Genomic DNA, 60,948 nt, shown 5'->3' with positions numbered 1-60,948 from the left:
AATAACAAATGATGAAAACATGGTTGCAATCGTCGAAAACATTTGTACGCCAAGGAGATAATTAATTTGGTTTCCTCATCAAGAGGGATTCCCCTTGACAATGAGAACTTTTTAGTTGATAATCGGTCCAGCTATAAGAGCCACAAAAAACATTGGACCATGGGGCGAATTCTAAGTTTTCATACCCTGCAAAGAGTCTTATCAACGAACTCCCCTTCATCTCGATTTAGAGCGTGAAAGTTGCTTAATTGAAAAAGTTCAAACCAACTTATCCTATTTTTCTTCTATAATGCACACACTCTTTAGAATGTTAATCAATTGATTGAGTAGCTCAAGTTCCCATTCAGACAAATCTCTCCTAAAATCAATCACTCAGCTGGGATTTAGAGAATAATTTCCTTGGCATACCTCTTCATCCTTGTTTCCTTGTTCACTGCTAATAGGAATAATCTGGGGAACACAACTTTCAATGGTTTATTTTCTACCCAAATATCATACCAGAACATGATATTTTTCCCATTACCCACCACCCATTGACATCTCTCGTTTCTTAAAAAAGTTGTTAAACCTTCAATCTTTTTCCTGTCTCATACGTCTCAAGGATGACCCTTCTCATTCTCGAACCTCCACCACCATTTTCAAATGTGCCAAGTTTTTGTTAAACAAATTTATTATTTCCAAACCATTTTTTTAGATTCATGTACAACTTCTCATCTCACTTTCATGTAATTTTTCTTAGCGCCTCATTTCCATCCCACAAGAAATTCATGGTTGAACACTTTATGTTCTATGAATAAGTGGAATAACATTAATTACCTCTAAAATATCCCACATCTTTAGATAAAATAATATTCATACCGGCTACCACGTGACACTCGGCCATGCATGCATCATGCTTTTACAACATCATGAAAATTTGATAAAAACCAGCGACTAGGGATAGCAGTTAATCTATAACAAGTATAGTACTAGCAAATATGTTACGTAATGCATGAAGCTCAAAGTTCAGATGTAGCCTTCAATGTGTTCCCAATGTCGATGACAAAGCGATATTTAACATCTCCTTTTGCAAGGCGTTCCATGGCAGTGTTCACATAGTCTACAGGTATAACTTCAATGTCTGGTTTTAAATCGTGTTGGGCTGCAAAATTGATCATCTCCTGAGTCTCCTGCATCCCTCCAATGGCGCTAGCTGCCACTGCCTTCCTCCCTGTGATTTGCAACACATATTGAGCAGATAAAGCAAAATTCCCAAAATGTAAGAATCAGTAATTTCACACGCTTGATTACCTAGGATCAAAGGGAAGACTGGAAGCTCAAGTGGCTTGTCCGGAACACCAAGCAGAATGAGTTTAGCATGAGACTTTAGCAAACCAATCAATGGCAGCAGAGAGTGTGGAGCTGACACTGTATCAATGATTCCATCCATTGTACCCATAGCAGCCTAAAATTATCAACATAGTGCCATTAGAAATTAACCATTGCACCCAACAATTCTCATAAGTTAACCAGACAATAAAGATGTAATTCAAAACCCAGACCTGCAGCTGATCCTGCTGTCCGCTAATTAAAAATGAATCAGCACCAAGATTTTCAATAGCTTCCTTCTTTTTGTTAGGAGAGGTACTGATTACTGTCACCTTGGCTCCCATGGCCTTTGCGAATTTCACTGCCAAATGACCAAGCCCACCAAGGCCAACCACACCCACATGCAAACCAGGCTTATCAAGTCCATAATATCTCAACGGACTATAAACTGTGATCCCTGCACAGAGAAGGGGAGCCGCAGCATCCAGAGGCAGATTGTCGGGAATTCCAACAACAAAGTGCTCATCAGCAACCATAGTGTTGGAGTAGCCTCCATATGTAATGCTTCCATCGTAGTACTCTCCCGCATAGGTTAGTATCATTTGTGGGCAGTAGTTTTCAAGATTGTTGGCACAGTTATCACAAGAGCGACACGATCCAACCAGGCATCCCACTCCCACTCTATCTCCGACTTTGAACTTTGCTACCTCGCTTCCTACCTCTGTCACTTCACCAATAATCTCATGCCTGCACCCAGAAATTACTTCATTTATTCTTCTCTCTGTATATTCTTTTGGATGCCATGTGGATTATTAGTTGTGGGTTACGTTATTATATATCTCCAATTAATAAAAAATTCAAATCTAATCTGTTCGCTACGTGTTGTGGGGAAAAATTAGATTGAGAAGAATTATACTTATATATACATCTGCTTAAAGATACGTTATCCTTTCTCTTACACATGCTATATATGTATTCATTTACTATATTTCTCAGGTTTTCCTTTGATTTCCTGTATTGAGATTTGACCACTTCCGAAACTCAAAGCAGGAACTTTTCTTGGGCCATAGCTGACCTCTACAAATCAAAAGTCCAGTGCTCAAAGTTCAAACACTTGGAGCCCTGGTTTCCAAGTAACAATGCATGGTGGACCCAGCAAATTCCATCCACACATTGCGTAAACATATTTCATTTTCTTCGAAACGAACATTCCATTTGTAATTTTATTTATCCTATAATTATTTGATCATAATAACCAATCATTAAAGATTCATATTATAAATGTCAATTTTATATAATATTATCTAAGATTTATTATAATGTAATAATTGTAAGAGAGATATATATATTGTTTTACATGATTGTTAAACATTTTATGTGTTTTATTTAAAACTTATTAATATTTTTAAAAATATAATACTATCATAAGTATTAGGTAAATTTGTGAAGGAAATTAGTCGTATCTTTTGGTCGGCTAACAGCTCTTGAAAGCCATATTATTCCCATACCTTTGACACATAAAGTTAATATCATTGTTTTTTCTTTATTAACCTATGTTGAAAAACTTTAATATATATATGCTAATCATTTGAGTATGCTCTTAACTAATAAGAAATGTAATTAGGCTCAATCTACACGTTAATTACAAAGGGTGGAAAATTTAAAGAAAAAAAATTAGTTGTTTTGCATGCAAAACAAAAATAATAAAACTAAAAAAAAATGGAAGGTAAAAGTACGATAAATGGAACAATAGTGAGTAATTATATATTGGTCCCCCTTCCCCTTCAGAAAAGTTGAACGTAATAAAAATGGTAAGAACGAAAATTTGATCATTTCCTCCTTTTTTTCTCACTGTCCACCCTATCATGTACCAAAAACATATATATATATAAAGAAATCAAAGGAATGATTCTTATTAATTTCTCATCAATATTTTCATTTGATATTTTATTTTCTCATTCTCCTCTTTATCAGATAAAGTGCGAGATGGATGTATACTTACCCAGGGACAAGAGGGTAGATGGACATGCCCCATTCATTCTTGATCGAATGAAGATCAGAATGGCATATCCCACAATAAAGCACCTTGAAAGCTACATCCTTTTCTGCTGTTGCCCTGCAAGGCAATTCATATCATTTTTAAGACAATAAGCATAGCAAATTATAATATTAAGAGACGAAAAAAAATAAATAGCAAATCATATATAGCATTGAGAGCGATTATAATTCCAAATGTTTTCAGCATATTGGGTATATAATAAGATTAACTCTTTTTCTTTATTGAGAAGAGCAAAGACATGAAGAACCCCTCAGAAGGAGATACTGATGAAAACCTTCTATAGAATTTGAAGGGGGAAAGGTGGCCAGAAGCGTCTCTAGCTGCCCATCCAATAGCTTCTTTGGGATGCTGTTGATCTGCCTCTTGTAACCTGGCCATAATTTCTGTTTTTCACTTCACGTGTATGTATATATGCAGCAAGCCAAATAAAGCAAACAAAAGGCAACGAACACCAATGACTAAGAAGAACTCTGAAGAAGAGATGCGTTACTCGACACGTGACTGCATACAAATTGGCCGAGTTGGGGAACCTATATATAAAGGAAGTGGCGATGAGTCGCTAGGCTTCATTTGTATGACGTACAGGATGAGTGGAACGAGCTACCGGGGGGACCTTTTTACCCAATGTGTAATCCATGGTAATTTGACATTGATGTTCACATGGTACCGATGGATTCACTGATCCCAAGACAGAAAAAAATCGTAATGAATCGTACATCATGATAATAGAAAGTTGAGTTCGTACTCACTACGTTAAGAATTAATTTACATGTCACCTATTTAATATTAAGTTAGATTTTTTTGATAAAAAGGATTTGGATGTAGATAAACCAATTATTTAATTTTCGGATAAAAATACAGATACAAAGTTTTACTATTCATTTCATTGAGAGACTTACATTAATTAATAATATCAACAAAAAATTAGATTTTTGTTTAAATTCACTTTTAATTATATCGAGATATTTTTCCTCTTATATTATATTTTTTATCCCTCCTGTTTTAAGATGTAATAATACCTGATCACCTTATAAAAATAGGTTACAAATAAAACAATTTTGTTTTATTAAAATCAAATAAGATTTACCTAAATCGTCATTTTTGGGTAAAATCAAATGAGTTGAACAACAATTGCTAGCTAGCCATAGAAAATAACAAAAACGGCTTTCATATTTGATGAAGACTTTTCCCATTTTCAACTTTGGCCTGTGAAACTAAGAAGCAAAACTTAGGTGTCTCAAATTTTGTGTTTTGGGCGTGATCTCGTGCAACACACGGAAAAAGACCTCCCAATATGTACAAACCCTCGTCCTCTTTTCTTTTAGATTATGTGGTCGATATGGCTCAAAAGAAATTTGATGATGTACGCATGGTATTGCAGCACTAGCTGGGACCGAAGGAGTTGTCAGTTCACTCTTCTGTCGTATCATGTCATCTATCAATCATCATTTACGAAGCCTAGACACAGACATAGGCATTGCTAGCTGGTGGCAACACTTGTTATTTGAAGATTTGTTGGGCTAGCTCTTTATTGGGCCCTATGTTGTCATTAAAAGAAGACCACATAACTTAAATTTGGTACGTACATATCTTGTCAATAAAAATTGTGGTAGATATAAGTAATTCGTTTGTTATACTTTCGCACATATAAAAAGTTAACCTGTGATGCATTTCCACGTTTTGGTCGATCATAAGCATATATAATTCTTTATTCTAAAAATTGGACTCAAAGTTCTTTTACAAAATAATAATAATAATAAAAATAAAAATAAAAATTAATTTGTGATGGTAGCTTTTTGGTGAAGGGATTGAAGGTGGGGTGGCAATCGGAGGGAACATATGGTGTTTGGGCTGATATAGAAGAAGACAAAGGCTTGCCTGTAGTTGAGAGTTAAATCGACAGACAATAGTACCATATGTTCGAGATTTAATTATGGCCAAAGGAAGGGAAACGTTTAACATCGGTTATGAAAGAAAACATACGGATTATTACACACGAAAGAAAAGAAAAAATTTAATACAATTCATATGGGCAGTTTTATTTAAAAATAAACAAATTAATTCATATATATATATATATATATATATATACTTTATAACATGCAAACATACTCAAATTTCGGATAATAATAAGGAAAGAAAATTACGAACATGAGTTCTTTAATGTGTTTCCAATATTGATGACAAATTTGTACTTAACGTCTGTCTTGACGAGGCGTTTCATGACAGTGTTCGCATAATCCATTGGAATAACCTCAACTTCTGGTATAACGTTATGCTTGGCGGAAAAATCAATCATCTCTTGAGTTTCTTTCATTCCTCCACTCACGCCACCTCCAATAATCTTCCTCCCTGTCATAGTGTCATTTGCAGCACTTATCTATGTTTACAATTTAGAGCTATGCAATGAAGAATCGTACGCACGCAATATAGGTGTAAATTCATCCTACTTTTTGTGTTGGGATGATTTCATCAAGAAGAGGACGTGAATCGGAGAAAAAAAATTAATTTCCCTTTCGAAAAAGCAAACAATTTACTTACCAACCTATGATGCATAACCTTAACTTCATATGTAACCTTACCTGCTAACAAAGGAATAATTGGTAGCTCAAGAGGCTTCACAGTACCGCCAAACATTATAAGCTTTCCGTGAGACTTGAGTACACGAATCAATGGCAGCAAAGAGTGTTGCGCAGATATTGTGTTGATGATACCATCCATTGAGCCTCTGGCAGCCTAAACCATCACCAATAATTTTGCATTTAATATGACTTTAATTAGAAACCAATTACACCAGGAAGAACGCTCATAAAATTTCTGAGAAAGCAAACATATACCTCTAGTTGATCTTGCTCGTAGCTAACCAAAAATGAATCAGCTCCGAGATTTTCCATAGCTTCCTTCTTTTTGTGAGGAGAAGTACTGATAACTGTCACCTTGGCCCCCATAACCTTGGCAAATTTCACAGCCATATGGCCTAGCCCGCCCAGGCCAACAACACCAAGATAAAAACCTGGCTTATCAAGTTCGAAATATCTCAGTGGACTATAAACTGTGATCCCAGCGCAGAGAAGGGGAGCAGCAGCATCGAGAGTCAATTTTTCGGGGATATGAACTACGAAGTGCTCGTTTACAACCAAGATGTCCGAATAGCCTCCATATGTTATAGTGCCATCGTAGTCCTTCGATGAATAGGTTTGGGGTTATAGTGCCATTGTTGGCGCAGTTCTAGCAGGATCGACATGATCCCATTATGAAACCCACCCCAACTTTGTCTCCAACTCCGAACTTTTCTACTTTGCTTCCCACCTCAGTTACTTCACCGACAATCTCATGCCTGAGTCAAGCAATAATTTCAGTTGAGAAAACACAGATCAAATACTTTCTTCTAGCCCAGGAAGTAGTCTCAATGGAAATCGCAACATATAGACAAAAAATGTTATTATTGACTACACCCTAGATCTGTGCACAAACGAAAGTTAAAAGAAAATGATTAATATATACGTAGGAGTGATGTAGTGAAATGGTAAAAATATTGATAGAAAAATTACTTTAATTAGGTTCTAACTATACCCTGGCACAAGAGGATAGTAGGAGAGTCCCCAATCGTTATTGATCAGATGTACATCTGAGTGGCATATCCCACAGTAGAGCACTTTCAGAGCCACATCCTTCTCTCCTGTTGCCCTGTAAATCATTTTGACTTTTCTAAAACGAGTGCTTCACTTTAAACTATAAATCATAAAAAAAGGGGGTAAGCAAAAGATAGATCGTTGACTTAGTTCGATTATAAAAAGAATATTGCCACATTTTGTGCTTTAATTTCCCATTCGTGTGACGACTGCATTACTATAATGAAAGAAAAAGACTGAAAAGAAGGAAAGAAAATTCTTTCTGATCATGAATAATAATGATCTGACATTTAGCTCCCATGGAAAAAAAAAAATTGATGGGCGTAGAAAAGGATTCTTGGGGATGGAAGAGAAAACCTTCTGGAGAATTTGAAAGGGGATAGAACATCAGATTGAACTCTAGCTGCCCACCCAAAAGCGTTCTTGGGGTGCTCTTCCTCTGGGTTTTTCAGCATAATGTGTTGTCGCAGCTTTCCCTTTACGAAGGAACGACAAATTAATGAACAAGAATTAGTGTAACCTTGTTTCATACCTTAGGTGATACATATTTATATAGGCATATGGATCAAATTGTGATTTTCTTTTTTTTTTTTTTGCAGAAGCATTATGGTTAATTAGTAATGAATTTCGTTAATGTACTATCGATGTATAATGTTTTAAAAAATATATTTTTAAAATTATAAATATTAGTTTTTGAGGATTTTTTATTTTTAAAATTATAAAGATCTTACATCGGAGCCTTTGGGTCATTAGTTAATGCATGATCGCTTGTTTAGAGAGTAGGGTTTGAATCCCCTTACCCCTAATTAAAACTAAAAATTAATTATAAAGATCATGTTCTGTCTTTTAAAATAAGACATAAATGAATAAACTTGTATTTAGAATTCCTAATAGCTAGGGCTTTAAATGAAAAAGAAAAAGCCTATTATTAGTGCTTGAGCCTAATCTGGGAGTAGAATAACTTTGTAGTGGTAATTTGGTACTTAGATGCTTTCATTAAATTCAAGTGTGGTGAGCCTAAATCACATGACTTTCAAAAGCTTAAAAGAAAAAGCATATTATTAATACTTGAGCCTAATCCGGGACTAGAATAACTTTGTGGTGGTCATTGTTGTACTTAGATGCTTTCATTAAATTCAAGTGTGACGAGCTTAAACCACATGGTTATCAAAAGCTCGAACTCAAATTATTAGTAGTAATAGACTTAGATTGTTATATAAGTATTTTGAATTCCTAATAGCTAGGGCTTTAAATGAAAAAGAAAAAGCATGTTATTAGTACTTGAGCCTAATTTGAGACTAGAATAACTTTGTCGTGGTAATTGTGGTACTTAGATGCTTTCATTGAATTTAAGTGCGACGAGCCTAAGGCATCCACAGGATCAAAATCTCACCAAAGCAATGTGATAGCCGACATCGGACTAGCGTAGACTCTGAAACCATTTATAATGACCCAAGTCCAAGCATCGGCCTAGTAAATTTTCGAGCCTAAATCACATGGCATCTAAAGCATCCATAGGACTAAGATCTCGCCAGAGCAATGTGGAAGCCCACATCGGATTGGCGTAGGTTCTGAAACCACATATAATGACCCAAGTCCAAGTACTGACCTAGCAACTTTTTGAGCTTAAACCACATTGTTCTCAAAAGCTTAAGCTCAAGTTGCTAGTAATAATGGATTTAGATTATTATATAGGTCTTAAAAATCATATCACATCAGATGTGGGATGTGAGATATCACATGGCATGTTTGGCTGATATTATTATTACTTGAGCCTAATCCGGGACTTGAATAACTTTGTGGTGGTAATTGTGATACTTAGATGCTTTCATTAAATTCAAGTGTGGAAAAAGAAAGAGAGTTTGGTTAGTGGTTACCCTTTTGTGATGGTAATTGTGGTACTTATGACTTGTTCGGTTGGGAATAGCTAAGCCATTCTTCTTTTATGTTTCAAAAAATTCTCCCTTGGATTAGTTTGTTTTTGAAAGAAAGAATGACTATTCTTTAAAACCTTACAAAATTTTGGAATGACTAATACCATTTCTCCCATGGTATTAGTTATTCCACACCCATGAGAATAGAGTCCAAACTATTTTGGACTAAAATGTCCTTATTTACTTTTAAAAGTTACAAGCCTAGACCTACAAAATTAATATTTTAAATTTAAAATAAAATTTTATATTTTAATATTTTATTTATAATAATATTTAAATTATAAATAAAATAAAATATTTTAAAATATTAATGTTTAAATTATTAAATGAAAATATAAATAAAAAATAAAAAATGCAAAAAAGAAAAAAGAAAAATTATATTAATACTTTAATAATAAATTATTAAATTATTAAAATTTTAAAGTTTTAATGAAAATAAAAATTAAATGATTAAAAAGAAAAAAATTACTTAATTTTCTCTTTGGTATAAATTTTACTAAATTATATAAAGAGTATTTTTGTTTTTGATGAAAATAAATCTTTTTATAATAAAGAGTTTAAGTTTTTAATTTAATATTATAAATCTTGGGTCAATCTGAATCTCGCTATGGCAACTTCGTCGACCAAGTATGAGATTGAAAAGTTTAATGGAAGAAATGATTTCAGCCTGTGGCGTGTTAAGATGCGTGCATTGCTAGTGCAACAAGGACTGTTGAAGGCACTGAAGGGAAAAAAGTATCTTCTTTCGAATTTATCTGATGGTGAGAAAGATGACCTTATGGAGAAAGCACATAGTGCTATTCTCCTAGCTTTGTTTGATGAGGTGCTAAGAGAAGTCACGGATGAAGAATCTACTGTTGCAGTGTGGCTTAAACTCGAAAGTATTTATATGACTAAATCCCTGACGAATTGGCTTTATATGAAGCAATGATTGTATACTCTCAATATGAGTGAAGGTACCTTCGTTAATACCTACATTAATGAATTTAATAGAGTTATTCTTGATTTAAAGAATATCGATGTTAAAATTGAGGATGAAGACCTAGCCCTAATTCTTTTATATTCTTTACCTCTATCGTATAAAAACTTCGTAGATACTATATTATATGACCGAGACACTTTCACTTTCGAGGATGTAAGAGCATCTTTAAATTCCAAGGAATTGAAGAAGAAAGTTGGTGGTATCCAGAATGAAAATCAAGCAGAAGGTTTGGTTGTGAATAGAAGAAAAGATAGACAGAATGGTATAGACAGAAAAGGTAAATCTAGAGCAAAAGGGAAAACTTACTGGAATTATGGTCAAAAAGGGCATTTTCGTCAAGACTGTACCAAATTTAAGGGTGATGAAAAGTTCAATAAGTCTGAGAATACTGCAAACGTGGTTGGAGATGACTTTGATACTTTTGAGGAAACTGATAATGTTCTTGCAATTACTAATGGTAACCTGATGGATACATGGATCTTGGATTCGGCTTGTTGCTTTCATATATGTCATAGGCGTGATTGGTTTACAACTTATCAATCTGTTGATATGACACTGTACAATTAAGAGATGATTTTCCTCTATCAGTTGTTGGGATTGACATAATTCGAATTAGGATGTTTGATGGTATGGTAAGAACACTTGAGGTAAAATATGTCCCTGACATGAAAAAGAATTTAATATCCTTGAGTTTATTAGATAAGAAGGGTTACAAATATAGTGGCCAAGATGGTGTCCTGAATGTATCTAAAGGAGCCTTAACTATCATGAAGGGCAAGTTATCCGGTGACCTTTATTGTCTAGTGGGAAACACGGTCATTGAAACTGTTTCTGTGGTCTTATCTAATGATCCTGAAGATGATGTAACACATTTATGGCATATGAGATTGGGTCATATGAGCGAGAGATGGATTAAAAAACTGAGTAAGCGTAGTTTGCTATGTGGTCAAAAGAGTGAAAAGCTAGATTTCTGTGAGCAACATATAGTGAAATTTAACACTACAACTCATCGAACCAAGAGTGCAGTAAACTACATCCATTCAGATTTATGGGGTCCTTTTTCGGTGGCATCAAAAGGTGGATCATTATACATGTGGATCTTTATTGATGATTTTTCAAGAAAGGTGTGGACGTATCTTTTGAAGGCTATGAGTGAAGTGTTAACCACCTTTTTGCATTGGAAGGTATTTATCGAGAAGCAGACTAAGAAAAGGATCGAGAGCTTTCGAACAAACAAAGGTTTGAAATTTTGCAAAAGTGAGTTTGGTCTATTCTACAAGAATGAGAAAATCGTTAGACATCGCACTGTCGACAAAACACCATATCAAAATGGTATTGTAGAGTGGATAAAGAAAACACTTTTGGAGAGAGCAAAATATGTGTTCTCAAATGTTGGCCTAACCAAAGTATTATGGACAGAAATTATCAACATGGCTTGCTACTTGGTAAATCAGTCTCCATCAACTGCAATTGAATTTAAGACTCCCAAGGAAGTTTAGTCTGGTAAGCTCGCTGATTACTCTATATTAAGAGTATTTGGTTGTCTTGTTCATGTTTATGTGAGTGATGGTAAACTTGAGTTGAGGGCGACAGAGTGCATATTCCTAGGCTATGCATATGGGGTGAAGGGTTATCGGTTGTGGTGTACTGATTGTAAGTTCTCCAAGTTTATGGTGAGTCGAGATGTTACCTTTGACAAGTCTGCATTACTTTGTGGGATAAAGTCTAGAATTGCAAACACATCAGACCAAGAAGTTGGCAAGTAGGTGGAGTTTGAAATCAATGCTCTTGTGACAGTGCGAGATGATAGTGAAATCTAGAAAGAATTGCAAGAGGTACAAGAATTGGTATCTCAATGAAGCATTACTTGTATTGATGGTGATTCTGATTCTTATGTTTTATTTGTGGAAGTAAAGATTGATGAGCCTTACTTTTATCATGAGGAAATTACATATGCCGAGTCTTCTAAGAAGATTGAGTCTCTACACTGGGATCAAACATGGGAGCTTGTGAAAACACCTAAAGTTACTATTGAAGTTGGCTTAGTGTGTGAAGGAGGTGCAAACATTAGTCGTAATGTGGTTGGCTTCTCCAAATCAGATTTTGCTAGTGATCTAGATAGTAAAAGATCTCGAATGGGGTATGTGTTCACTCTCTCAGGGTCTGCAATCAGTTGGAAAGTAGTAGTTGCTTTGTTTACAACTGAAGTTGAATATATGACTGTGACCGAGACTATGAAGGAGGCCTTATGGCTTCGAGACTTGGTTAGTGATATTTGTTTTGGACAAGAGTCTATATGTGAGATTGTAGTAAAGAAAATAGCTACAGATGAAAATCCGGCAGATATGCTAACTAAGTCAGTTTCTGGGATAAAGTTCAAGCATTGCTTGGACTTGATCGGTGTTCGTAGTGCTTGAGGCCCATTGGGGTAGTGGCGGTGTCGACAGAGATTGGTTCGTAAGGTGAAGTTTGGTGAATTCAAGCCTAAGGTAGAGATTTGTTAGGATAGTCTTAAATTGTGATTTAATTAGGATTGTTTAATTCTAATTAAATTAGTATACTTTATAAAATACTATTTAAATCTAGTTAGACTAGAATAACAATTTCTAATTCTATTAGGATAAGATTCCTAATTATATTAGGATAAGATTATTATATTTGACACTATAAAAGGACCCTATGGGTTAAAGAATAATCATCACCTAGATTTAGAGAGAGTGATTTAGGTGTACGTGGGATAAGGGTTAAGAGTTTGAGACTGTTCTTGTAATCTCCTGATTTTTTTCTTAGTGGATTTTTTTCTGTTACTGTGCCCGTGGACGTAGGTCATTAAAAGATCGAACCACGTAAATTCTTGTGTTCTTGTGAGTGTGCTTGATTTCTTTTTTTTTTTATTTTATTGATTGAGTTAGATCTTAAAAAATTTTTTAGAGATAATTTCGTAATTTCTCAATAAACTATAATTTAAAACCTTTTAACAAAAAAAAATACTAATATTATCTCCATGTCTCTTTAGTGGCCCCAAGGATTTAAACTTTCCACCGCATCACTTGTGTTTTTTCCTTGAATAACATATTCCCTCGTTGATTGGTCATAACTCACAATTTTAAAGTCACTGGTCGCATCACTGCTTTATATATGATAATCACCAGTTGCATTATCTTTCTGCTCACGAGCAGAGAAGAATGACACATCTCTAGGGATGGAATATAAAACCATCTGGAGTATTTGAAAGGAGAGAAGACTCTTCCAGGTGAGTCTCTCCGGGTCCTGTTCCTCGATCTTTGTTTCCTTCTTCCTTTTTGGTTGAATGTTTGATGCTTTTCCTTCACCTGTAAAACATCGTAAATAGCAAATGAATACGGTAGTCTGTCAAGGCGGCTCAAGGTTCATAACAACTATAGTTTTGTAGTTGACTACACTGTAGCTTGTAGCTACATTGTACATTTATTCACTCTACTATTGAGCTTAAAGTTCCATATATAAATTTGGATAAATGATATACAATTAATAAGTATAATTTAATACTTACAAAAAGAATAGTATTCTTTTTGTTTCAAATTTATTGTTTCCATTTGACGTTTTGTTGGATTAAAAAAATTAAGAATTTCCATTTTAATCTTGTTTTATATTTAAAAATTAATGCTTAAAAAATAAATAAAAAATATGTATAAAAACAAGAATATTTAAGGTGTTAAAAAAGAGGATGTAAATTAAACAAAATGTGAGGGCTTGTAAATACGGACGACATGGTGGGTGAGCTAACGGATGACGACTGAGGTGAGAGCATCGTAACGCAAAACGACATAGGAAAAAGAGTAAACCCACGATGGGAAAACGGGTCAACACTTCCAACGTTTTCATGTACGTGCTAGGACTAGTGGCAGCTTTGTTTTTCATGTGCCTATTACAATGCTGCTACGTGTTTGGAGGGAGCCTTGAGTTTGTATGCGTTTCACGCCAGGAATTAACTGGACCCACTTATGCAAGGCTGATTTAATGATAGGGTGGGGCCCAAGTTTTCTCCATTGGTTTGAATCTAATTAGAAAATTCATATGTTAAGAAAAGTAAATACTTTCTTTCTTTCTTATACTAAAGAATCAATTACCTGTCACCTTCTATATTTAATTATATATTGTATCTTGTGAGGTACTAATTTCTAAAGCTTATGCAGAACAGATATATATCTTTTTAACATGTATAAAAGTAATATAAACAAATATATTTATTGTCTGTCATCATTATTTTATATTTTTATATATAATTGACAGTTATAAGCTGGCAGTACGAGATGCTGAATAGTGGACATGTCAAAAACCGATTGACACATTTCAAAAAGAGAAAATTATGACCTTTCTTGATAAGAGAATTTTAAAAATAATTATTAAAATAAATTTAATTATTTTTAGTTATATTAAATTATGACTTAATAAAAATATTTTTAAAATTATTTTAAATAAATTAAATCATTCATTACAATTTTTTTTATTTGTATTTTCGATTTTTCTTTCTCACCGTCTCACTCTTTCTAATTTTATCGATTTCTTTCTTCAGCATTAACTTGCTATGCTTTCAATTTCTCTTTCTTGCATTTTCATTTTTTTTTCTACGCTTTCAAGACACGAAGCGATAGTTTTGATGTGTTTTGGTAAATGACCATTTGAAAATTTTGATTTTTAAGTATTTTGGATAAAATTAAAATGGTAGAAATGATTATAGATGTTTGAAATAACTTTTAATTGGATCAATTTGAGACTTAGATACCAATAAACTCAAAATTTTAAAATTTATAAATCTAGATTTTCAAATTTTTTTTTTCAATTTTTAGTTGAAATATGTGTTTTAGATAAGAAAATTTATGTTTTGATTTATAAAAACATGTTAGAAACATTTTAATAGGTACCAAATTGTCAAAAAAAAAAAAATGAAAAGAGTTGAGAAGATTTGAAATTTTGGTTCATAAATAACAACAACATTTTAGGTATTAAAGTGTAACAAAATATTTTTAAATATGACATATAACAATAATATTTTTTCAACATGCCGACAATATTTTTTTTTTTCAATATGGCGTGTAACAACCTAACCATGATGTGTCACATATTTTTGTACATGACGTGTAACAACCTAATCATGGCGTCTAATAACCTAATCATGTCGTGTCACATGTTTTTGTACATGATGTGTAACATATTTTTGTACATGATATGTAACAACCTAATCATGGCATGTCACATGTTTTTATATATAATGTGTAACAATCCAACCATGGCGTGCCACATGTTTTTGTACATGACGTGTAACAATCTAATCATGTCGTGTCACATATTTTTATACATGACGTGTAACATGTTTTTGTATATGATGTGTAACAATCTAACCATGATGTGTAACATGTTTTTGTACATGGCGTGTAATTTTATTAAAGGTAATTTTGTCCAACTTGGTTAAAAGTAGTTAAAATTATAAAGAGAGTTATTTTTTAAAACATCTTATCTACAAAGATTATTTTTAAAAATATCCCTTACAAAAACTATATTTATATAATTTTTTTATCAAAATTTTCTACTATAGATATTTGATTTTGATTAATACTTATTTTTTAAAAAATTATTTTACAGCATAATATTATACGAAGAATAATGAGAATAACCATTACAATTGAAGCACTACTTCACACCAAACAACTAAAATAGGTAAAGCACTATTTCATGCAAAACATTAAAACAAGTGAAATACTACTTCACGCAGAACAATTAGAATAACACTACTTCATTTGAAACAACTAATATTATTAGAATAATTACTTCATATGGATGACAGTGAAAGCAACTCGGAATAAATAACAGGGTTCATGAGTTATTTTTATCTTGAGCTATTTCGAAGAGTTTGGCTTGATGACTCAAATATGAAGGTAGTTAAAAGGTCTTATTCTTAACTTTTTCCTGAAGTACAAATGTTTCATCCTCCTACTTTATTCTAGTACACCTATTCGCATACACATTCTTCTTTTGTACCTATTCATGCATAGCTTCTTCTTTTGTACCTATTCACATACAGTTTCTTCTCTTATATCTTTTCATGTATATCTTTTCATGTATATCTTTTCTCTATTATCTTTTACTTGAGAACAAGTTTTATTACACTCATTTATAGTAACGGTTACTCATATTAAGGCTCTTTATAATAATATCATTTATTAAGCAAATTAAAACCTACTCTTGAGTAACCGTCACTTTTAACACTATACATAGAGAGTCTCACAATTTATTTAGAGGGGCTTTTCTCTTGGAGAGAACAGATAGTTCTTTAGAGCTTGTCCCTCTAAATTCTCTATCTAATGCTCTTTTTATTATCTTTTATCTGTCACAATACTCAATACTTTAAGAACTATTTCAATCTTCTTCTTTGTCGCTTCCGGCGTATCCTTTTATTTATTTACAACACTTTCTCTCCCTATCAAAAAACTCCTTGTACATCTACAAAAAATTTTAATTTTATCAAATAAAGTTACACACAATTTTTATATGAAACATGTGAATGAATAGCGAAAAATATCATATCTTTTAATCATATCATTACGTCACATCACAGTAATTTTTTGTGAATGAAAAATATCAATTGGTTAAGATATAACAATAATTAATATATTTATTAATATAGGAGTTTATTTGTATATAAATAAAAAGATAATTTATTGAATATTAAAATTTATTTAGAAAAATGAAAAAAATTTAAAGACTTACTTAGTATTATAGTATTTTCTTTAAAAAATAATTTTAACAGAAAAAAACACACACTTATAATAATAACCTTGTAGTGAAAATTGAAAATTCTTTTGTGGTATGAAAGAGGAAATAACAAAAATACCAAGTATATTTGTTGGTAGATATGGTAAGCTGAAAATGTTGAATTATAAACCGACTTTTCTTTGGAAGATGATTCCAAACTAAAGACCGGCACGTCCTTATTGTGCTCACTCGGTACGTCAGCAAAGCCCCCCGTAGCAGTTATAAATAAGCAGACTCCGCAACTTCCCACTCCATACTACAACGTTCCAGATTGTTCTTCGATTTTCATTTGCCTCGCTTTTGCTTTGTGACTTGACGAGAGAAACGGTTACGCATCGATCAAACATGACCAGATTGCCAGAAGAAGAGCACCCCAACAAGGCTTTTGGATGGGCAGCCAGAGACACTTCCGGTGTTCTCTCTCCCTTTAAATTTTCTAGAAGGTTTTCATGCTATTTTCTGTCTTTGGATCTGTGCTTCTTCTTCTTCCAGGGGTCCTTTTTTGTTGTTGTTTGATCAAATGATGATGTGGATTTGCAGGGCAACAGGAGAAAAGGATGTGGCTTTCAAGGTGCTTTATAGTGGGATATGCCACTCAGATCTTCATATGGTCAAGAATGAATGGGGCAGTTCCGTCTACCCTCTTGTCCCTGGGTATGTCTCCCTCAATTCATCTATCTATTTCTGCTGTTGTTCATTATAAAAAATGCCTTTGTAGGCATTTTTTTGGTTCAACAAAAAGTTAATTAATCATTAGGAGTTTCTGTTACTTGCCACCCAAAACCAAAAATTGTTAAGATAATTTTAAGTTGATCAGTTTCCTTTTCGCTCATATTTACGATTAAGTCCTCATTTGAGGCTTCAATCACTTTTCAATTACTTTTGAGGCTTCATTTAGTGAGAAAACAGGGACTAGCTCTTGTAGTTTTCAGTATTCAGCTGCGCATGATATAAGCTTCCATAGATCTGTAATGTACTGGATCAATTCGGCAGATTCAATGATATGTAGCAGAATTTATTCATGAACCTAAGCAATAGATTAGATATTAACTATTCGTATCCGATGCAGGCATGAGATTGTTGGTGAAGTGACAGCGGTGGGCAGTAAGGTACAAAAGTTCAAAGTTGGGGACAGAGTTGGAGTGGGGTGCATGGTTGGATCTTGCCAGTCCTGCGATAGCTGTACCAACAAACTCGAGAACTACTGCCCGAAAATGATACTTACCTACGGGGCAAAGTACTATGATGGAACTATTACATATGGAGGCTACTCCAACAATATGGTTGCTGATGAGCACTTTATAGTCCGCATTCCTGACAACTTGCCTCTTGATGCTGCGGCTCCTCTTCTTTGTGCTGGAATCACAGTTTATAGTCCATTGAGATATTACGGACTTGATAAGCCTGACTTGCATGTAGGTGTGGTTGGCCTGGGAGGGCTAGGCCATGTGGCAGTGAAATTTGCCAAGGCTATGGGGGCCAAGGTTACTGTGATCAGCACCTCTCCTAACAAGAAGAAGGAAGCTTTGGAAAAGCTTGGTGCTGATTCATTTTTGGTTAGCCGTGACCAAGAACAGCTTCAGGTTTGGTTTTGAAAACGTTTTTTCTTTTCCTTTCAATAACTTAATTAAAGATGTGTTCTTGCGAGTGTCTATAGTAGTTTCTAAATTCACTACATATATATGTTGACTGTTTAGGCTGCCATTGGCACATTGGATGGAATCATCGATACAGTATCTGCTCAACACCCTCTGCTGCCTTTGATTGGGCTGTTGAAGACTCACGGGAAGCTGGTTCTTGTTGGTGCTCCAGAGAAACCACTTGAGTTACCAGCCTTTCCTTTGCTCCAAGGTAAGAATATCTATTATTATTAGTATATGTTTTGTGGGAGTGAGTTGAGGTCTCGAATCTCGATAGATATCCTAATTAAGTTGGTTGGAGTCGTAATGCTTTCTATTGTATATTCCAATCCAGTATTGGATATAATATGGAATTAAGACTGAGGCACTAACAAGAAGTAATATACCTTTAATGGCAGGGAGGAAGATAGTCGGAGGAAGCATAATTGGAGGGATGAAGGAGACTCAAGAGATGATGGATTTCGCAGCTAAACACAGCGTAAAACCAGATGTTGAAGTTATACCTATGGATTATGTGAACACTGCCATGGAGCGCCTTCTCAAAGCAGATGTCAAATACCGATTCGTCATTGACATTGGAAACACACTGAAGGCCGCTTGAAGCCGACAGCGGTCCAGGATCTTGGTTTTTTATCTTACAAAAAAGGGATAGAGGGCCTGAGCAAAGCGACCTTACGCTATTATTGTAATGAATAAAAGAAATTAGTCGCCGCTCAATCTCAAATTTCCAGTCAATAAATTAAAGTCAAATGTTAACGGGGCATCCAATAAGAATCACTAAATTCCTGTATTTTAATGCTTCAAACTTAGATCAGAAATGAAAGAAATGACTTGAGAGAGATTGCTCGAATGTCAAATGTCATAGTCGAAAGATTGGCTACACCCCATCAATCATTATGTGCAATTAATTTAATGCAATAGTTTAGGATACAATCAAACTTTTATTTGATCCGTGCACTTCACACTAATTAAACCAAATCTTTAAACATTCTTAATGAGAGGCGAAACAATGTACCTTATACAAGATATTCTACGGTATCAGATGTATAAGAAACTTGAGCTGTTTTAAGGAATAAAGAGGATTGATATTAGAAGTAGTTGTCTTAATTTTATTATGTGATGGAATAATGTTTATCTTGGATCAAAAGATATATAACTTTCAACGGTGATTATTCACCTGACCAAGTTGTCTTTTCAATTGTTATCTTTGAGGACATATTTTTTGGATCTCAATAAATACTGTTAGTAACTTTTTAAGAAAAAAAAATGATAGTTTTGTTGTTTTTGAAAAAGGTTTAAATACTTACAAATTTATATTCGATGTTAAGGATTCATAGTGCTGATTCTTTTTAAGCTAGTTTCCCTTTGAAATTTTAGATTTTTGCTGATAGTTGGCTAAATTCATCAAGATTCTTGACTGGTACACATTCCAAAACCCAACTTTCACTTTGAGTTTTAATTGACCATATGAAAGGCCTTAGTCTACTAATGTGGTGCAAAACCAAATTTTTACTTTGAATTTTACCGATAATTGACTATTCAAAGATTTTAATGCACTAACCTAGTTTTGAAGTGTTTCGGCTCATCTTTGCAGTATGTCAGTCGATTAATTACATAAATTTAATCGACTATTCTTCATAGTTTTTCACATAATCAACTATTTTATCGAATTAATCGGTTTTTTTTCTACTCCTTTCTTTCACTTTATCTTAAAAATATTCAAACAAGAAACAAAAGCAAGCATATGCTTTATTGCTATGTAGGATTGACTAAGACAACGCTTCTTAAACTTTCCAGCACAAATGTCAAGTTTGAGCTAAGAGGACTTGTTTTAGCAGCTTTACTCTTTTAGTTATGGCAAATGTCGACGGGTCACAAAATATATCTATTAACAATCATTAAATTGATATACTAAGAAAAAAGTTTCTTAAATATTTTTAGTGATTATAATACCTTTAAATGGTTATAGAAACATGAAATTTTTTCTTTCTTAAAAAAATATTTCATATTTTATTTTCTTACAAAAAAAAAAAGACATAGAAGGGGTAGTAGGAGTAGTAGTAGTAGTTAATTAGCAACTTTTTTGGTTAAACGTCTACAATAATTTTAGAAATCATTAACCTTTATTAACTCATATTTTATTCAAACTTTTATTTATTCTTCTTTATTAATCTCTTTAAACAATCTGGCATTGATTTTATAAATGAAGTAGTCGTGCTTTTTAGCTTCAACCAGTAATCAATTGTCTTATTTGGACATATTACGCGAAAGCTACCCATATACGTTGTTGCAAATTAAAATGCTTCTCTAATTTAATTTGGAAAATATTAATTGTAGGTTATGTATTTATTTATGGTATTCTTAATATAGAAAAGCAATTATTTTATTTACCTCAAGTATTCAAATCATGCACACACGAATTGATTCTTATGTTTTCAAATCTTCTATAAAAATTAGTATTCTTTTTTGCTAAGTCATAATTACATTAAGATTTGCTCAAACTAAAATCGAGTCGAGCAATACTTGAAACATAAGTACTGACAGCGGCGGAGGGAGGGGGGTTAGTAGGGCACCCACCTTCTCAAAGTTTCAAAAAATTTTATAATTTAGTCTTCTCGAATATTAGATTTTTTATTTTTTACTCATTTAAATTAGAAATCCTGACTCTGTCCTAGTTACCTTGATGGACATACCAAAATATCTCGGACAAACTGAAAGAAGAGAACTCATACAACAGCAGTAGTCCGAGTAAGGAAAAATCCAATATAACAAAAAGAAAGAAAGCTGCCATTCCGCTGTACTTTTTCCCTATTACAGAATGAAACCATCTTCAACAAGGAAATGGATTTCAATTTCAGCGCCATTCCACAGACAATTTCTTCCTACCCACACTCCTTTTTGCCAGTGAGTCAGCATATTGATAGATTCTTCTAAAAATATTTCGACAAGAAACACGTTTTATGATTCGTTGATTGATTTTTTTAAACATATTTCAACAAGAAACACACCTTATGATTGATTGTAAGCATCAATCTATTGAAAGAACTTTTACAATTGTCATAATCTTTTAAAAGAACTCAAAATCCACGTAAATGTTAAAGGCATTTTAAAAAATAACCCTTATAAATAAGATGTTTTTAAAAATAACATTCTTTATAATTTTAACTATTTTTAATTAAATTAGATAAAATTATCTTTAATGAAATTATACGTTATGATTTTACACGCCATATATAAAAATATGTTACATGTCATGGTTAGATTGTTACACGTCATGTATAAAAACATGTGACACGTCATGGTTAGGTTGTTTTACGCCATGTACAAAAATATGTGACACACTATGGTTAGGTTATTACATGCCATATTGAAAAAAAAATATTATTGTTACACACCATGTCGAAAAAATATTGTTGTTACACGCCATATTCAAAAACATTTTATTACACTTTAATACTTAAAATATTTTTGTTACTTACGAACCAAAACTTCAAATCTTCTCAACTCTCTTCATTTCTTTTTGTTTTTTTGACAATTTGACACCGATTAAAGTGTTTCTAACATGTTTTTACAAATCAAAACATAAATTTTCTTATTCTAAAACACCTATTTCGACTAAAAATAAAAAAAAAATTTTTTTTGAAAACTTATATTTATAAATTTCAAAATTTTGAGTTTATTGATGTCTAGGTCTCTAATTAATCCAATTAAAAGCTATTTCAAACATCTATGATCATTTCTACCATTTTAGTTTTATCCAAAATACTTAAAAATCAAATTCTCCAAATTAAAGGCTATTTCAAACCATCGTTTGATGTCTTGAAAGAGTAAGAAAGAAAAATCTGAAATGCGGGAGAGAGAAATTAGAGCATAGTAGATAAATGTCAAAGAGAAAAATCGATAAAATTAAAGAGAATGAGATGGTGAGAGAGAGAATCGGAAGCACAAATGGAAAGAAATTATGATGAATGGTTTAATTTATTTGAAATATTTTTAAGAGTATTTTTGTCAAGTCATGATTAAATATAATTAAAAATGATTAAATTTATTTTGATGATTATTTTTAAAATGCTCTTATCAAGAAAGGTTATTCCACGTAATTTCCTCTAAAATGTTATCTGACAGACAACTTTGATAAGAGAAAAAATGTCCTCACTAAAGGAATTCATAGAAGATTTTTAATACAATTTTTTTTTTTTATAATTGGGGGAGAAGGTTACTTTACCCTTTAGGTAAGAGAATTATGTACTAATTAATGAATCAAATGTTCTGATACGATTTTTAATTGCAACTTCCTAACTCCATCTACTTTCCAACACCTTAAACAACTCTCCAAGCACAAGACTTTCTAAATCATTGACCTTTATAATTACCACGACTACACATACCGAATCAAACATGGTCCAACACTTGATTCCACAAAACGGCCAATGCACATGTGTAGCCGTCAAGTCAATGACACTAATTGACTTCGGAAAGGGACCTCGACGACCCTTCCAATTCACTACTGGCAAGATTTTTTGTCATTTTACCATCGTCTACACCATGGGAACCTTTCATCACCTCATCGGCAAATGAAATCTCACTTTGGTAGCTACCATCCCCTGTGCACTGTTCCCATCCTTTCGAGGCCTCACATTCTAGACGATACAAGCCATTATGCAAATTCCCCCTCATCAGGACCATGTCGCCTTGTGTGACTTTTACTACTCCATCACAAGCAGAATATCCATACCCTTTGGAGTCTAACAAGCTCAATGATATTAGGTTCTTACGCATCTTTGGGACATAGGCCACACCACCCAAAGAGCGCATAACCCCATCAAACATTTTGATTTTCACCACTCCAATACCCATGACCTTCACTATTGACTTATTACCCAAAGTCAAATTCCCAGCCACCCCTTCTTGAAGTAAATCAAAACAATCCTTTTGATAACATATGTGAGTAGTAGAAGCAAAATCTAAATACCAATAAGAATTTGCATCCATATTTTCTGAAATTGTAAGAACATCACAATCATCACCTTCAGCAACGAAAGCACACTCACCTTTGTTCTCGTTACTTTCATCCCTTTTTGTAGGACAATCCCTTTTAATATGCCCATACCCTTTGCATTTAAAGCATTGAACATTGTTGGATCTAGACTTGCCACCCTTAGATCCCTTACTAGTTGACTTCCTCCTATTAGCCTCAATTACTAATGCCAAGCCATTTGGATCTCTATCCCCTTCTTTACTTTTCTTTCGGGTTTCACGAGACATTAACGTTGCTTGTGCTTGTTCTAACGTTATTGTATCCATCCCACATATAAGAGATTCCACAAATACCTCATAGGAGTCTGGAAGCGAAGCCAGAAACAATAGTGCCTTTTTCTCTTCCTCCACCTTGACATCAACCTTCTTCAATTGATCAATGATTCCATCGAATTCATTCATATGCTTCATGAGGTCTCCATTCTCCTCCATCTTTAAGCGATACAACTTTCGCCTAAGCTGCAACTTGTTAGAAAGACTTTTTGCCAAGTAAATTTTCTCTAACTTTGCCCATAATCTTAGAGCAGAATCCTCATTAATAACATGATTAAACACATTATCTCCAATGTAAAGCCGAATAGTGCTCACACACCTTTGCTCTAACTCTGCCCATTCAACATCCTTCATGTCATCTGGTTGCCCTTCCTCCTTTCCTAGCAAGGGGCGCATTAAACCTTGTTGTACAAGGAGATCTTTCATCCTTCTCTGTCACTGCGTGAAACTAGTCTTCCCATCAAACTTCTCAATTGAAAAATTCGCAGAACTAGTAACTTTCGACATCCTTGTTGAATCTTGAATTTACCGAACCTGAAGCTCTGATACCAGTTTGTTGTGAAAATTGCCCAAGAATCAACAAAGATAAAATCCAGAGAAAATAAGCAAACAGAAAAACACAAGAATTTACGTGGTTCGGCCTCTTGCCTACGTCCACGGAGTGAAACTGTTCTTCTATTATTGAGAATTTAAAGTACAATAAATTGACCTTTATGGTTCCTCAAAACAACCCAAGATCCCTTGCACACTCTTCCTCAATAACCTCTCAAGAACATTCACTCAAACCACTCTAGCTTTACCTAGAGCAAAAGATAGAGTTAAAAGATGTTCCCTCTCTAGAGCTCTCAAAGCACTACTTGCAATTCTAAAGCCTAGAAATCAACTTTTATAGTATAAAAGTCCAAAGTAGAATGTGATTAGGATTCGATGTGGAATAAGAAGTTTAAAACCATACAACTACTTGATATTGTATACAAACAAAAATCCTAATCAAATAAGATCTAGAATTTTAATCAACCTAAAACTCAACAGCAATTCATATCATTTTTAAGACAATCAGCATAGCAAATTATAATATTAAGAGACGAAAAAAAATAAATAGCAAATCATATATAGCATTGAGAGTGATTATAATTCCAAATGTTTTCAGCATATTGGGTATATAATAAGATTAATTCTTTTTCTTTATTGAGAAGAGCAAAGACATGAAGAACCCCTCAGAAGGAGATACTGATGAAAACCTTCTATAGAATTTGAAGGGGGAAAGGTGGCCAGAAGCGTCTCTAGCTGCCCATCTAATAGCTTCTTTGGGATGCTGTTGATCTGCCTCTTGTAACCTGGCCATAATTTCTGTTTTTCACTTCACGTGTATGTATATATGCAGCAAGCCAAATAAAGCAAACAAAAGGCAAAGAACACCAATGACTAAGAAGAACTCTGAAGAAGAGATGCGTTACTCGACACGTGACTGCATACAAATTGGCCGAGTTGGGGAACCTATATATAAAGGAAGTGGCGATGAGTCGCTAGGCTTCATTTGTATGACGTACAGGATGAGCGGAACGAGCTACCGGGGGGACCTTTTTACCCAATGTGTAATCCATGGTAATTTGACATTGATGTTCACATGGTACCGATGGATTCACTAATCCGAAGACAGAAAAGAATCGTAATGAATCGTACATCATGATAATAGAAAGTTGAGTTCGTACTTATTACGTTAAGAATTAATTTACATGTCACCTATTTAATATTAAGTTAGATTTTTTTGATAAAAAGGATTTGGATGTAGATAAACCAATTATTTAATTTTCGGATAAAAATACAGATACAAAGTTTTACTATTCATTTCATTGAGAGACTTACATTAATTAATAATATCAACAAAAAATTAGATTTTTGTTTAAATTCACTTTTAATTATATCGAGATATTTTTCCTCTTATATTATATTTTTTATCCCTCCTGTTTTAAGATGTAATAATACCTGATCACCTTATAAAAATAGGTTACAAATAAAACAATTTTGTTTTATTAAAGTCAAATAAGATTTACCTAAATCGTCATTTTTGGTAAAATCAAATGAGTTGAACAACAATTGCTAGCTAGCCATAGAAAATAACAAAAACGGCTTTCATATTTGATGAAGACTTTTCCCATTTTCAACTTTGGCCTGTGAAACTAAGAAGCAAAACTTAGGTGTCTCAAATTTTGTGTTTTGGGCGTGATCTGGTGCAACACACGGAAAAAGACCTCCCAATATGTACAAACCCTCGTCCTCTTTTCTTTTAGATTATGTGGTCGATATGGCTCAAAAGAAATTTGATGATGTACGCATGGTATTGCAGCACTAGCTGGGACCGAAGGAATTGTCAGTTCACTCTTCTGTCGTGTCATGTCATCTATCAATCATCATTTACGAAGCCTAGACACAGACATAGGCATTGCTAACTGGTGGCAACACTTGTTATTTGAAGATTTGTTGGGCTAGCTCTATATCGGGCCCTATGTTGTCATTAAAAGAAGACCACATAACTTAAATTTGGTACGTACATATCTTGTCAATAAAAATTGTGGTAGATATAAGTAATTCGTTTGTTATCCTTTCGCACATATAAAAAGTTAACCTGTGATGCATTTCCACGTTTTTCGTTTTGGTCGATCATAAGCATATATAATTTTTTATTCTAAAATTGGACTCGAAGTTCTTTTACAAAATAATAATAATAATAATAATAAAAATAAAAATTAATTTGTGATGGTAGCTTTTTGGTGAAGGGATGGAAGGTGGGGTGGCAATCCGAGGGAACATATGGTGTTTGGGCCGATATTGAAGAAGACAAAGGCTTGCCTGTAGTTGAGAGTTAAATCGACAGACAATAGTACCATATGTACGAGATTTAATTATGGCCAAAGGAAGGGAAACGTTTAACATCGGTTATGAAAGAAAACATACGGATTATTACACACGAAAGAAAAGAAAAAATTTAATACAATTCATATGGACAGTTTTATTTAAAAATAAACAAATTAACCCATATATATATATATATATATATATATATATATATATATATATACTTTATAACATGCAAACATACTCAAATTTCAGATGATAACAAAAAAAGAAAATTACGAACATGAGTTTTTTAATGTGTTTTCAATATTGATGACAAATTTGTACTTAACGTCTGCCTTGACGAGGCGTTTCATGGCAGTGTTCGCATAATCCATTGGAATAACCTCAACTTCCGGTATAACGTTATGCTTGGCGGAAAAATCAATCATCTCTTGAGTTTCTTTCATTCCTCCACTCACGCCACCTCCGATAATCTTCGTCCCTGTCATAGTGTCATTTGCAGCACTTATCTATGTTTACAATTTAGAGCTATGCAATGAAGAATCGTACGCACGCAATATAGGTGTAAATTCATCCTACTTTTTGTGTTGGGATGATTTCATCAAGAAGAGGACGTGAATCGGAGAAAAAAAATTTATTTCCCTTTCGAAAAAGCAAACAATTTACTTACCAACCTATGATGTATAACCTTAACTTCATATGTAACCTTACCTGCTAACAAAGGAATAATTGGTAGCTCAAGAGGCTTCACAGTACCGCCAAACATTATAAGCTTTCCGTGAGACTTGAGTACACGAATCAATGGCAGCAAAGAGTGTTGCGCAGATATTGTGTTGATGATACCATCCATTGAGCCTCTGGCAGCCTAAACCATCACCAATAATTTTGCATTTAATATGACTTTAATTAGAAACCAATTACACCAGGAAGAACGCTCATAAAATTTCTGAGAAAGCAAACATATACCTCTAGTTGATCTTGCTCGTAGCTAACCAAAAATGAATCAGCTCCGAGATTTTCCATAGCTTCCTTCTTTTTGTGAGGAGAAGTACTGATAACTGTCACCTTGGCCCCCATAACCTTGGCACATTTCACAGCCATATGGCCTAGCCCGCCCAGGCCAACAACACCAAGATAAAAACCTGGCTTATCAAGTTCGAAATATCTCAGTGGACTATAAACTGTGATCCCAGCGCAGAGAAGGGGAGCAGCAGCATCGAGAGTCAATTTTTCGGGGATATGAACTACGAAGTGCTCGTTTACAACCAAGATGTCCGAATAGCCTCCATATGTTATAGTGCCATCGTAGTCCTTCGATGAATAGGTTTGGGGTTATAGTGCCATTGTTGGCGCAGTTCTAGCAGGATCGACATGATCCCATTATGAAACCCACCCAAACTTTGTCTCCAACTCCGAACTTTTCTACTTTGCTTCCCACCTCAGTTACTTCACCGACAATCTCATGCCTGAGTCAAGCAATAATTTCAGTTGAGAAAACACAGATCAAATACTTTCTTCTAGCCTAGGAAGTAGTCTCAATGGAAATCGCAACATATAGATAAAAAATGTTATTATTGACTACACCCTAGATCTGTGCACAAACGAAAGTTAAAAGAAAATGATTAATATATACGTCGGAGTGATGTAGTGAAATGGTAAAAATATTGATAGAAAAATTACTTTAATTAGGTTCTAACTATACCCTGGCACAAGAGGATAGTAGGAGAGTCCCCAATCGTTATTGATGAGATGTACATCTGAGTGGCATATCCCACAGTAGAGCACTTTCAGAGCCACATCCTTCTCTCCTGTTGCCCTGTAAATCATTTTGACTTTTCTAAAACGAGTGCTTCACTTTAAACTTTAAATCATAAAAAAAGGGGTAAGCAAAAGATAGATCGTTGACTTAGTTCGATTATAAAAAGAATATTGCCACATTTTGTGCTTTAATTTCCCATTCGTGTCACGACTGCCTTACTATAATGAAAGAAAAAGACTGAAAAGAAGGAAAGAAAATTCTTTCTGATCATGAATAATAATGATCTGACATTTAGCTCCCATGGAAAAAAAAAATTGATGGGCGTAGAAAAGGATACTTGGGGATGGAAGAGAAAACCTTCTGGAGAATTTGAAAGGGGATAGAACATCAGATTGAACTCTAGCTGCCCACCCAAAAGCGTTCTGGGGGTGCTCTTCCTCTGGGTTTTTCAGCATAATTTGTTGTCGCAGCTTTCCCTTTACGAAGGAACGACAAATTAATGAACAAGAATTAGTGTAACCTTGTTTCATACCTTAGGTGATACATATTTATATAGGCATATGGATCAAATTGTGATTTTTTTTTTGAGAAGCATTATGGTTATTAGTAATGAATTTCGTTAATGTATTATCGATGTATAATGTTTTAAAAAATATTTTTTAAAAATTATAAATATTAGTTTTTGAGGATTTTTTATTTTTAAAATTATAAAGATCTTATATCGGAGCCTTTGGGTCATTAGTTAATGCATAATCGCTTGTTTAGAGAGTAGGGTTTGAATCCCCTTACCCCTAATTAAAACTAAAAATTAATTATAAAGATCATGTTCTGTCTTTTAAAATAAGACATAAATGAATAAACTTGTATTTAGAATTCCTAATAGCTAGGGCTTTAAATGAAAAAGAAAAAGCCTATTATTAGTGATTGAGCCTAATCTGGGAGTAGAATAACTTTGTAGTGGTAATTTGGTACTTAGATGCTTTCATTAAATTCAAGTGTGGTGAGCATAAATCACATGACTTTCAAAAACTTAAAAGAAAAAGCATATTATTAATACTTGAGCCTAATCCGGGACTAGAATAACTTTGTGGTGGTAATTGTTGTACTTAGATGCTTTCATTAAATTCAAGTGTGACGAGCCTAAACCACATGGCTATCAAAAGCTCGAACTCAAATTATTAGTAGTAATAGACTTAGATTGTTATATAAGTATTTTGAATTCCTAATAGCTAGGGCTTTAAATGAAAAAGAAAAAGCATGTTATTAGTACTTGAGCCTAATCTGAGACTAGAATAACTTTGTGGTGGTAATTGTGGTACTTAGATGCTTTCATTGAATTTAAGTGCGACGGGCCTAAGGCATCCACAGGATCAAAATCTCACCAAAGCAATGTGATAGCCGACATCGGACTGGCGTAGACTCTGAAACCATTTATAATGACCCAAGTCCAAGCACCGACCTAGTAAATTTTTGAGCCTAAATCACATGGCATTTAAAGCATCCATAGGACTAAGATCTCGCCATAGCAATGTGGAAGCCCACATCGGATTGGCGTAGGTTCTGAAACCATATATAATGACCCAAGTCCAAGTACTGACCTAGCAACTTTTCTAGCCTAAACCACATTGTTCTCAAAAACTTAAGCTCAAGTTGATAGTAATAATGGATTTAGATTATTATATAGGTCTTAAAAATCATATCACATCAGATGTGGGATGTGAGATATCACATCAGATGTGGGATGATATTATTATTACTTGAGCCTAATTCGGGACTTGAATAACTTTGTGGTGGTAATTGTGATACTTAGATGCTTTCATTAAATTCAAGTGTGGAAAAAGAAAGAGAGTTTGGTTAGTGGTTACCCTTTGTGATGGTAATTGTGGTACTTATGACTTGTTCGGCTGGGAATAGCTAAGCCATTCTTGCTTTATGTTTCAAAAAATTCTCCCTTGGATTAGTTTGTTTTTGAAAGAAAGAATGACTATTCTTATTTACTTTTAAAAGTTACAAGCCTAGACCTACAAAATTAATATTTTAAATTTAAAATAAAATTTTATATTTTAATATTTTATTTATAATAATATTTAAATTATAAATAAAATAAAATATTTTAAAATATTAATGTTTAAATTATTAAATGAAAATATAAATAAAAAATAAAAAATGCAAAAAAGAAAAATTATATTAATACTTTAATAATAAATTATTAAATTATTAAAATTTTAAAGTTTTAATGAAAATAAAAATTAAATGATTAAAAAGAAAAAAATTACTTAATCTTCTCTTTGGTATAAATTTTACTAAATTATATAAAGAGTATTTTTGTTTTTGATGAAAATAAATCTTTTTATAATAAAGAGTTTAAGTTTTTAATTTAATAAAAGAAAAAATCCTAGATCTACCAGCAGCTACCTAACCACACAAAAAAAAAAGAAATAAAAAAAATCAAAGGTGGGAACCAAAAATCGGATCGGGGGTTTCAACCGAGGTTTCGGTTCGGTTTGAGGGAGAGAGAGAGGTGAGCGGTGAAGAGAAGATGGGATCTGTGGAGCGTCGGCCACCGGTAAGGGAAAACCTAAACCTGTTTGGGTCCCCACCGACCGAAGGAAGGGAGCGCCCGATCTGTCGTTCGGAAGGGAAGAGGGTTTCAAGAGAGAGAGTGAGGAAGCCGGCGAGAGACTCGGGGAAAGAGAGGACGCGACGCCTGCGCCGGCAAAGAAGGGGTTTTTTTTTTAGAGAGAAGGGAGAGGGTGCGGCTAGAGAGAGAAAATGAAATCTGAAAATGAGAGGAAAGGTCGAAAATAGGATTTATATACCCGAGTTTAAGGTCTAAACGGCGTCGTTTCAGCGGAGTGAAGAATTCAAAAGGTCGAGGCCAAAACGACGTCGTTTGAGGGAGTCCCCAGAGCCCCAAAACGGTGCGTTTAGGAGAGGGCCCGACGGACCAAGGAAGCAGGCTAGGGAGACCTCCGTGCAACCCACACAACTTGGGCCATCTTTCTAGCCCAAGCAAGGTGAGGCCTTACCCATTTCTGGTGAATTTCGACTTATTGTTTTGGGCTTATCTAGTCTATTTTAATTGTTTGCTTAACTTTAATAAAATATAAAAATAATAACAAAAAATATTAATATTATAAATATATTTGGAGGCTTGCAAAAAAATAAAATAATATTAATAATGATAGTTCATGATGCAAATGTATATATATACATATTATATTATATATATATATATATATATTTTAAAAAATAATAAATAGTAATAATAATAATAAGTGAAAAATAAATAAATAATAATAAATAATAAATAATATAATTGGAACAAATATCTGAGTATTACCACCAAAAAGCGGCAATGAGTTGCCTCTTTCGGGTGGATGTTTTTCGAGTGCGAAGTTCGAGACGAATTTTCTCCGAAGCGTCGAGATAAATCTGAACTCTAGATTTCAAAACCTATTAAGTCAAATAGTCATTGTTAAAAAATAATACATGTAGGAAAATTTTGTTACATTCGAATTAATTTAAATAAATATTATTAAATAAAGTTAATTCAATCGTCTAAAAATTAATTATTTATTTATTAGATAAGCTTTGTAATCAAGTAAAAAAAAAACAATCAATAAATGCGCGCATGTAGATACCATCATTTTATATTGTCATTGCATGTCACTCTTATTTTGCAAATGGCGCGGGAATCCCGATGATGGGATTTCCCCGAGGAGCTTGTAGAGACGAGTTCTTCCTGGGATATCTCTAGGTGAGGAGAATTTCGAGACTTCACCAAAGCGTTGGGATAGTCTTCGAATAATTTTCCAATAAAAGATTACCGACTCCATCATCTAAAATAAATAAGTCATGACATCATTCTACGCTTGCATCATATGCATACGTAAAACCAAGTGAAGAAACCAGTCTGTCAATTCAATAAAATTTTAATTAATAAAGTAGGGATTAACTTAAGAGAAGGCTATATATTAAGATAACTTAAGATTAAATGGTACCGTTCGTGGAACGAGCGTCACGGAGGTGCTAACCCTTTTCCGTGCGTATCCTCACTCCCGAACCCATATCTAAAAGCGTAGACCAGTTCTCGTTCTTTCGACGGACCTAAAATTAATTTAGGATTTCGTCGATAAGAATCGGTTTAATAGGTGACCAATCACACCTTAGATAAAAAATATTGGTGGCGACTCCCACAAATGACTTTAATTTTCTCCCGCGTCTGGCGGACGGGTTCTCGAACCCGCACGTTACGACAGATGGCGACTCCACTGGGGATCTTCGAGAGTCAAGCCATTAATTAATCATAAGTTATCTTTAGCCTTAAAAAATTTGTGGTTTTCCCTAGCATCAATTTGGCATATTTTTGTTTAATGCATTTATTTATTTTGCTGTTATTACTTCACTGTTTTTAATAATTGCGGGAAATTTAGGATAAGGGGAATGTGAAATTATTGGTCCAAGGTCAGTATATTCCTTCTCACACACTACACATCTTGCATTCATGCATAAGCCTTCCACCCAGGCTTTGTCCTTAATTAGGAGGGGGTTAAGTAGCTACGCTCTCGTGAGGTGATAACCTCCACATGGGCTAGTGAAGACTCCCACTCAAATCGAACCTAGTCCGTTTGAAGCCTGTAATGGGTGAGGATCGGGGTGCCTTACTAGTCCGTGTGGACGACAGTGAGGAGTGATTTGGGAACCTTTAGCTCCATTTTCAACCCAAACTCAGCATGTAGAATATCGAGGGTCACCTTTTCTTAGGTAGAGCTTCACCCGTGAGAATATACCTTTTGACCAGGTACACATGAAGGAATTTTCATAATCCCCTTATTCTAAATTCTTCTCCGCGAATAATAAAGGTATCAGGTTATTAATTACTTTCATTCATCTTTTGGAATTTTTGTTTATAGTGCTAACTTGAATTTTTTGTCATATGCATATTTGCATCATAATAGGAAAAGTATTTGTCACCTGACAACCATTAACAGAGTAGATCCAGTTGCATACATGGAGTCATCATGGCCATCCTCAAGTTACGATGGAATTTATCAAGTGACTCAGCATATGGCGAGTGCCCAACAAAGTGAAGGAGATTACTTGTCAAAGGATCACTTCTCATCACTACCTGACAGGGTCCACCTTGATCTCAAACAGAACGACTTCACCGATTTGCTCAACATATGGGATAAGTGGGGGGCTACCACTCGGGCAAATTTCGATAGGAAATTTGGTCACATTGCTTGACTCCTTAAGGTCCAGATAGATGAACAGTTGTTGAAGGCCATTGTGCAATTTTGGGATCCGTCGTATAAATGCTTCGTGTTCAATAAGGTGGATATGGTCCCCACAATCGAAGAATACTCGGCTCTCCTGCAAATCGATCTCGATAATCAGGACAAGATATATTGGAGAGGACAGAAGACCGGACACAGGCGAAAGTTAGCCAAGATGATGGCTATTACTTCGACGGAAGTTGATCAGAACCTAAGGAAAAAATGGGACAATGAATGTATCCTGTGGAGTTTTCTACGTAGTTATATCATGAAGCATCGGGACACCGAGCAAGGACAGCTTGTGATGGCCTTGGGAATTTATAGGCTAGTGATCTTTCCCAAAGTTTTGGGGCATATAGAAGTCGGAATTATAGACTTCTTCGAGCAAGTCATCAACAAGGCCAATCCTTCGCCCTCTATTCTAGCGGAAACTCTTAGATCACTGAATTACTGTCGAAGAAAAGGTGAGGGACGATTTGTGGGATGTGCACAGCTTCTTTCCATCTGGATAGTGAGCCACTTTGAATGCAAGGTCGATAAGTTCAGAAAGCCATTTCATCCGCAAACCGCCTCTATCAGAGAATTTTGTGAGAGTGAATGGCCAGAAAATAGGACTAAGGAACAATAGATCTCTAGACTTTGGGAACTCATGAGTGTGGAAGTAACATGGAGAGCCCCGTGGATGCCGCATCACCCGGTCTTGTACAAATGCGAAAATGAACCTTGGGTACTGTTAATGGGGCCATTGGGAGCCATCAGTTACGCCCCAATTATGGTGAGAAGACAATTTAGGTCAGAGCAGTTTGTGCCGATGACACACCGACTTAATACTTTGGAGTTTGCCTTTGAAGAGCCGGGTTTTTTGAAAAAGATTGAGGAGATTGCGCAAGCTTGAAAGAAAACTAGCCGAGTTGATCAAGGGAGGTACACCGATGAAGTGACTACCGGATATCAGATATGGCATGACCAACGAGTTAAGGATGTGGTATATCCGAAAGAAGATGCACTACGTGGCCTAGTTGATCCAGAACCACGAGACGCTTTGCTCGAAAGTGAGTTGGCTCGAAAGAAGTCCGAAGCTGAAAATGCCAGTTGGAAGCAACGGTATGAAGACCTCCAAAAAGAGTGTGAGAAAATGAAAAGAGAAGTAAGTGAGCAAAGAAAGAAAGTTCAAAAAATGGAAGGGAAGTATGAGAGCCTGAATGATAAGTTTTCGACCACAACCAGTGAACTTCAAAGGGAAATACAGGTGAAGGAAAATCGAGGCAATGAACTTCAAACGCACAATGATGGGCTAAGAAGACAAGTGCGATTCCAACAAGAGTCCATCCAAATACTAAGACAGGAGTATGAAGAGCTCGAAGGGGTCATGACGACTTATCAACAGGAATATGAACGCCTCAAGCAACAGAGCACCAGAATTCAAGAATGGGGTGAATCTTACAGGCAAGCTTATACAGAGAAATACGACTAGATGGATTACTTGGTTTGGCAAATGAGATAGGTGGCTTACAAGGCGAGAAGCATGGCTTGGAAAACGGACATATTAAGAAGCCAGATCTTTCCAGTTGGAAAACAAGAGCAACAGTTGATCAAGCATTTAGATGAGGTGTATAGCCATTATAATAAGATTGGTGAATATTTCTAGATGGCTTCTGAGTTGTAATCAAAGACAAATATCTTATGCAATGGATGACTTTGTTGTTGGGTGTCATGTGACGAATACTTTTAGTACATAATCATTCATACATGCATAAATCATCATGTCATGACAATGAGTATTTGCATCTAAAAAATAAAGATAATGGGTTCATTCATGCATCAAATACGCATCTAATTCATGTTTATGATCAATAATAAGGTTCCAAAATAGCTCGACCACCTAAGCTAAGTGACCAACGTGTTCATAATACGCGTCAGCGAGCAAGGATCATGGAAGAAGAACAAAGAGAGTGAATGGACAGAATGGAAAGAGCTCAGGAAGAAATGAGAGAACAGTTAGCAAAGATGATGAAATTGATGATGAGTCTCAGTAAAGGAAAAAGAGCGATCGAAGAGCCAGCTCCGTCAGAAAACCCACCAGCACAAAACAGTGGAAACCAAAGGGATGATCCATCCTATCCCCTAGGGTTCACCCCACCACATGCCCAAACCTCTCAAAGGGTCTACCCTCAAGTGATGCCATCCATCTATTACAATGCACCACCTCCGCTAGGCCATCAACCGACTCATGGGCAATTTGGGTCATATCTTGGGATAAATCCTGCTGAACCAATAAATGTCCCAGATTTAGACGATCCAAAAGAGCAAGAAAAACTAAGAAAGGACTCGTCACAAACAGGAGAAAATGAAAAAGACTAGAAAAAGTATGATCTGTTGGAAGAACGTCTTCGTGTTATCGAATGAGTTGATAGGTTTGGTACCATGGACGCAACCGAGCTATGCTTAGTGCCAGATGTATTGATCCCTGCCAAGTTCAAGGTTCCGGAATTTGAAAAATATGTCGGAACAAAATGTCCCATGGCACATATTACCATGTATTGTCGGAAGATGGTTGCACAGTCTCACGATGATAAATTACTGATCCATTTTTTCCAAGACAGCTTGATTGGGTCAGCTGCTCGGTGGTACGTACAGCTAGATCGAAACCGTATTAAGACTTGGAAAGACTTAGCAAGAGCCTTCATAGCTCCATACAAGCATGTGGCTGAATTAGCCCCTGATCGGTTGTCATTGCAGACTATGGAAAAGAAGCAAAGCGAGAACTTCAAGAAATATGCCCAAAGGTGGAGAGATACAGTAGCGCAAGTTCAGCCACCTCTCACTGATAAGGAGATGACTGTTTTGTTCATAAATACACTCCGAGCTTCATTCTATGAGCGCTTGATTGGCAATGCCATGAAAAACTTTACAGATTTGGTCTTATCTGGAGAAATAATAGAATGAGCTATCAAAAGTGGAAAAATTGAAGGGCATGAAGTTGCCAGCTCAAAGAAAGGGAGTACGCCCAAGAAGAAAGAAGGGGATGTGCAAGCAGTCGCTCACGACAACCAACAAGCCCACAACTTTAACCCATATTACCCGTACCCTCCATACCAACCTTTCTATCCGAACATAGGCAACATCGCACAAAACCCATATGTGTACCAACCTGTCCCGCAACCAACATTTCAAACCAATGTTCTTCCACAAACTCCACCACCAAGACCGGTAGCTTCAACCAATAATCCTGGTCATGGTCAAAGAAGACCTAAAACTACCCTAGAAAGATCAAAATTTGATCCTATTCCAGTCCCTTACACTACATTGCTGCCACAACTCATAGAAAATCGACTCCTTGCTTGAACCCCTTTAGAACCACTCCTACCACCTTTCCCGAAATGGTATGATCCGAATGCGCATTGTGATTACCATTTTGGAATTCAAGGGCACTCCACCGAGAATTATACTATTTTAAAACATAAAGTTCAAGCACTCATTAAAGCAGGGCTTTTAAATTTTGCAAAAAAAGACAGTTTGAGTGTTGATGGGAACCCGTTACTTAATCATGGAAGATCGACTGTGAATGCCATACATGAAGGGATGATTCGAAGGGTGAAAAAGGGTATTGATGAGATTCAAACGCCAATGGATAAAGTGTTTGAGGCGTTGTCCAAGATAAATGCCATCACTCCAGAACCCATCGACACAAAGGAATTGGGGCATGATCTCGCTTATTCTTGCAAATTTCATATGGGGGCAATTGGGCATTCCATTCAAAATTGTGATAGCTTTCGTCGTAAGTTGCAAGAATTGATGGATTCATCGATAATTGAGTTTTATGAAGAAGTCAAAGAGAATTTGGTCGGAACCATAAATGGAGACACCCCAGCTGAAGTGGCATCAAGTTCATTCAGGGGGAACAAACCTAAACCTTTCACCATCTTCTATGAAGAAAACAGAAGCCCGATGAATGATATATCCCCAACTATGATCAGAAGTGGTATCACCATCGAAGTCCCCAGCCCATTCCCTTACAAGAGCGATAAGGCTGTCCCATGAAATTATGAGTGTAATATTTTGGGCACAGCTTCATCCGCCCCCCAAGCATCTTCTGAAGATCTAACTGGTGTGGGGGGTATAACGCGAAGTGGGCGATGTTATTCCTCTAAGGTAGCAGAAAGAGTTGGAAAAGAGAAACCAGCACAGGGAGAGGGAGGCCTAAAGAAAGCAGATACCTTTTCCAAGGACCAAGTTGACGAATCCGTAGTTGCTCCGAGCAATGAGGTCAAAAATCCTGTTACCGAGAAAGAAGCGGGTGAATTTCTCAAGTTTATCAAACACAGTGAATACAGCGTGGTAGAACAATTATCCAAGATGCCCGCTCGCATCTCGTTGTTATCTTTATTGTTGAATTCGGAAGCACACAGGAACTCACTGCTCAAAGTCTTGAACCAAGCTTATGTGGCACAAGATATATCAGTGGAAAAGTTAGACCACATCGTGGGGAACATTACAGTGGGAAACTTCATTGCCTTTAATGATGAAGAAATACCATCGGGTGGTCGATGAAGTAACAAAGCACTGCACATTACCATCAAATGCAAGGACCATGCCGTACCTAGGGTCTTGGTCGATAATGGTTCAGTTTTAAATGTCATGCCTCGCTCTACTTTAACCAAGTTGCCAGTAGATGTGTCATATATGAGAACCAGCCGCATGGTTGTAAGGGCCTTCAACGGGACCACAAGGGAGGTGGTAGGGAACATTGAACTATCGATAAAAATTGGCTCTTGCATTTTTTAGGTCCAATTTCAAGTCATGGACATTGCCCCGTCATACAATTGCTTGTTAAGGCGTCCATGGATTCATATGGTTGGAGCCATACCATCTTCCCTTCATCAAAAAGTTAAATTCATAGCTGAAGGCCAACTGATAAGTGTCTGTGCGGAGGAAGACATACTGGCTATTCAACCATCATCTGCTCTCTATGTAGAAGCAACAGAAGAAGTCCCAGAATGCTCTTTCAGATCTTTTGAATTTGTTAATGCTACTTATGTGGGGGAAAGAAAAGTGATACCGACCCCTCGTTTGTCAGTAGCCACTAAAATGGGGGTTAAGCAGACTGTGGGTAAAGGATGTCGTGCCGGTTTGGGGTTAGGAAAGGATTTACAAGGAATTAACCATCATCTAACTCCAATAAAGAATGAAGAAAGGTTTGGTTTAGGGTACAAGCCTACTAAAGAAGAGAGAAGGAAACTGACAGCTCAAAAGAAGATTAAAAGGATGGCTCAACTTGAGGGAAAGGAAAAAGAATTCGGGGAACGGACAATCCCACACCTATATGAGACTTTTCGCTCTGCAGGTTTCATTCATCCCGAAGCGCCACCAAAGGTCAATCAAGTTCTACGGATATTTGATGAGCTATCAATCCATATGATCAGAGATGAAGAACCTGATGGGAAGATCCCTGTGGTGTATCCAGTACTGCTAGGAGAGGAGCTAGGCAATTGGACAGCCACGGAACTGCCCATCATCTTTAAGTCTTCCGAAAAGTAATGAACAATTTTATCTAAATGCCTATGCCCAAGGGTGTTAAGAGTAATTTTTTGTTTAAATAGGGCTTTCTGTTACCTTTATCATTTAAATAAATGACAATGCATAATGTGTTTCATAATTCATCAACCTTTTTGCATGTTTCCTTTCATCTATTCTTTTAGCCAATAAATACTCGCCCATACACGCGTCCAACTTTACCTGTTTGCAGGTCTTTAAATAATGAACACGAAGACAATCTAGACAACGATTTGAATATCGATTTTGAGATGATTCCGAACGTTGATGAATTAAAAAATGAAGAGGAGGTGGATGACTATGGCTTACCCCCTGATTTGTCGAGAATGCTGGAACAGGAGGAAAAAGAGATTTTACCTCATCAGGAACTCACAGAAATGATTAACCTCGAAAATGGGGAAGAGAAAAAAGAGGTTAAGATTGGCACCTCGCTGTCATCCGATGAACGGCAGAAGCTAGAAGAATTGCTCCGTGAATATGTGGATGTGTTTGCTTGGTCATATCAGGACATGCCAGGTCTTAATACTGACATTGTTGTCCACAAGTTACCTATGGGACCAGATTGCAAGCCTATTAAACAGAAGTTGAGAAAGATGAAGCCAGAAATGTTGCTGAAGATTAAAGAGGAAGTAAAAAAGTAATTCGATGCTAGATTTTTAGAGGTGGCTAAGTACCCTGAATGGGTGGCTAATATAGTTTCAGTTCCTAAGAAGGATGGAAAAGTTCGAATGTGCATCGATTATAGGGATTTGAACAGAGCAAGTCCGAAGGATAGCTTCCCTTTGCCACATATTGATACTCTTGTGGACAACACAGCAAAACATGCTTTGTTCTCATTCATGGATGGCTTTTCTGGTTACAATCAGATTAAGATGGCACCCGAAGATATGGAAAAAACAACGTTCGTAACCATGTGGGGAACGTTTTGTTACAAAGTAATGCCATTTGGATTGAAGAATGCAGGCGCCACCTACCAAAGGGCAATGGTAGCTTTGTTCCACGATATGATGCATAAAGAGATAGAGGTATATGTGGATGACATGATTGCAAAATCTTATACAGAAAGGGATTATACTGTTAATCTCAAGAAACTGTTCGAGAGATTGTGGAAGTTCCAGCTCAAGTTGAATCCCGCAAAATGCACTTTCGGTGTAACTTTTGGAAAATTGTTGGGGTTTATAGTAAGTGAAAAAGGAATTGAAGTGGACCCGGATAAAATACGAGCTATTCAAGAGCTACCAACTCCCAAAACGCAAAAAGAAGTGAGAGGATTTTTAGGGAGGTTGAATTACATTGCTCGATTTATATCCCAACTCACTTGCAAATGTGATCCAATTTTCAAGCTACTTCAGAAACGAGACCCAGGAGAGTGGAATGAAGAATGTCAAATAGCCTTTGATAAAATCAAAGAATATCTCACAAATCCACCGGTGTTGGTGCCACCAACGGTCGAAAAACCTCTTATTTTGTATTTGACTGTGAACAAGAATTCTATGGGATGTGTATTGGGACAACATGATGAAACTGGAAAGAAAGAACGAGCCGTGTATTACTTGAGCAAGAAATTCATTGAGTACGAGTCCAAATATTCTGCGCTCGAAAAGATGTGTTGTGCGCTAGCATGGACCGCCCAGAGGCTCCGACAGTATATGTTGTATCACACAACATGGTTGGTGGCGAAATTAGATCCCATCAAGTATATTTTTGAAAAACCCTACCTGTCCGGAAGAATAGCTCGATGGCAAGTGCTATTGTCTGAGTATGACATTGTGTATGTGTCCCAAAAATCGATCAAAGGGAGCGCCATGGCCGATTTTCTTGCAGATCGAGCTAATGAAGATTATGAATCTGTAAGTTTCGATTTTCCAGATGAAGATTTGATGGCCGTCTTGCATGTAGAAGAGGTTGGTCCCAATGAGCTTAATCTATGGAAGGTGTATTTAGATGGAGCATCTAATGCTTTGGGGCACGGAATTGGGGCAGTGTTGATTTCTCCAAATGGAAAGTACTATCCAGCCACGGCGAGATTGAATTTCAATTGTACTAACAATATGGCGGAGTATGAGGCGTTGGTAATGGGATTACAAGCAGCAATTGAGATGAAGGCTGACGCGATAGATGTTTACGGAGATTCAGCTTTAGTGATATGTCAAATGAAAGGTGAATGGGAAACTAGAGATCCTAAACTAGTTCCATATAAAAAGCTGGTTACAGAATTAAGCAAACAGTTCAAAGAAATCAGCTTCAACCATTTGCCTCGAGAGGAGAATCAGATTGCTGATGCTTTGGCCACCTCGCAGTAATGTTCAAAATAAAAGAAGCGGCTGATGTACGCCCTTTTGATTTAGAAGTCCGTGAAGTCTCCGCACACTACTTGAATGTTGAAGAAGAGGTTGATGGTAAGCCGTGGTATCATGATATCATGCAATACATCAAGCACCAGGCGTATCCTGAGAATGTCACGGATAATGACAAGCGAACTCTTAGAAGATTAGCAATGGGTTTCTTCCTTAGCGGAAAAGTGCTCTACAAAAGGAGTCGAGATCAAGTACTCTTGAGATGTGTGGATGTTGCGGAAGCCAACAAGATAATGAAAGAAGTCCACGAAGGAACTTGTGGAGCTCATGCTAATGGACATATGTTGGCTAGACAAATTATGAGAGCTGGTTACTATTGGTCGACATTAGAATCAGACTGCATAAACTTTGCTCGAAAATGCCACAAGTGTCAAGTATACGCTGATAGAATCCATGCTCCACCAGCCCCATTACACGTTTTCACGGCACCTTGGCCATTTTCAATGTGGGGAATGGATGTGATTGGACTTATTACGCCAAAAGCCTCTAATGGACATCGATTCATATTGGTGGCCATTGATTATTTCACGAAATGGGTATAAGCAGCTTCCTATGCTAATGTGACACAAAAGGTGGTGTGCAAGTTCATCCAAAAGAAGATCATATGTCGGTATGGGCTTCCAAAAAGGATCATTACGGATAACGCAAGCAATTTGAATGGTGCGATGGTGAAGGATGTTTGCGCTAAATTCAAGATCAAGCATCATAACTCGACAACTTACCGTTCGAAGATGAACGGAGTGGTAGAGGCAGCCAACAAAAATATCAAAAAGATTGTCGAAAAGATGACTGAAGTTTATAAAGACTGGCATGAGAAACTTCCCTTTGCCTTGCATGCATATCAAACTTCTGTGCGTACCTCCACCGGGGTAACTCCGTACTCATTAGTATACGGTGCAAAAGAAGTTCTACCTGTTGAAGTAGAAATCCCATCATTGAGGGTGTTGATGGAAACAGAATTGAAAGATGCTGAGTGGGTCCGCTCCCGCTACGAACAGTTGAATCTGATTGAGGAAAAAAGGCTGACGGCTCTTTGTCATGGTCAGATGTACCAACGAAGGATGATGCGAGCATACGAGAAAAACTTTCATCCCAAGCAGTTCCGAGAAGGAGAGTTGGTTCTTAAGAGAATACTCCCTAATCAAACTGATTTTCGGGGAAAATGGATGCCGAATTGGGAAGGGCCATACGTGGTAAAGGAGGCTTTTTCAAGAGGAGCTTTGATTTTGGCTGATATGGATGGGGGAGATCTGCCTAATCCAATAAATGCGGATGCGGTGAAGAAGTACTATGCTTAAAGAAAAAAAAAACGGAAGGGGTTCGTGCTAAAAACCCGAAAAGGGCAGCTCGTACCTAAAGGAGGGGGTTCGTGCTGAAAACCCGAAAAGGGCAGCTCGTACCTAAGGGAGGAGGCTCATGCCGAAAACCCGAAAAAGGGCGGCTTGAGGCCGAAAAACAGGAAGATAGAATGGAATTTGGGGATGTCAGCCTAAAGATTGAGATAGAAATACACCATGAATGGAGCTCCACAATTTCACAAAGTAGGGGAAGTTAAGGAATCTGCAACCTACAAATTTGCTCAAAGTATCAATCAAGGACAATTCTTGAAGTCGAATATCAGATTGTTTTCTCTTAGTGGTCTGAGTGTTCATTATTTAAAGATCTAATGTTTGCCCCGTAAATTCTTTTTGCCTTGAATTATTTGATTCCTCATATATGAAGTTCTTCTTCGCCTCTTTATTTTAACTCTTTCGTTATTTACCATCCCATGATTCACATAGTGATTGTCATAGAAATGAATGATAATTGGTAAAAGAAATAAACTAATTAAGCAAGAAATTACACTCATTGTTCAGCAAAAGACTTAATGATGAAAAAAGGAATGGTAGAGCCCTGAACCTAAGGCAAAGTCAGATGTCAAAAGAGAGGGTACTTAGGGAAAGTCTGGAGTTACCTGAATTCTACAGGAGGAAAGAAAACAGGCAAAGAAGATCGAAAGTTGCAGTGAAAAATCGGATGAAGCGAGAAGGTCTTGGAACCTTAATGAATCATAAACATGAAAAGCATTCTATCATGTCAATCATGCATACATGCCTAGCCACGCACTCGACAAGAATCAAAATTAATTCATGTCCCAAGCGTCGAAGGTAGAAAGTCACTCGACCTAAAGGGTTGAGATTGTAAACTTTGATGGAAAGATTTGAGTTTTTTCATTTTATGTTAATCCAATTAAGTTAGCATTAAAGAATTTAAATCAAACCTGTTGTGAGATAGGTTGAGCCTAGATTAAGTCTAGGAATTTCAATTTTTAGATCGAACCTGTTGTAAGATAGGTCGAGCCTAGATTAAGTCTAGGAATTTCAATTTTTAAATCGAACATGTTGTGAGATAGGTCGAGCCTAGATTAAGTTTAGAAATTTTCAATTTTGTTTAAATCGAACCTGTTGTAAGATAGGTCGAGCCTAGATTAAGTCTAAGAATTCCAATTTTGTTTAAATCGAACCTGTTGTAAGATAAGTCGAGCCTAGATTAAGTCTAGGAATTTCAATTTTGTTTAAATCGAACCTGTTGTAAGATAGGTCGAGCCTAGATTAAGTCTAAAAATTTTAATTTTGTTTAAATCGAACCTGTTGTGAGATAGGTCGAACCTGATTAAGTCTAGGAATTTCAATTTTTAGATCGAACCTGTTGTGAGATAGGTCGAGCCTAAATTAAACCAAGGAATTTTAATTGAATTTGTTCTAATATGGGTCAAGCCTAGATCAAGTCTAGAAATTTCATTTTTCTTTAAATTGAACTTATTTTGAAATAAGTCGAGTCTAGATCGATTTGATTAAACCAACTGGCTTCGAGATAAGCCAAATGTGGTGTCTACGTCTTTGCACTATCCTTGATTCTCAAGAATGTACAAAGAGGGGCAACTGTAGACACCCTAAAAAAAAAGAAAAAAGTGTAATAATAAATAAATAAATAATTTTCATAAAATAAACTAAAACATGAAAAAATATAAAAAAAATAAAAATAAATAAAAAAGGGGGATGGCTGGGCGTACGCCTAGCCATCTCGTCCCCCACCCACTACGCGTGATGGGGGTTCTGGCCACCAACTCCAGGGGGTGCCAGAACCCCATCACCGGGTTGTCCAAATTTTTGGACAACCCGGCTCTTTAAAGGCTACCTGCAAAGAACAAACGGGAATAAGGACACAAAAAGAAAAAATCCTAGATCTACCAGCAGTTACCTAACCACCAAAAAAAAAAATAAAAAAAAAAAATCAAAGGTGGGAACCAAAAATCGGATCGGGGGTTTCAACCGAGGTTTCGGTTCGGTTTGAGGGAGAGAGAGAGGTGAGCGGTGAAGAGAATGTGGGATCTGTGGAGCGTCGGCCACCGGTAGGGGAAAACCTAAACCCGTTTGGGTCCCCGTCGATCGAAGGAAGGGAGCGCCCGATCTGTCGTTCGAAAGGGAAGAGGGTTTCAAGAGAGAGAGTGAGGAAGCCGGCGAGAGACTCGGGGAAAGAGAGGACGCGACGCCGACGTCGGCAAAGAAGGGGGTTTTTTTTTAGAGAGAAGGGAAAGGGTGCGGCTAGAGAGAGAAAATGAAATCTGAAAATGAGAGGAAAGGCCGAAAATAGGATTTATATACCCGAGTTTAGGGTCTAAACGGCGTCGTTTCAGCGGAGTGAAGAATTCAAAAGGTCGAGGCCAAAACGACGTCGTTTGAGGGAGTCCCCAGAGCCCCAAAACGGTGCGTTTAGGAGAGGGCCCGACGGACCAAGGAAGCAGGCTAGGGAGACCTCCGTGCAGCCCACACAACTTGGGCCATCTTTCTAGCCCAAGCAAGGTGAGGCCTTACCCATTTCTGGTGAATTTGGACTTATTGTTTTGGGCTTATCTAGTCTATTTTAATTGTTTACTTAACTTTAATAAAATATAAAAATAATAACAAAAAATATTAATATTATAAATATATTTGGAGGCTTGCAAAAAAATAAAATAATATTAATAATGATAGTTCATGATGGAAATGTATATATATACATATTATATTATATATATATATTTTTTAAAAAATAATAATAAATAAAATAAAAAAATAATAAATAGTAATAATAATAATAAGTGAAAAATAAATAAATAATAATAAATAATAAATAATATAATTGGAACAAATATCTGAGTATTACCACCAAAAAGGGGCAAAGAGTTGCCTCTTTAGGGTGGATGTTTTTCGAGTGCGAAGTTCGAAACGGATTTTCACCGAAGCGTCGGGATAAATCTGAACTCTAGATTTCAAAACCTATTAAGTCAAATAGTCATTGTTAAAAAATAATACATGTAGGAAAATTTTGTTACATTCGAATTAATTTAAATAAATATTATTAAATAAAGTTAATTCAATTGTCTAAAAATTAATTAATTAATTATTAGATAAGCTTTGTAATCAAGTAAAAAAAAATTGACCAACAACAAATATGGATTTGAATAGAAAACCAAAAAAATAAAGTATATATAAATAAAAAATAATAAATAATAAATAATCAAATTTTTTAAACAATCAATAAACGCGCGCATGTAGATACCATCATTTTATACTGTCATTGCATGCCAATCTTATTTTGCAAATGGCGCGGGAATCCCGATGATGGGATTTCCCCGAGGAGCTTGTAGAGACGAGTTCTTCCGGGGATATCTCTAGGTGAGGAGAATTTCGAGACTTCACCAAAGCGTTGGAATAGTCTTCGAATAATTTTCCAATAAAAGATTACCGACTCCATCATCTAAAATAAATAAGTCATGACATCATTCTACACTTGCATCATATGCATACGTAAAACCAAGTGAAGAAACCAGTCTGTCAATTCAATAAAAATTTAATTAATAAAGTAGGGATTAACTTAAGAGAAGGCTATATATTAAGACAACTTAAGATTAAATGGTACCGTTCGTGGAACGGGCGTCACGGAGGTGCTAACCCTTCTCTGTGCGTAACCGCACTCCCGAACCCATCTCTAAAAGCGTAGACCAGTTCTCGTTCTTTCGACGGACCTAAAATTAATTTAGGATTTCGTCGATAAGAATCGGTTTAATAGGTGACCAATCACACCTTAGATAAAAAAGATTGGTGGCGACTCCCACACATGATTTTAATTTTCTCCTGCGTCTGGCGGACTGGTTCCCGGACCCGCACGTTACGACAGTCATGACTTAACAAAAATACTTTTAAAACTATTTCAAATAAATTAAACCATTCATTACAATTTCTCTCTATTTATTTTTTCAATTTCTCTCTCTCACCATCCCATTCTCTCTAATTTTATTAATTTTTCTCTTCAACAATCGTCTGCTATACTCTCGATTTTTTTCTCCTACGCTTTTAAATTTCTTTTTCTTTCTTTTTTAAGACACCAAGCAATAGTTTTGATATGCTTGGGTGAGTAGCTATTTGGAGAATTTGACTTTTAAGTATTTTAGATAAAACTAAAATAGTAAAAATGATCACAGATGCTTGAAATGGCTTTTAATTAGATCAATTCGGGATTTAGAGACCAATCAACTCAAGAATTTACAATTTATTAACTTAGGTTTTAAAGAATTTTTTTTTCAATTTTTAGTCGAACTAGATGTTTTAGATAAGATAATTTGTGTTTTAATTTATGAAAATATGTTAGAAATACTTTAATCGGTGCCAAATTGTCAAAAAAAACAAAAAGAAATGAAAAGAGTTTACAGGATTTGAAATTTTGATTCGTAAGTAACAACAACATTTTAGGTATTAAAGTGTAACAAAATGTTTTTGAATATGGCGTGTAATAACAATATTTTTTTAACATGGCCTGTAACAATAATTATTTTTTTTTCAACATAGCGTGTAATAACTTTTTTTAACCATGACGTGTAACATGTTTTTGTACATGACATGTAACAATAGTATTTTTTTTCAACATAACATGTAACATGTTTTTGTATATGGTATGTAATAACAGTATTTTTTTTCAATATGACGTGTAAAACCTAAACATGGCGTGTAATTTCATGGGTAATTTTATCCAATTTCACAAAAAATAGTTAAAATTATAAAGAGGATTATTTTTGAAAACATTATCTTTAAAGGTTATTTTTAAAAATGCCCTTTATGATTTTTTTTTGAAAGGCTTAGAATCATTATGGTTAATGTACCATCAATATATAATGTTTTAAAATATATATATTTAAAATTATAAATATTTTTTTTGGGGGAACTTTTATTTTTAAAATTATAAAGATCCTATCCTAACTTTTAAAATAAGACATAAACGAGTAAACTTGCATTTGGAAAAAGCAAATTATTGGTGCTTGAGCCTAAATTCTAATCCGAGTCTAAAATAACTTTGTGATGGTAATTGTCGTACTTATGGCATGTTTGGTTGGAGAATTGGCTAAGCCATTCCTCCTCTATTCTTTAAAAAAATTTCTCTCTCCATTTAGTTTGTTTTTAGAGAAAAGAATGGGTGTTTTTCAAAACTTTACAAAATTTTGGAATGGATATTGCCATGTCTTATATGGTATTAGTTATTCCACATCCATGAAAATAGAGTCCAAAATATTTTAGACTAAAATGTCCTTTCTCCGTCACTTATTCACTTGTAATGATGAAAATTGGGGGGCATACTAGTCATTTTCGTGAGCTAATAACGCCCTCTAACTACAACTGATCCTTGAGAGTTTTAAAACTTTCTTGAACAGAGTAAATAAGCACATAATCTATTAATAAAACCAACTTTCAAAAAAATTTATGGTATTTAGTTGACGTTTGGTATTTTACAATACAATATGATTATAAGTAATATAATTATAAATAACGTGATTATAAGCAATATAATTACAAGAAAAATAATATTACTATGTTTGATATGTAAATAAAATAATAATTAAAATATAAAAAAAATAAAATTATAACATTTGGTTTACAAATACTTTACTGAAAATATAATGTTAATTTTCAAAATTACTCATATTTATTAAAATACAAGTTTAACATACTTGTATTTTTTATTATTAATTTTTATATAATATCATCTCTTAAATATATTTTTTTTTTTATTTTTTTATTACAATATTATATATTATATATTTTTTAATATAATTTTTTATATTTTATATTTTATTTTAATTTCTTTTATCTATATTATATAAATTTTAATTTTTTATATTTTATATTATTTTAATTTCTAATTCTTATATTATATATTTTATTTTAATTATAACATTACAAAATATTTTTAATAAAATAAAAAAATTAAAGGGTAAAAATATCTTTAATAACATTACAAAGTATAATATAATGTGATTATATTAGTTTTAGATTGTAATCACGTTATATCACTTGACTGTAATATGATTACATTATAATTTTATATTATAATAATTTATTATAAAATAAATACTATAATATAATTTAATTAAACATATTATAAAAAATATATCTCTACTTTGCTTATATTAAAACGCTACCTTAAATGCTAGTTTGGTTGCCCTTTCAAGTGATATAGTCTTGAAGGGAATTTTTGAATCACTGGCCCTAACTATGCCCATACCAGAAGCACACGTTACACGTGGCCTTATCTACTTCACTTAATTACTTTTGACTGATGAAAAACGGGGGGCATATTGGTGATTTCAATGAGATAATAATGCCCTCTACCTATGCAAAGCTACTGCTATTAACTAAATGTTTAATTGATTAAGGTTTGAATGTCTTCTTTCAAATTTTTTTTTTAAAAAAGAATGTCTATGAAGAGTTGGTTGGTTCATAATTCAGGTGTCCGTTTAGTCCTTTCTTGCAGCAATTTCTTTTTCCTCAAAAGCTGTAGAACTTTTTTGAACAGGATAAATAAATAAAATCGTTTTTTATGATTATCTTTCATGTTTGTGGACAAATTAAGATTGCTACGAGTCATTTTTCTTTTTCCTATGCTTAAAATTGGGTAACTGTTTTATTTAATTTGTGTTTTGTCTCTAAAGGTATGCTTCAACTCCCTATTCCACTAAAGACTCACTAAGTTAATTATCAAAGGCTGGTCGTCGGACCTACTCCATCACCTTTTCCCTTTGTTTAATATTTGCAGGACCTCAACCCAATCAGCCCAAAAGTCGTTGCTCTGATCTTGGCATCAATAGGAATTTTGGCCATTGAAGATCAGTTAGACCTCAACCCGATCATTGACCCTTATGTGTATGAAAGTTGGCTATTTTGCATCAAATTAGTTTTATACTTATTTATGTATTTCAAGTCTTTTATTAATTCTCATAAAGTTTACATTCATACAACTTATGGATTAACGAAATAAGATACCTAATTAAGATTGCTTCTCCATAGGGTAATTGGCACCTTATAAAAGAGTTTATCATTATTCAATTCGATTTAATAAAAGTTAAAAGTATTCTCTAAATAGGTTTCCATGAAATCGAATATAAAAGTTATTATTCATTGAGATACAGGTAATAAAATAATTATTTTTTTTATTTGGTCCGATTCATTTTAAATTAGTTATCATTTTGTTAGAAGATTATTTAGAATAGTTAAATAATTTAATAATATATTTTATCAATAAATTAAAGAACAAAGTGTTTTTTTAACAACATTGTAGGGAAATAACTGTAATTGTAAATGCACTCGAACATTTGGGTTATTGGTTAGTACATGATTCCAATAAAGTTCGAATCATTCTTTTTTCAATTATAAAAAAAACCGTTATTATAGATAATATCAAAAAACATTTTCGTTATCTAGAGGTTTTTAATAGTAGTTTGAAAAATAAAAAAAAAATAGATTAGAGAATTTTCAATTTTTATAACTTAATCCTCTTTTTTTATTTGATTTTTTTTTTACTCTGAAACAACTAACTAATCCCAAAAAAATTTTAAAAACTAAAATTTAAAATCATATTATTATTTCATTATTTCTATTTCCCTATTACTAAAAAAATACCTAATTAAAAATAAAGAAAAAAATAAATACCAAATAAAGAAAAAAAATGCATAACTCTTTCACTAGCTTTTGGAGCTAATAATTTTATTTTTGCTGTCTTCGTGAAATGTTGTCGTTTTCACGTAAATAAAACCCTATCAACTCCTCTGCTTTTCGCCCCTTATTATTTTTGCTTTCTTCCTTACTAAACGACGTCGTTGTCATCACCTATAAAATCCTCCTTAGAAAACCGAGCCTATTTACTTTACCCACTCTCTCCCTCTGTCTACAAGTTCACTGGAAATGCAAATCTGTATCTCTGAAGCAATTGTTTCTGTCGCAGCTGCTATGAGGAACTCCAAATCCAAGGAGCAACATAATCGAAGGGGATCAATGCAAATACCCTAACTGATTGAACCCAATAAGCAAAAACAAAGAGAAGAATGAAAGAGAAGAAGTAAAGAGACATGGGATAAAGAAACCCAAAACAAAAACCCCCTTCAATAAAAAGAAAAACCCCAACACAACCGACGGATCGAAGGATGGGAGAGTTGCCACAATCAACTACAGGAAACCCAAAAACTTGGGAAGGTAGGATCCTAAAGGGAAAGGGAATCAGTTAAAAAGGAAAAAAAAGAAGTAAAAATCTAAAAATGCACTTTGAACATAATAAAATACCAAGGTAGAAACGTTGAATGTAGAGCAAGTATGTAGCTAAGAATCAAATATAGATTAGATAATATTCATAATGTTATCCACTTCTTTTAGTTTTAAAGAGTTAATTACATATTCATTATCCAAATTATAATAAAACTATTAATTTGGTACTTATAGAAAAAGAATTCAAAATGAAATACTCAAATTTTGCTTCCGTCTATCAATTTGTATGCAAAATTAATATAGTTAATCAAATAGATAACGTATCAAAATATAATCAATAAAAACATATCATGTGTTTAAAAAAATGTCAGGTCAAATTTAATTTTTATTTTTATTTTCTTTTTTTATTCTTGAATTAAAAGTTCTAGAGAAGGAAAAAATTATAAAATATTTTTTAAAAAAAAAAGTAAAGAGAAAAGGGAAAGAGAGCGAAGGAAGAGAAGGGAATAGAGAAAGAAGGGAGAGAGGGCATGGGGAAGGCCGATTACCCAGAGAGTTGATTGAATATAATGTGATGTTTTTAATCATATATTGTAATTTTATTGAATATTTTGAATACATTAACCATTTAATTAATGTTGTTAGTTTGGTATACAAATTGTTAATTATGAATTTTTTAATTGTAAATGTTAAATTGAAAATTAAACTATAATTCAGATACTCTGTAACTTTGCAAAAATGAGCCTGGAGTATTTGTCCACAAGGACCTTTGTTGAGACACTTTGGTCATTTACCCACTTCCGCAATATTTCTCACGTCCAAAAATAGAATAAAACCTCCAAAACATAAAGCACTCAGTACTATTCATTGACTGTTTAAAGTGTAGGATAACGAGTCTATGTTTAAGCAAGCGTTGTTCGATCACAAAACTACCCCAATGACCAAGCATTTTAAAGCGAATGAGGATGACTGAAGCAGTAGTTTAACATGGCTGGACAGAGCCGGCTGATCTTCAAGGCTTGGTGGCAACCAAGGTGTTTCCAATGTCGATTACAAATCTGTATCTAACATCACCCTTTCCAAGTCTCTCCATCGCTTTGTTCACATAATCCATCGAAATAACTTCGATGTCTGCTTTTATGTTGTGTTTTGCTGCAAAATCAATCATCTCTTGTGTCTCTTTCATTCCTCCAATGCCACTCCCAGCCATCGTCTTCCTTCCTGTTATTTCACAACATATTTATAAAGTACTTGTCAGCTAATCTAGACTAGAAATCAAACTCCAAGACTGTCTTTATGTAATGTTTTATGCTTACCTATGATCAAAGAAAAGACAGGTAATTCAAGTGGCTCGTAAGGTGCGCCCACCATAATAAGCTTTCCATGGGATTTTAGAAGACCAAGCAATGGCATAATTGGATGAACAGCAGAGACTGTGTCAATGATTCCATCAAAAGTACCCATGGCGGCCTGCTCGAATCCGGAAACCCCCCCGAAGAAAAATTCAATTCCAATTTTTCTTTCAGCAAAATTAGTTAAAATAGCATCCAAATCACTAAGATTGCTTCAAATTTAGATAGCTATTTGAATATTACCTGCATTTCGCCTTGGTCACGGCTAACCAAAAACGAATCAGCACCAAGATGTTCCAAGGCATCAGTTTTTTTATTAGGGGACGTGCTAATAACTGTTACTTTGGACCCCAAGGCCTTGGCAAATTTAACAGCTACATGACCCAGACCACCAAGGCCAACAATGCCGATGTGCTTTCCAGCTTCACCCAGTCCAAAATATTTCAGTGGACTGTAAACAGTGATTCCGGCACAAAGCAACGGAGCTGCAGCGTCAAGGGGCATGCCATCAGGGATCTGGACAACGTAGCGTTCATTGGCAACCATTGAATCTGCATAGCCTCCGTATGTCATTGTTCCATCATAGTAAATTCCATTGTAGGTTAGTATCACTTTAGGACAGTAATTTTCCAGGTCATTGGCACAGCTCTCACAGCTGTGGCAAGCACCAACCATGCATCCCACTCCCACTTTATCTCCCACCCCAACCTTTTTCACTTTGCTGCCTACTTCAGTCACTTCCCCTACAATTTCATGCCTGCAAGTTATGGGGATTTCTGTTAACATCTTGGCATTAATGGGATGGGTGTGATTTTTTGTTAACATACATTAAGATATTGATCAGATGTACTAAAACATCTTAATGATTAGAAAAAGCTTTGATCATAAGGTTAATTATAAATTTTAGTCAAATAAACAAAATGAGAGGGAGTAATTGATTTTGAATCTGTAGGGTATGGGTGTCTGGCCCAGCAGTTTGTGGGCCCAAGGCCATGAAAGTTTCTAGATCAGGCAATCGAGAGGCTCACCTGGTAACACAAAAAGTATCCAGGGTTGGGCATGGGCTTATTTTGGAATGAGTTAGTGTCTAAGTATGCTATATGGACCGTTTCTTTATAAAGCTACTTTAAGGCATAGGCAAACCACAACCTTACTTTTCAGTGTTCAATGAACAAATGCATTTCCAAGTTTTGATGATTCTAAGAGAGACAAATGGCTCCATATCAGTCTCATAACCTGATGCCTAATCACAATTGTCATGCGCACTTTGACATTATCATGAAACGACCAATTTTGGTGGGTGCAAAATAATACCGACTTTGATAAAGAAGAATAATATGTCTAGTACTAAAACGCAATTGGGATTGGCCGATTAGGCATGTTTAGTCAGAGTTTCTTCTTATAATGTGTGAGCAAAACCCACCAAAAATTTATCTGTTCATAGGAAAGAGCCATATTAGTGCATTTCAAGAGGAATGGAATTTATCCCATAATGAGAAAAGTAGGTGGGTGGGAATGTTGCTGTTTCCTTTTCATTATGCAATGGTCCAGGAAAGAAAAAGGAATAAGAAAAAAACAGTTGAAGATCAAATACTACTACTAGTATGAAGAGGAGAACCAAAAAGAGATGATAAGAGTTAAATGGATGGTCTCACCCAGGAATCATAGGGTAGATGGAGAGGCCCCATTCATTTTTGATATTGTGAAGGTCAGAATGGCATATCCCACAATACAACACCTTAAGCCTCACATCTTCTTCACCGGTTGCCCTGTACTCACATTATCACATTCAAAGAATTCATTACCACCATGAAAACTTAACCAAATGTTAAACAAATAAGAAATACAAGTATATAACCTCAAATTCATCGAAGGAGATAAAAAAAGAAAAAAACCTCAAAGTCATGGAACAGGAACATCAAGAGAGAGAGAGAGAGAGAGAGAGGTATGCATCTGAAATTAATGAACTAGCATATAGTAACAAAGAGAAATTGAGAAAATTCACCTTCTGGAGAAGTTGAAAGGAGAGAGATGACCAGATGCGTCCCTGGCAGCCCAGCCGACGGTCTTAACAGGGTGCTCTTTTTCTGGTGAGTTCGCCATTTTCGACCCAATTACCAAAGTGCGTTAGGCGATGAGAGAAATGAAAGTGCCTTCTACAGGTTAGCCTATTATCATGTCATTTTAAGTGCTGCCTTCCTTAAGCTTTTGTAGCTGACTGCTGACGTGACATCTGAGCTAATCGCTGTCTAAAACGATAAGGTTGCAATCCTGATTTTAATTGGCCTGGTTTAAATTCAATTACTCAAGTTCATTTAAAACAAAAGGCAAAATCAACTTTTTTTCATAACGAAGGTTATATTATTTGAGTTTATATTCTTTAAATATTTTCATTATGTTCATTTACGTGCCTTTTTCTTGCAATTCTTTCACCTAAAAAAATTAAGAATAAATCAATGAAGTGACAACTAAAGAGAATCTTAGATAAAAGAAATGAAAATTAAATTGTTATCTCTAGTTTCATCATAATGGAGGATAGAAGTTTTAATTTTATCGAACGTCTCTTAGTCGATAGATTCTCTTAGTTTGATTCTATTAACGTTGTGCATTTGTCACTTTTTCAATTCACAACAAAACAAACAATTGAAGCTTAGTGTTGAAGCATTCGTTCCAAAGAAATTTAATTATTAATTATAAGTATATTTCAAACATCTCTTTCAAATCCTACGTAATGGCTATTTTCTCTTAGGAGTAATTAATTAAATAATTAAGATCTTCAATCTTCATATATATATATATATAAACAATACTTACATAATTACTTCCAATTACTAGTATTATGTTTCACCTCACCAGCCTGCTTGAGGAAAAACCAAAGGCATACCAACTGTTCCCAAGAGGATTTATCTTCCTTGGCCCTTTATGATTTAAGTTTTTCTTTTTTTTTTCCTGATTTCTAAGCTTCTCTATATATTGGTTTTATCCATTCACATCCTTCTCAAAAGAGTAAATTAAGAACATTATTGGACAACTTCAACTTTAATGCCTTTGTCCACATATTTAGAAGTGAAAGCAACGTGGTGAGTGGTTACAGGATGATACCAAAAATTAAATAATACCAAAACAAGAAAACACATTAGACAAAAACTTGTAGTTCCATGTGTGTTGATATAACAAAATCTTAATGACATGTTAGAGTTTGATTTGTTGGATTTATTTTTCATGTTGTAAGAGAAGTTATGTAAAGATTTTCCAGTAACCTCGAGGAAAAGGACATATTCAACTAGTATTTTTTTTAAAAAAAATGAACTTATAATTTTCCATTTAGATATTCCTTAATTTTGATTAATTGTTTTCATCATATTTTAATCAGGTTCGATTCTCTCCATTATTTTTTAACACATCCATCATCACCATTTATGCATGTAAGATTCAATTTTGAATTGTAAATCTCATAATATAAATAAATATTAATTTAAAAGCGCATTCAAAAGTAATACATACAAAATAGTGAAAGAGATCAAGTCGCACACCTTTAATTAGTCGTTCCTTTGGCAAGATTGTAAGACAAGACTGAAATATATTCAATAGAAGTTCTTTCGGGAAGTTGCCACAGTACGAATTTTACAGGCTTACAACTTCTTTGGCCTTTGAAAGATTTGGCCCTTTGTGCTTTGCGATGGCACTTTACCATAATTTTTGCATTCTGAACAAATAGGTTACTGCTAATTTATCGATAAAATTTCTCAACCAGAGTCAAGCAGTAAAAGGACAGGATTAATTAAGGTCCTAGGAACTAGGAAGTCCTAGGTTCAAATCCCTGTCTATCTTTGCCGGTCCTCTTAACAATGAACTGTAAACTACCGGCTTTTGTTGAAAGGTGGTTTTGTGCCATGTTTTTTTTTTCTTTTTTAATCTGGTCTTTTGGCGTATTTAATGTAATTTTCTTTTGGACTGCTCCCCTCCAGTTTGGTAACAAGGGTCGTTTGTCTTGGAATTGGAAGTTGCCAAAGCCAAAGATTTTAAAGAAAGGTGTGTTCAGAGCAACCCGATGAGCCACACATCAATTGAAACATATTTTTGCTTTAATTTCTCCTTTTACGTACTAACTTACCATGCATATAAGCCATAATCAGGCTTGAATCAAAATTTACTAGAAACGCCTATAAAAAAATTACAACCAGAAAGAATATCAACTATCATCTATTTGTACATTGACTAATTGATTAACTTGTTGGTCCTTCTAATCGAATGTAGTCATACATAACTGAGTCGAATGCGCCCGTGCTTCTTGTCTGACTGAGAAATATTTTATTTTCCCCTTTCTGAAATTGATTACCAGGTACAATAATACTATACAATCTGTATAATCCATGAATTCCATGCCTTGCTACGGCATTATCGCTGCCTATTAGCCTCGTTGTAAAATAAGGTCGGTCAGAATCTGAATAGTTGAATCGAACCTATGAATGCAATGGTAAATGGTTCATCAGAAAAACCCAGTAAGTGAAAGACTACCCTGATAAATGATGGCCGAGGATGTGAGACTGATCAGATTTATACCTGTACTTCAGCATAAGAAGCTGATGCCAAGGCCAATTGGAGAGTGTAATTTCCTGTCTCGCTCACATCTTCGAGATTGTACTTAATCTGCCATGTGGTTGGCCGCTTTGTACTGTTCCCTCCATCCCTGTAATTGAAAATATTAGGACCAAACCAAACTCCCTTGAAAATATAAAGGGCTATTCAGGAATTAGTAACTTGAAATTAGCACCTGGTAACATGAGCATAGAACCAATCCCGAGAATAATTACTAACACCCACAGTGTAGACAAGATCACCGTGACGATAAATATCTGAGTAGCGTTCCCACAATCCGTATTGTCTATATCTGCTCGACGTTAGACATAATTGTAAGCTGATGAAACCTGCGTTGAAATCTTAGACAGAAAGGTGTTACCATGTCGTTAGAGAGCTTACCTGTCTACGTCATCGATGCATATTGAGTTCATAAGTGTTGGGTATGGATCCGGTACGTAGAACTCGGCAGCTGTCCTGTCAGGAATCCCGATTTCCCACAACGTCGGACCATTTCTTGGAGGATCATATATAAGAGTACCCAACTTGATGTCTTTTCCTGCATTCAGAATATGTTAATCAATGAATCTCCAATAAAAGCTAGTTGAAATGGGCCAGAAAGGCAAGCTTAAGAATAGATGTTAACCCCACAAAACGAACTAGTACATTAATTTGGAGATTAATTTTACCTGGTTCGATAGTAATGTTGAGATCTGATTTGTAGTTTCCAATGAAACCAGGGACCCATGCATACAAATTATACTCCCCTGGTCGAACATTTTCTATTTTGAAACGGCCATTCTCGTCGGTTTGAGTCCAGAATTGATAGCCCTGAAAACAGAAAAGAAGACAATAAAAACCAGTCTTAGTTCCCCGTTGCACTTGATGTATGTTTAAATCTGAGATGCAACTTTGTTAACGGTATTAACCTTTCCTTCTGTTTGCCATGATCCTGCCTCACCAGGTGGTGCCAACCCCACAAAGGCAGATTGCGCCTGCATCAATTCATTATCCATGTATCTGAACCAAGAAAATTAAAGTAAGATAAACCCTTATGCAATAATATATTAAATGAAGATGACAAAACGGAAGAAAAAAGGAACATGAAATACCGGTCTCGCACTAGTAATTGACCACTAACTTTTCCTCGTCCATCAGCATTAGGAAAATCTTCTGATCCAGTGAAATTGTACGGCCAGCTTTCAATTTCTTGATTCAACTAATGGTGCACAAAAAGTGACATTAACATATATAGTTAGTTGATCGACATAATTTAAGATTTTAAGTTACAAAAAGCAGTTAACAAACCTGTCGTTTAGCGTCTTCCCAGAGTGTCTTGCGAGCATCTTTGGAAGCAGAATTAAGATAGATTAGAACAGGACCAAAGACCTTTTTCCAAGGCTCTCCTTCGTTATAAGACGTTTCTATGTCCTTTCCGGCATAATGCGTACTAACAAACATCTACATTAAAAACCAATCAAATTTTAGAAATGGAACTGTGCTTTAACAGCTTTTACGTTTGTGTGTTGCTTATAGGTAGACTTACGGAGAGAGCGGTGGGACCAGCATGAGAAGTGAGGTCCTGATGGTGAGGGCCACCAGTACGGAACTCATTGCTCGGGGTGATTACCCAGAAACCCACGGCTGGATTATCGTCGGGTTCGGCTATCCACCCATGAAGCTTGTTATCTTTGTTTTCACAAGAATATTGGTACTTGTCATCGACCTGCGCCCCACATTATCAAGGGACTGTAAAATAATGCACTCGAAAAGACAAGGACACAGTAAAAAAAGAAGCCATGCTTTTTCAAAGCCTAAAAGGTATTGATTTTCCAAACGGGTCCTACTTTACCACACCAAAATTAGAATAAAACTTAGTTTAGAGTCTCGAAGAAAAAGAAAATAAATACCTCTCCTTTAAGTCTTGGATCGGTTGGATTGGTCAATAGAACAGCTTCTTTGAAGGCAAGAGTCTGACTGCGATCAGAGTTTCGATCTCGTCCCATGGGCATGACCCTTTGTCTTGTGTCTGATAACGCCATGAACCGAAACCTGATTCAAAATGTCGCAGGAAACATTGACATTATTTTTCCTGTTTAGACAAAAAGAGATCTTAATTATATAATTATTAGGGGTTTCATCTTTGTTTTACTTGTCTTCCTGGAGCTTGAAAGCAATCCGTATTTGGTACATTTGAGCAGCTGGAAATTCGGCCAGGCGCTCGAAGATACCGTACATGTAGACCCCGGAAACGCCTCGGCGGACTATGTACCTGGAAGAAAGTTAAAATAAATGCTGGGTTATCAAAAGTCGTTCTTCTAAGCTGCACATTCAAATCTTGGAGAATGTTTGAGGTCTTTAACATTGCATACCTTTTGTCTATGTTTAAGGGAACTGCCTTGCGATAGTCTGTTGTATAATTCCAAGTTTTGCTGAAGGAAAGCTCCACTAAATCGTCAGTTTGTGTTATGACCTTGAATTGTTCTGTTTCTATTCTGCAGGAGCGAGCAAACAGTGTCAATTAAAGAAATGAAAGATATATGTTCATTTGCAGCAGCACAAAAGGGTGGTTGTGAACTTACTTGTCAATTGCATTGTCATCCCAGACAATGTCCCAGTACCTAAAATATATTCCATTTTTTATCCCCATCCCCCCAAAAAAAAAGAATGTAAGAAAAGGTGAACATGGTGTTTCCAAAACTGTAAAGTTGAAAAAACAAAAACAAAGGAAAAATAGAATAAAGATACAAGAGAGGAGAGAACTTTTGGGAGTAGCTAAGAAATGCATACCCTTTATTTTGGTCCTTGTTTCTACTTTCAAGCACATTATCAAATCCCTTATATTTTAATCCTATCAGATAACCATTTGGATTTCCGATAGTGACTTGAACAAGACCATTATCAATAACCACCTGAAAAGTTCAGAATAAATAGAAGAAAAGATTAAATCATTCCATGCTTTTAGAAAAAAAGAGTCATGCTTCATGCATTTAAGAATTAGAACTGTGGAAAGCATAGTGAACCCTTTTATAGTTCACCTATTGCAAATTCACTTACTATTTAATTTTCTTTTCATCACCACTTATAAACAAAACTTAGAACCTTATAAGAGGGGACAATCATCTTACTCTGTTATCATCACTTGTTTCCAGCTGGACTTGAAGAGGGTCAGTGGTGTCATCTCTTAGGAGTTTTCTGCAAATCAAACATCCAAAATTTTATTTTATTTTTAAATGTCCTATTTGCTGATGTTTAATTTGTCCATGAAATGATGAAAAGAAAACATGAATAGCCAAATATTGATGTTCCAAGAAAGGGGTAGAGAGGTAAAGTTGGCGACTTTTGGGCATATAAAACAATTTCGAAAAAAGACAAAAAAAACCCTTATTAATAGAATACCAACATTCCTAACGAACAAGCTTAATACGTAACTCTTAGATTGAACATTTTTATTCACAAAATTTGAACTCAAAATTTTTATTTGAGAGATATAATTACCTTGAGAATTTTATAACAAAGACAAAAGAACAAAAACATATAAATCCATGCATTCACATGTTATGTTAACAAAAAAAAAGGAGGGCCAGAGAATTTTATTGCCACCCAAAAAGCAATGCCACAGAGAAGAGGAACTGTTGGGATACCAAACTCTTAGAACTTATGTCACGGGTCACAATTCAATCATGCCCTGTGCTTCAGGTTAAGCGTGAAAAAGTCATGGTGTCCAAAGCCGATAGGCCTAATCAAGTCATGAGAGAGAGAGAAATTTTAAAGAGATGAAAGAGAAGACAGAGAACAACAAAACAAAGACAATTACTGGAAGTATATTAAAATTTTCAACCCATAACTTCCCCTATTTTAGTCTATCAATCAATCCTCCTAATATTTAACCTGGCGCGGCATAAAGCAACAGGGCATGCGGACTCATCAACTGTCTTAAAAGCAATGCACTCCCTCCCTCCCTCGCTCTTTCTCTCTCTCTCTCTCTCTCATCAGCAGAAAAAGC

The 60,948-nt window shown here is 35.1% G+C and overlaps 4 protein-coding genes and 2 pseudogenes across 6 annotated transcripts in view; 1 reads left to right on the top strand and 5 right to left on the bottom strand.

Annotated features, from left to right (window-relative positions):
* Nucleotides 1-779: 779 nt before the first annotated feature.
* LOC148764444 (putative mannitol dehydrogenase) lies at nt 780-3,884 on the bottom strand. Its single transcript, XM_088807849.1, has 5 exons — nt 3,642-3,884; nt 3,311-3,424; nt 1,542-2,055; nt 1,291-1,444; nt 780-1,210 (listed from the first exon to the last, which is right to left on the bottom strand). Exons 1-5 carry the CDS (start codon nt 3,743-3,745, stop codon nt 999-1,001), a joined length of 1,098 nt encoding a protein of 365 aa, XP_088663975.1. The 5' UTR covers nt 3,746-3,884; the 3' UTR covers nt 780-998.
* Nucleotides 3,885-5,495: 1,611 nt separating this feature from the next.
* LOC18611431 (putative mannitol dehydrogenase) lies at nt 5,496-7,065 on the bottom strand (annotated as a pseudogene). Its single transcript, XR_016028407.1, has 4 exons — nt 6,941-7,065; nt 6,205-6,704; nt 5,950-6,103; nt 5,496-5,719 (listed from the first exon to the last, which is right to left on the bottom strand). The product of XR_016028407.1 is annotated as a putative mannitol dehydrogenase (transcript).
* Nucleotides 7,066-16,939: 9,874 nt separating this feature from the next.
* On the top strand, nt 16,940-19,137 carry LOC148764443 (putative mannitol dehydrogenase). Its single transcript, XM_088802935.1, has 5 exons — nt 16,940-17,150; nt 17,248-17,361; nt 17,777-18,290; nt 18,405-18,558; nt 18,746-19,137. Exons 1-5 carry the CDS (start codon nt 17,053-17,055, stop codon nt 18,946-18,948), a joined length of 1,083 nt encoding a protein of 360 aa, XP_088659061.1. The 5' UTR covers nt 16,940-17,052; the 3' UTR covers nt 18,949-19,137.
* A 7,618-nt stretch (nt 19,138-26,755) lies between these two features.
* Nucleotides 26,756-28,730, bottom strand: LOC18507180 (putative mannitol dehydrogenase; annotated as a pseudogene). Its single transcript, XR_016028366.1, has 5 exons — nt 28,633-28,730; nt 28,219-28,332; nt 27,483-27,982; nt 27,228-27,381; nt 26,756-26,997 (listed from the first exon to the last, which is right to left on the bottom strand). The product of XR_016028366.1 is annotated as a putative mannitol dehydrogenase (transcript).
* A 23,034-nt stretch (nt 28,731-51,764) lies between these two features.
* Nucleotides 51,765-54,547, bottom strand: CAD6 (cinnamyl alcohol dehydrogenase 6). The gene is made up of 5 exons (XM_007047666.3): nt 54,370-54,547; nt 54,020-54,133; nt 52,608-53,121; nt 52,329-52,482; nt 51,765-52,233 (listed from the first exon to the last, which is right to left on the bottom strand). The coding sequence occupies exons 1-5, from the start codon at nt 54,465-54,467 to the stop codon at nt 52,025-52,027; spliced, it is 1,089 nt and encodes a 362-aa protein (XP_007047728.3). The 5' UTR covers nt 54,468-54,547; the 3' UTR covers nt 51,765-52,024.
* A 1,870-nt stretch (nt 54,548-56,417) lies between these two features.
* The window catches only part of LOC18611426 (uncharacterized), a 5,050-nt gene continuing 519 nt past the window's right edge, over nt 56,418-60,948 (bottom strand). The window contains exons 3-17 of the mRNA XM_018115155.2: nt 60,071-60,137; nt 59,733-59,854; nt 59,525-59,563; nt 59,315-59,437; nt 59,095-59,214; nt 58,853-58,994; nt 58,489-58,668; nt 58,251-58,403; nt 58,055-58,161; nt 57,872-57,962; nt 57,632-57,773; nt 57,345-57,501; nt 57,139-57,255; nt 56,928-57,054; nt 56,418-56,827 (exon numbers count right to left, since the gene is read on the bottom strand). Of these exons, the coding sequence (XP_017970644.2) occupies nt 56,591-56,827; nt 56,928-57,054; nt 57,139-57,255; nt 57,345-57,501; nt 57,632-57,773; nt 57,872-57,962; nt 58,055-58,161; nt 58,251-58,403; nt 58,489-58,668; nt 58,853-58,994; nt 59,095-59,214; nt 59,315-59,437; nt 59,525-59,563; nt 59,733-59,854; nt 60,071-60,137 (1,924 nt within the window). The 3' untranslated portion in view covers nt 56,418-56,590. The remainder of the gene's footprint in view (nt 56,828-56,927; nt 57,055-57,138; nt 57,256-57,344; nt 57,502-57,631; nt 57,774-57,871; nt 57,963-58,054; nt 58,162-58,250; nt 58,404-58,488; nt 58,669-58,852; nt 58,995-59,094; nt 59,215-59,314; nt 59,438-59,524; nt 59,564-59,732; nt 59,855-60,070; nt 60,138-60,948) is intronic.

The sequence above is a fragment of the Theobroma cacao genome, chromosome 1, assembly GCF_053813885.1.
Source record: "Theobroma cacao isolate CCN51 chromosome 1, ASM5381388v1, whole genome shotgun sequence".
In the NCBI taxonomy this organism is placed as follows: domain Eukaryota; kingdom Viridiplantae; phylum Streptophyta; class Magnoliopsida; order Malvales; family Malvaceae; genus Theobroma; species Theobroma cacao.
Note: the sequence above shows the minus strand (reverse complement) of the source record. Positions and strands in the feature narration are given on the sequence as shown.

Excerpts from the sequence above, each read along its gene's own strand:
- LOC148764444 (XM_088807849.1), bottom strand. The coding sequence starts at position 3,745 with ATGGCCAGGTTACAAGAGGCAGATCAACAGCATCCCAAAGAAGCTATT. Across the intron at positions 1,445-1,541 it reads GACAGCAGGATCAGCTGCAG|GCTGCTATGGGTACAATGGA; the intron begins GTCTGGGTTTTG and ends TGATAATTTTAG. Across the intron at positions 1,211-1,290 it reads AGTCTTCCCTTTGATCCTAG|GGAGGAAGGCAGTGGCAGCT; the intron begins GTAATCAAGCGT and ends TGCAAATCACAG.
- LOC148764443 (XM_088802935.1), top strand. The coding sequence starts at position 17,053 with ATGACCAGATTGCCAGAAGAAGAGCACCCCAACAAGGCTTTTGGATGG. Across the intron at positions 17,151-17,247 it reads CCCTTTAAATTTTCTAGAAG|GGCAACAGGAGAAAAGGATG; the intron begins GTTTTCATGCTA and ends GTGGATTTGCAG. Across the intron at positions 18,291-18,404 it reads GTGACCAAGAACAGCTTCAG|GCTGCCATTGGCACATTGGA; the intron begins GTTTGGTTTTGA and ends TTGACTGTTTAG.
- CAD6 (XM_007047666.3), bottom strand. The coding sequence starts at position 54,467 with ATGGCGAACTCACCAGAAAAAGAGCACCCTGTTAAGACCGTCGGCTGG. Across the intron at positions 53,122-54,019 it reads ATCTACCCTATGATTCCTGG|GCATGAAATTGTAGGGGAAG; the intron begins GTGAGACCATCC and ends CATAACTTGCAG. Across the intron at positions 52,234-52,328 it reads TGTCTTTTCTTTGATCATAG|GAAGGAAGACGATGGCTGGG; the intron begins GTAAGCATAAAA and ends GTGAAATAACAG.